Source organism: Onychostoma macrolepis, chromosome 24, assembly GCF_012432095.1.
Source record: "Onychostoma macrolepis isolate SWU-2019 chromosome 24, ASM1243209v1, whole genome shotgun sequence".
Lineage (NCBI taxonomy): Eukaryota > Metazoa > Chordata > Actinopteri > Cypriniformes > Cyprinidae > Onychostoma > Onychostoma macrolepis.
Genome location: NC_081178.1, coordinates 6,875,191 through 6,947,279, shown reverse-complemented (window position 1 = coordinate 6,947,279; position 72,089 = coordinate 6,875,191). Strand labels below are relative to the sequence as shown.

Genomic DNA, 72,089 nt, shown 5'->3' with positions numbered 1-72,089 from the left:
TTTAAGTGTGCAAAATAAAAGCAGCGTGGAGCAACGCTGCCGTCTGGCCTGTGATGAATTGCAGCATCCGGAACCCAACTTTGAAACAGGCTAGAGGATTGTCTTCATCAGACAAGGCAAGACAGGACGTCCATCACAGTGCGACCATCCAACACAGAGACTCAATAACGGCACAGAGCGAGAAAGCAGTGAAATGAAGGAATGCTGAAGGGGGAGTTAGACAACCTTTGTTTTAGGCAAAGAAAAGAAACTTTGTGACTTGTGATTTAAGCCTCACAGCCTACAGATTTGAAAGAGACAAAATATTCATTGAAAATATACGTTCACATTTAGGTTTTGTTGCATGCAAGTTTTGTTTTCAAATCCGGTCTTTTGCATCAGCATGATGCCAAGAAACACTCTTATGCAACTGCTAATGTAGAAAAGGGTTTGTTGTGGAACGAGAGACAAAAACTGAAAATTTTGCCGCCTCTTATGTCCATTATGACATCTCACCCAGAGATTTCATAATGATGCACAATACAGCATAAGCAATGGAGCGTTACTGTGTTTTTACTCATGTATTTATGTGCATGCTGTGTCTGCAATCTTTAAATTGTTCAGTAGTTCGCTATTCACTATATAGCAAACACCATATATTCACTACATGAGGAAATTAGTGAATTTGAACACTACTAAACATTATTATATGAAATTACATCCTGAATAACCAAAAGCAACTTTAAATCTGATCTGAAGTCTCCAAAAAAACACCTTCAATAAAATGTCAAACCACATACGTAAGTGGTTTCATGCACTTTTTAATGTTTTAATTGACAACAGAAAAATATTCTTCAAAAATTATTTTGAAGACAAAGAAAAGATCTTTTCAATGCTTGGTCAAACACTTAGTATCACAAAAGAAGTACTTAATTATAAAAACAATAGTCTCAGAGCATATTCGAAAACAAAGAGATTACCGAACATTCAGAAATAAATGAAGGTCATGGATTGTTTTAAAGTGCATGCAAAATTCAGCATATTCAGACTAATTTAAAAGAAAAAAGGGAAATGCTGAGAAATTCACTGCAAGGATCGATGTTTTTAGGAGTGGAAGGGCTGAAGCACATGAAAATGTGATACAGAATTAAGTGTCAACTAAAAGGATCAAGTAAAAGGCAAAGCAATTTCATATCCAGGAAGGATGGATGGGTCACAAGCAAAAGGATTTACAGAGTGGGAAATGGTATAATAAAAATTAACACTTTTCTTGCCAAACAAATCCAAATGATTGTTTTGCCAAAATTACTGACGCTTCAAACTTTATGAAGTTTTTTCCCACCCTGAAAGAGAACAAAACGTCAGAACCATTAAAAGAGGGAACAAACAGGAGTGGAGGGCAGAACTGAGAGAGAGAGAGAGGGAGAGAAAGCAAATACAGAACTACACAAGTGTTTATTGAGCATGCTACAGATAAAAGCAGAAAACAGGAAAGAAAGAGAGAGATCAAAACACACAACCAAGTCAAATCTTCCTGCTTTTGTTAGAAAAAGTCTTTTAATTGTGCCACATCCAAAATTATGCCGAATCATACATTCCTACAGGGTTTTATAAAAAAAAAAAAAACACACACAATCCTTTTGTCCCTCTAATAAATCGTAGTGTGGATTGCCAATCAACATTATTTTTTCAGCTCTTCTCATAAGCCTGTTCATGAGTCTCTTTTCTTCTGAAAAGTGAACTAAAATGCTCAATCTTGGAGTAAATTAAGACTTTAGGCACATAAACTTTGGTCCCTTCTACTGTAGTCGTCTTTCAAAAATCACACAAAGTGATTTCCAATCCATGCAACACTAGAAATAAAGATGCACCAGTTGGTACATGCAGAGAGAAGTATGTCGTCATAACCTTCCACTTAGAATAAAGACAACGCACATAGATGAAACAAAAGCTAGGAAAAAATGGTGTAAAATGAGCAAATAAAAAGGTTTCATTCTCTTGTTTCCCTTCACACAACATAAGGTTTTGCGGGATTGGTGGGCTAAGAATAGGCCTAACATCTCATAGTGACGATCACTAGAGAATCACAGTTTTATTTACAATTCTTAAATCAAAACGTCACAGACATTAAGAACCGAACAAACAAACCGCAAAAAAATAAAAAAGGAAAACGTCTAAGAGGCTTTTACACATTATACAGATCAGACACTAAAGGGAAAAAAAATTATTTGTGTTTTAACAAAACTTAATCTCACCCTCAGATGACTGCCTGGGTTTGAGAATATGAAGTATGAAAAGATTTCTGTAAGTTTTGTAAGGCACATTCTTTTCTGTTTATTATAAGAGGTTCAGACTTTACACCACAACACCTTTCCGCCACTGAAGAGGTTGTGTGTCAGAGCGCTGACACGAGGGAAATGGGGTAAAAAAAATGTCCTTGAAAACAGTCACAATATTTCCTTCTTTCAACATCTTCTTGTGGAATGAAACTTGGGAAAAGAAATTCTCAAAATTGTGGTCCCCAGTGTATTTAAACAGTCAACAGGTAACGCTAGAAAAGCAGTTGGGAGCAAGACCTCTCGGGTTGCTTTAGATGGTTGATTTGGAAAAGGAGACCTTCAGGTGGTGGTTATTACCCATGTTGTAATTGTGGAGGTCGATGAGGCATTGAATAGCTTCCTCGATGGTTGTCATCTGAATTAGGGCCATTTTATGATCTCTGCAGAGAAAAAGGCCGGCAAAAACGGTCACACGAATGAAAGAAAAGGCAAAAGCGTTATTTGATGAGGATCTGAATTGGGACAAACTTACTGGAAAAACTTGAAAGCTTTCACAGTGCCACCGGAGTTGGAGAACAGGACTCTGAGGTCTTCTTCAGTTATGTCTTGCCTTCAAAACATGACAGAAAAATGACTTAGCTCCCCGACGACTGACACAAAGATTGACAAGAGCCGAGTAGAGCTTTTTACTCACGGGATGTTTGACAGATGCAGCGTGGCAGAAGGAGGGAAAATGTTCTGGAAGTTCTTGGAGCCGGGCTTTTTGAAACGATGCAGTGGTGAGTTTGTGAAGTCTTTCGTGAGACCCTGGTCATCTAAACCGTCCCTCGGTAACTGAACAGTTTGGTGCTTCGACATCGTAACGCGAATGATCTTTGAATACATCTTCTGACCGTTTAGATGGCTCATCGCTGAGGCACATCCAAACAAACAAAGAGAAATGAGGTGGTGACAAATGAGAGGCCTTTTATGCTTCTGAAGGCTGCATTGTTTTTAAATCAAAAACAGTAATACTGTGAAATATTATTTGAATGCATTTTAAAATGTCATTTATTCTTGTGATGGGAAAGCACACATTACCCAATCAGAAATCATTCTAATATTCTGATGTGGTGCACCAGAAAGATTTCTTCTTATTATTAATAATGTTGAAAACAGTTTATTTTCAAGGAGATCATGATACTTTTTTGATACTTTGATGAATAGAAAATACAAAAGAATAGTATTCATTTTAAATAGAAATCTTTTCTAACATTATAAATGTCTTTACTATTTCATGCATTCTTGTTGAATAAAAGTATTAATTCATTTTTTTAACACCAAAGTGTATTCAATTGAATTTGACTGGCGTGTAAACTTAGCCATGACAATAACGGCTGTGCTGTTAGGGATGTTTCAGTATGCAGTCTTACCAAGCTGAGCCTGGTTCATATCAGCCATCTGTATCAGTGCGCTGTCTTTCTTATTAAAAAGAATCTTCACACGCTGCACATCCCCATAAACCCCTGCGAACAGAGCAGCCAGCAGCCGGAGAGGAAACGAGAGAGGGAGGAAAGAGTAAGGAGTGAGACTCGGAGAGTGGAAAGATAGACCGATAGACTCACAGAACGTTCATCGAAATGGAGAAAACTAATCACAACCTGACAAGAAGACTCGGATATATACACCCTCAAATTCAAAATGAATTAAGAACTAAGAAGGAACATAAATACTGTGCAAACTAAACCAAAGATCACATGCACTGAAACAAATTAAATACTTCAAAAGCCTGAGGAAAAAAAAAAAAAGCAAAAGACTTTTACTCTAAAAGCCAATTAATGGTAATGGTTTAAAGTCAACATGCAATGGCATTCGCAATCCATTTTATTTCCGTAATGTTATGTACTTCCAAGAACATTCAATAGGAAAAAATATGTAGGGCTGGATCTGACTTTATCCATTTGGAATTGATTAATAAAAAGCTAGAACAGAGCCTGATCGTGAGTTTGCAGTTGATTAAAGAACTACACCATAACCAGCACCCACTTTTGAGGCGAAAAATAAATGTAAAGTTCACTGCTATTAAGAAATTAAAGTGCCATTATATTAACCTTTTTTATATTAACTAGCACTAAGTGTCTGCATTAATTATTTGTAACATTTTAGAACAGTAGCCTCAACAATTACTAAACAACTAGTTCACTATTGGCAACCAAAAATAAGTCAATAGATCAAACCAATAATTGGTTTTAAATGATATTATTTTTAACAAATAGTTATCTTTTTTCCACTTAATTGGCTCTTTAATATCAAATTGCAGATCAAAATACAGATAAACAAACTTAGTGGAGGCCACAAAAAATGATTTAAGTTGGATTAATTGAAATGTTTATTACCAATAACACCAGTTCAATTCTTTGTTGACTGCAAAATAAAGTCTAAAAGCAAAAATAAAAAAATCATTGAATTTTTTAGTTGGATATGGGTTCTCAGACATGCAAAATCCATCAATACTCAGCACTGGGCATAAAAGAAAATTATTGGCCAAAATGTATAGGAACATTTAATAATGAATTCCATTACGTAGATTTTCATTTCATGTTGACTTTAAAAAAAAGAAATAAAGCACATGAATAATAATAAGAATAACAGAAACAAAACAAAATAAAGGTAGAGCTAACAAGAACATACCGAAGAGGGTAAACAGACTGTGGGGCGTAACCATCTTTAGAAGGAGAGAGGAGCAAGCGGACAGAGAGAAGAGTCGAGGAAGAGCGGAGATGAACAGATCATCCATAACGGAGGGTGGTTTCCCGCAGAATGGTGAAGTGGTCATGGATCATGGTTCAGGGCGGTTAATTGGGGGGTCCGAAGTTTTGTTCAAGCAAAAAAAAACAACAACAAAAAAAACATGAACAACGAGGTGTGGTCAAGGCGTGGTAAAAAGAAGGGATAAAAAAATAAATGTAAAAAAAAAACAGGACATGAGGGGAGAAAGAAAAAGAGAGACAGAGAAAGACAGGATGAATGAGAGACGAAATCAAAATAGAGAAAAGAGGGAAGCAAATGCAGAATATAAATGAGGGGGGACAAAAAATATAATACAGGTCAGTACACAGGAAATGCAGGAGTTTGGTCAGAGAATGGCTGCTTTATGCATTTCTACATTGTATAAGCAAATAATTGTGCCAAATGTAGTTACCCAGTACCAGGGTACAATACATTCATACTAAAAAATAAAGAGGAGCATCGTATAATGATAATAATGATCTGAACAACGGCAGAGTTATGAAGTTTTTCAGAGGCATGCAGGAGATTGAAGACCAGGAAAAGCTGAAAGCGTCACAGTTTCAAGCATTTGATTCACAGAGTTTTAGCCGGTTCTTTGTGATTGCCATGCTTGTGTAGACATGAAACCACCTTTTAAAGTTATGATGTGGACAGACAAAGTCACAATTGACCCCACATCAATACGTGAGGATTGACGTTTAAATAACATTGAAAATTTGTCGATTTTATCAGATGAGCAAAGGGGTACATAGTTCATTAGCTTTCAAAGAGTAAGAGTTAGACAGTTTATACGAAAAGAGAGAATGATTCGTTCTGTGGAAGTTATAACGTATACGACCAGAAAGTTGTTAAACCAGAACTAATGGATTGAGATAATACAATCAATGAGAGTTTGAAGTTATTATAATAAACAAGTGGTTTTAAGAAAGACATGAGACAGTGAACCTCACAAAGAAATGTCTGGGTCATATTTCACCTCAAAATAAAAATGTGAAATGAAGTAAATTAAGCATATAATAAGGACATCTAATAGTTGGTTTTGGACCAAACAATTTTATTATAATTTTTTTTTTCACAATTTATACTATTTGCATTAAATATATTTCCAACAAATACCATGATGGAACAATACAATTATATTTCAACTACATGCAATAAAATACATGAGTAATAAAATAAATGTATAAAAAATTACAAATTATATTAAAAACAAAAAAATTTAAATTATTTAATAGTTAGTTAATTAGTTAAATGAAAAATAAAACTTTTTTATTTAAAAAAAAAATATTTTAAATTGTTTTAAAAATTGTCATTATTTAATTAAAAACATGAGCTTTATATTTTGAGGCTGAAATATGACCAGAGTGTTTAATTTAAAGTTTTTTGTGCAACAAGGGTGTTATGTAAAGAGTGAGTGACAATGCAAAATGAAGCTACAGCACTCTGCAAAAACAAATAGGACTAAATCTCATAGAGGAAGTGGCATTTTCTAGGAGTCTAAACATATAACATAGCATGACATGACAAACAGAAATATGTCAATGTGAAAGAGAGGTTGAGATGTAATAGTACACGGACCTCTTCATTTAGATTGCTAACGAGCAGCACTCCGCTGGCCCCCGAGTGCCCGGATAGAGCGACTCTTCCTGCTGCAGCAGCGGCAGCAGCAGCCGCGCTCAACGGGCTCAGAGTACCTGGAATCACACGGGGAGGTGTAAATGGGCATTCTAGTCTGGAAGTTACATTAAAAATTATATTACATGCATGAACATACATAAACAGAACTGTGAAATTTGTAGGGTGATGCTTAATAGGTAACCATTCGGCCAAGTTTAACTGTAGAGAAAAGTTAAAGAAAGTGGCCTAGTCATCACCTCTAGTCTGTTTCAGATGTGACAGCCAATAAAAGCTGAATTACACACAGGTAAAACATATTAGTTCTTCATCCTGATGTGAGAGGGACCAGGTTAAAACCATGTGGGGTTTTAAAACCTAATCATTTTAAGCCTAATATCAATAAAATACCTGCCTGATTACGTGGCAGGGGAAATGTCAAATTGCATTTTAAATTAAGAGGCCTTATGAGTAGATCTCTGAGAAAAGGTCAGTCAAGGCACTCAGAGACACAAGCCTACGTGACATTTTACAGTAGTTAAGAGCACATTCCAATTATATTCAGTCTTTTATAAACACAGCTTTCTATTTTCATTTTCACACCATTCAGACAGATGGAGTTAAATCAATGACGCTGATTAAAATACTGTTCCCATTCAGCGGCACTCAGAATCAATCACATTATGAACAAATGATGGTTTTGGCTGACAAACGAACTGACAACCAATGGCCATTTTGTCTCCTTGAGTACTCAACAGATAAAAAGATGAATGTCTTTGGTTGTTGAATCACATTTTGCTGTTTTTTAAGCATCTCACACCATGAGCATCACATTTTTAAAATAAAATAATAAACATAATATAATCTTGTTTTTAATATGGCTCTGAACTGAAAGTCAGATGTTCACAAACGTTTGGTGTTCCACAGAGTCATAAAGGTTTGCAATGAGGTTGCATTAGGGCATGTGAATGAAGACAACAAACACTGAATGACAAACCAAAATAGATAGTAAAAAAAAAAAGAGGCAAGTACCTGGGATCTTACCGAGCAGGGAACTCGAATCTTTACCCAGGGCAGCAACCACAGAGGGGTCCAGAGCAGGCTGCCCATCTCCAGCAGGAAGCTCCGGCCTAGTGTAGTCCCTGCTCTTATCGTTATTGTATTTTACATTCAGGTTGACAAGTTTTGAGTAGTCTATGCGAAGGGTACAACAGGCGTTGTATATGTTCTGACCATCTAGAGCCTAGAACAAAAGAGAAAAAGATAGAAAAAAAGAACAAGGCGAGAGAGAGAGACAGAAAGAAAGAATGTGTCGTCTTCGTAGGGCACTAAAAACGTGCTTTTCACATGAACTTCCGCTGAGAGCAAACCCACCACTTTAGCTTGCTGTGCACTGGTTGGATCGTTGTACTGCAACAGGGCCTGAAACTGATTGTTCTTGGTGAATGTGATGATTTTCATGACGGTGCCAAACTTTGAGAAGATCTATTGACAGAGAAAGCAGAGCATTGAAGGGAGCTATCAACAGAGGGGAAAAGACATTACAAAAAACAGAATTAACACACACACCATCAACAGCACATCAATTTGTCACCAATATAAACTGTCAATAAGAGGCTGATCCAAACTGTGGCATCTACTACCTGCTGCAGCACGTCCAGGGTGACGGGGTAAAACATGTTATCAATGATTATCCTCAGCACTGGACTGGAGGGCGTACCGCCACCATCACTAGAGTTGGACCCTGATGTGAGAGTCCCACCTGACTGGAGATCAGTTACAAGCACTATGTTAAACATACACAATGGGTAAAGTTTGGTCCTCATAGCAGCTCATTCTAGCCAAGAAAAACTCATTTAGACAGGTAAAGCGACCAACAACATTTTCTCACTAATTAATCAAAGAATCCTTAAAACTTATTAAAATGTTTTCCAAAAACAATATTTAGCAGCACAATAATAAGAAATGTTTCTTGAGCACCAAATCAGCATATCAGAATGATTTCTGAAGGATCATTACTGACGACAAATTCAGCTTTGCAATCACAGGAATAAACTGCATTTTAAAATATATTAAAATAGAAAATTTTCACATAATTACTGTTGTAACTGTCTTGGTGAGCATAACATTCTTTGAAAAACATTTTAAAAATCTTACAGACCGTAAACTTTTGAACAGTAGTGTCAATTTAAAAGACCATGCAACAGTTTCCATGCACACTATAAATAGCAAAAAAATGTGTATTGACTGTTTTGCCCAAAGCAAAATCTGGTCAGCAAAGTTGGATTTTAAAGTTCTGATTGGCTGTTCAATTTTCTGAAAAAGTCAGGTAATTTGTTACCTGGTTCGAATTGTCGGTCTTGAGCTCTTTGTGATTGGAGTACTGTATGTAGACCGGCACACTACGGACGTGAGGCGTCACTGCCGAGTAATAATTGACCATTGTCATGGCAGCTTCCTCTGTGCTGAGCTCCAGAAACGCCTAAGACAAAAATTATTTCAGTGATGAGGTAAGATGAACTCGATGAACTCAAAACTGTTAGTCTGACTAGAAATCTTTAACACTCACTAACTCTGACAAAAGTGAAATTGAAAACATTTCAGCTTGCCCACGCACCTGGTTTTTGCCTTTCAGTGTGAGGATATTGGTGACCTTTCCGAACGGAAGCCCCAGGGCAATGATCTCTGTTTCCGAGACATCGTTGGGTAACTTTCTAATGTGAAGAACACGGGATGGTGGGGCATCGCCGACTCTGTCTTCAACTCGAAGTTTTTTGCTATCACTGCCGTTGGATGTCGTATCTGCCAAAATTGGACAGAAAGAGGACATTATATACAGGGAATAAAGACATTTCGAGATGAAAAATGCTAAATCATAAGGACAAAAGTTGCTGATTTAATTACTCAGGTAGGATTGAAAGTGTGTCAAAACTGTACTTTAAGTTTCTCTTCTATTACATTTCACACTACATTTCCAATCAAGATCCTTAATAGATAGAACCCAAGAAACAAAAGCTTCCCTTAATCGCGTAAAGTCTTTCCTCTACTGAATGGGATATTGAAATCTATTGTTGGAGAAGCTGTAATAAGATGCAGAGCGCACATAATCGCAATTCCGGTCACATGCTTTTAAGCGTGGGTGCCCACCTACAGGAGAGCGTAAGGTTATTCCCAGATAAGATCTTCTCAGATCAGATATCACACTGAAACATCTGTTATAATTTGATTATTTTAATGCTCTTCACAGTCGAGAAAACTGAATATTTTTGAATGGGGGGGAAGTCAGGGATACTTACCGCTTATACTGCTCAGCCCAGAACTGGGGCTGTTATACATGCTGCCGGACAGCAGCTCATCTGATCCTCTCTGTGGAGACACACAAAGAGAAAAATAAAATCCCACCCTCCAATAAAGATGTTCTCCTTTCACAATCCCCTCAACCAAACAATGAAATACAGCTCTCTGCGGACAGCTTAAGGAATCAAGGCACATAAAACACACGTCCACATGCTTCTGCCTTTCCGCCTTATTTTTCTAGATTGTTGCTTTAATCTTGTTGAGTCTAAGATGTCAGATGCTGTCGTCTCATCCTGAGCTGCCCACGCTCCCGAAGGGCCCCGGCGCGATCAGGCCGCCCCTTGAAGTGCAGCTAAAAGTGACGGATGGGACGGCAGGCAAATGGCGAACCGGCGCAAACCAAACTTCCTAATAGGATCATCTCAGGTTCGTGCCTTCCAAAAATTCCACCGAATTGTTCTTTATGGACGCTGCTTTTACGGCGCCAATAAACCCGCCGCCGCTGCTGCCTTCTGGGCATCGACACTACAAACAATCAAGGGAATGGTGAAGTTTCACATCGAAACGACCGAAAGCAGAAGAATGCATTAAGAGATGGCAAGGTCTTAACAGACAAGCCTCAGCATCAAAACTGATTAGAACGGAAGAAAAAAAAAAAAAAAGCAGGACTTTAAAGCAATAAGATAAAATGCTTCTTTTTCCACCTGCTTTCCCAGAAAGACCAGCTAACATTGTTTTCCGGGGAGGAAAATTCTGTTGTTGGCAAACAAACCGAGTTAAAAGGCCTGTGTTCAGAAGGCATCTCTGGAAAAGAACAAGTTCTTCTCTAACTATCTTGGACATAAACTGCCCCCATTCAATTACTACCAGCCTAATTTTATGAAAAGCGGAGATGGAGACCTGTAACAGGCCTGTATCTAATATATAAGGGACAATTCTACATTTCCGCACAGCACTTTTCTTTCAACGACAAAGAATCAGCCACATAATATCCAATAATGCACTTAAATGGCTTGGCAATTCTTTGTCCATTCAAAAACAAATTACGTTTGCATCACCCTAGGCTTCTTTGTCTTTTTTCGTGTGGCTTTGACGCCACGCAATACGCAAATATGTTAAAAAAAAAAAGAGGGGAAATAAATGCTAAACGCTGTAAAGACAAATTATGTTCCTGACAGCAATACTAAAAAAGCATATATTGTTTTTTTGAATGAGGCGACAGTAAAATTGGCGAAGACATATTCTACCCTATAGGGCCTAGCTTACAAGCCCAACAGGACAGCAACAATTAAAGACAAAACTGGATAAATCATAAGACTAACATATAAACAATGTCTGACTCCAGCTAACATCATACCTCTGACTTTCAGTGACCCAAATTCATAAAGGTCAATATTAATAATCTACCACCAAAAAACATTTGCAAGGGAATGGGAAATATCTTAAATGAAGAGCATTGCTTGTAGATCCCATTCTGGCTGTTAATGGCAACTATGCAAAGTTTGCCAATGTTTGGATGAACCAAGAATAAGAAAGAGTGAGATAGCAGTGTAGGACTGAGATAACCACTATTACTGTTCATTTTTAATTCCAATCAGACATTGCCATTGAAACAAGGCAATTTTAAGGAAAGAATGGCAAGAAATGCACATAAGTGTGAAAGTTCACTTGCATTTATCATCTACATAATGTCATATTTTGGAAACATTTGCAAGGTTAATGACTCATGGGTTTAATCAGACTGCCTTAAAATGGCATGTTAATGTAACAAATTTAGGGTGGAAATACTATTGCATTATATTCCAATATGAAAAAAAAAAAAAATCATCATCATCAATATTATATAGCCAAAATGCAATATTAAGGGTGGCTGGGTTCGATACAACATGCAAATTTTAATATTAAACTATTTAATATTAAACATTTTAATATTTGAAGTATTACTATTAAGATAATAAAATTAGTAATTATATTCTTGTTCAACATTTATGTACAAAGACATAAACATTCCGAGTTCAACGTGAATATACTGCTTCTACAGGTGCATCTGTATTAAGCTTAATAGCAAATCTACACTTTAAAAAGCAATTAATACCCTAGTTTACCATGTAACAGCGGTAGAGAAACTACTAACCACACTGCTCTGGTATCTATGGGGTCAAATTTCTGTTGTGGTTTCCACTTGTTCTCACCACTGCAACAGGCAGCCATCTATTAAAAAACTAAATTCTGATCATATTCATAGTTATGCATGATGTACTGCGCTGCCTTTGTCAGGTTGCTATTGCACTGCAAAGTCCTCCATGAGATTACTTTAGTAACCACCTATCCATCCATCATCCAGACTACATGCCGCACAAAGGATACTGAAAACAGTGTTTACCTTTACACCAACTGCGACGTCACCAATGCTGTTGAAAACACAAAGAGAGATTTGATCAGACAGATACTAAACACCAGGAATTTACATGCAAAAAAAGGGAGGGCTAGAAATCCTTTAATCTGAATCTTCTCAAATCCCCTCCATTATTCAATGACAACAAATTAAGCTGATGAACATTTAGTATTTCATCACTTTATCCCACTCTTCCTCTAGCAGGCCAGAAATGCACCTATAAATGCTGTCTAGGTAGGCTGCTCACTAGGCTTCAGGACTAAAAAGTTCATAAAGGATACGTTATTTTGATATCTAGCTAAATTCATTTTGAGGTTAAAATACTGTATCCAGGTTACTAGGTTACGAGACAAAGATATTCAAAAATGAAAACTAGTTAGGCATTATGATGTCCAAAAATGCAATTTAGGTAGCCAGGTTACTAGGTTTGGGGACTATAATGTCCAGAATGCTGTCTAGGTAACAACCAGTTCACTAGGTTTTGACACACAGCCCTAGAGTACAGGCTGGGGCTAGCTGGTTAACCATAACTTGTATTAACTATCATTTAGACGTTGTTCAGCTTTAAATGCAACTCGACACATTTTCATAAACACTGAGAGGTGTTTTATTTTATACATTTTATGATTGTATAAAAGCTAACGTGAGGCTAACAAAAGAAACATATAATTACAACTTAAATATGATCCACTTGGGAATTGAATCAAATTCTAGCACATTAATATATTAATTACAAATCAAACTAGTTAAAAGACTCGCTGAATTAAACTACTGTTTAATTTTACGTGCACAGCGTGAGCAAACAAGCAGCTAACGTTAACAGTGAGGCTAACCTGCTAACGCATGCTTGCTGTTTTTGGACTCATGCTTGTTATGTTTACTAATTTGAGTTCTTGCGCTTTTATATCTTGGCATTTCATACAAGACAATACAATACAACCGTCACAATAAGATTATGAAACAACAGTTGTTCAAGTGTTACAGCGCTAGCGTGTTAGCAGCGTTAGCATTCCTGTAAGTGTGAATAAACTCTTCTAATTCACGTTCAAATGATTGTTTTATATGCATATAAATGAAGAGCGCTTTTGATGCTCACCCGTCCATTTCTGGTGATCTGTGTAAAAATAAACCCGCTGAAGAGTTTGTGTGTGTGCGCGTGTGTGTGTGTGTTATTCCTCCTCACTGGCTTTAGCAGAGACACACAAACACACACACACCACTGACAAAATGGAGGCGGAAACTGAGACACGAGGAAACATACACACACCTACTGTAAACACACAATACGAGATACACACCTACTGTAAACTCAAACATTTACTGTAAGCCTGTAATATATAAAATGATACAGGTAATATATTAAGCACACACATACACACCAACTTAAATAGATCATCTTTTATTATAAGCAGTACATAAAATAATAAATGTAACAGATCCTAGAAGAAAGTTTTATTGCTCAGAGCTTGGTCTTTCAAATCTCAGGAGACTTAATGAAGATCTCAGCATCTGTTAGCCTTTTTCTCAGATGGAGTTCTTACTAAATTCCTTCTAAGAAATAAAATGCACACAAAGGAGACAATTGTTTCATTATGTTGTCATATTCAGCTATATAATTTAGTTTGGTTTCATACTGAAATTGAGCATTTTTTAAACTGTTAAGATCTCGTCTAAAACTCTAGAAGAGACATTTGAGATTAATAAGGTCCTCTCAGAAAATACACCTCTGAATCGTGAGACTTGTAAAAATAAATAAATAAATATATATATATATATATATATATATATATATATATATATATATATAGGCTACATAAGATGTGATACAGTTGTATAATCCACCTTCATGTAAATTTTTGTCAATACTTATAATTATTTAGTTCAAGTAATCATTGTTGTTGTCATTAAATAATATTAGGAACCAAAATTTAGAGTGAACCACCTAGCATAATTAAAGTGATTATGCATAATGCTATTAACATTCAACAAGTCAGTCAAAACCACTGTAACAGGCAGTTAGATATCATTGACTGTGACAGACTTACATAATGGTATTTTGGCTCCGTGCTTGATGCCCCAGGTGAAATTAAAGTCTAACAGCTTATCTTAAAGAACCTGGGATTTAATTAAAAATGACATTTCCCCAAACACTTGGGTCTAGTTTTGCTTCTGAGGCTGCCATGTTGGAATTAGATTCCAGGATCCCTCTGAGCAAAGGGGAAATAAGAAAACTGTCAGCTGATCACCAAATCTCAAACGTTTATCATTCGGTTCTTGGCACACAACAGCCAGACGGTTCTTGACACCAAGTCCCAGCTGCCATAAAACAAGTAACATTCCTTTTAGCAGAATCAAGCGTATGAGAAATGATTCCCAACACGTTGATCGGCATCTTCATGATTAAAAATTTGGATAAAATGTAGATGAATGAATAAGTAAGTAAGAGTATGTGCAGGGTAATTTTAGTTGCTGTAACCATTTGAATTATTATTATTATTATTTATTTTATTTTTTTTACTTAAATATCCATGCATTGGACAAATACATTTTAAATACTAATATTCTATATATTTGCTCAAATATATTTAAGTCACAAAAACTGCAGGCATTATAGTTAAAATTATTTAAAAAAAAAACTTTTTCATTATTTAAAAATGGCAAAATGTACATTTATTTTAAATATTGAATAATTTTAGACAGATATGTCACACTTTACAGAGTTATTATTGTTAACTAAAACTAAAATGATTGAAACAGATTTGTTAATTGAAATAAAGCTGAAATAAAAATAAAATACAAACATTAGATGATTTTTTAAAAATATTGCCTTGTTACCTAACTAAAATAAGTTTAAATTAAATTAAATTAAAAATTAATAAAATTAAATTCAACCTAAATGGTAATATTTCCAAAACAAACAAAAACTAATAAAAAACTAAAAAATTACATACCAAAATTAAACTGAAATAAAAATAAATTAATATTAAAACAAAAACTGAAAATGTAAAAAACCTCATCCAAAATAATAATAAAAAAAATAATAGTAAAAGAATACAAAAATAACACTGCGTTTAGTCTGTTATACACAGACTAAATTTGTGTTCAAAAATAATTTTATATGGTGTATAACACACTTTATACAGTACAATTTATTTTACAGTGTACCTGAGGCATAACAGATGTTTTCCAATGCAGATGTCCCACTGTCATGTTTTATCAGGCATTATGTCATTCTTCTGATATCATCATGGGACTGATGTAGTCAGGAGTGATGTCACTGCAGCGTGACCCTTGTGAAATGTGCTGTCGTCACTGATAGCCTTGGGTCAAGACTATATGTTACCCGTCTTATCCTATCCAGTACATCCTTTTAGTTACCTAACACTGATGAGATCTTACCAAGATGTGCAATTTAACTCTAGAATTTACTGACATCGTAAGATGCTCAGAAAGCACTGGTTAAATCACAGCAATTCACTAAAGAATTATAATGTACATTTTGTACAAACAGGTTGTGGGTGCATTGAACTCACTCATATGACAAAATAATAACGCACAGGTTCATAGATTCATGGATTTAATAGACTAATAGACCTTTTCAACCATTCTCCGCATGACTACTGACTCGGACCATTCTACGTTAATGGCAGCGTCATGCCTGCCATTTTCTTTAATTATCAACGCAGCATTGCTTCTGCAATATTAAAACCTTGCATTGATTTCCATTTTTCTACATACGTGTTCTTGCGTCTCACCTGTTTCCAGCACACAGGCCTGCCATCTCGTTCCAGCTGTGCCAAATCAATGTCTTGATGGCTGCAAAACCCGCTAAAGTTCCAATTTAGCACTCTATTGAAAATCTTGCAGCCGTCTTTTGGAAAGGCCAAACATATCCCCATGGCTCTGTTTGTGTGTTCGATCATATTGTGTTTCTCATAGTGCATTCTGATGAAAATGGTTTGGAGTGCATTATGAACCAGGCACAAAATGGAACGCCATGCAGTGACTACCATTACATAGTATGGGTATTTTCCACCAGAACCTGCCTGAGTTTATCTTTTGTATGCTTTTTTTTTTTTCTGAGAGTGTGTGATAATGAAATGTAAAATTGTTCATGTTTTTAGTACATTTGTACTCAAAGGGATAAGATATTCATAGACTATTCATTCACACCACAGCCACATCAGTGTGGCTCAAATCAGATTTTTGGAGACATTTCATTTCATTTTTTTTTTTTTTTTGTTCATTGTTTTTGGATGACAGCAAAAACTAATTCCAGTCTGGGCCATTATCATATGTGCAAACAAATTGGTTGTGCAGTGGCTCAGTGACTAAATGGCAAGATGTTAGACCTTATTAATATATGGACCACCTTATTGTTAATATATTTACTTAAGAATAATTTAGTATAATAAAAATGTATTGATTTATTAAATAATATCATTCATATAATAAATTCTAGACAGACGGATGGATGGATGGATGGATGGATGGATGGATGGATGGATGGATGGATGGATGGATGGAATGGAATGGAATGGAACAAATAGAACGATAAGTAGAATGATGGATAAATGGATAGAATGACTGAACGATACATGGATAGAATAATGGATGGATGGATGGAACAAATAGAATGATAAGTAGAATGATGGATATATAGATGGATAGAATAATAGACCAATGATAGAATGATAGATGGATGGATGGATGGATGGATGATGGAAAAAATAGAAGGATGGATGGATGGAACAAATAGAACAAAAAGTAGAATAATGGATATATAGATGGATGGAATGATAGAACAATGGATTAATGGATGGATGGAACAAAGAGAACAATATAATAGATAGATAGATAGATAGATAGATAGATAGATAGATAGATAGATAGATAGATAGATAGATAGATAGACTGAGAAAAATTATTTTGTGGTGAAGTAAATACTACATAAAAACATAAAATTATTTAATGTAGATACACAAAATTATTTAATGTAGAAAAAGGTCATTTCTACATTAAATAATATAGTGCAGGCTATAATTAAAAAAATAAAGTAAATTCTATATTATTACTCAATTTAAAGGGGGTCATATGATGCGATTTCAAGTTTTCCTTTCTCTTTGGAGTGTTACAAGCTGTTTGTGCATAGATAAGATCCCCGAAGTTGCAAAGACTAAAGTCTCAAAACCAAAGAGATATTTATTATAAAAGTTAAGACTCGTCCATGCCCCCCTAAAACGGCTCATTCAAACACGCCACCACATGTCTACATCACGGTGTGGGAAGATTTGCAAAACACCGCCCAAATGTATACGCAATAAAAGAAGGCGGAACTATTATTCTCACTGTAGTATTGTTTCTGCCGCCGGCACCATGTTCTGGAGATGCCGTGTTTCGTTGTGAAAGTGAAACTACTTTGTTTGGGCTTCCAAAAGAGGACACAACTAGAAATCAGTGGTTAAGTTGTATTTACAACACTGTTCCAGAACAGTTCAACCCAAATATTAGAGTGTGTGCAGCGCATTTTATTTCCTGAACCTGGGAGAGTAGCCTGCCAGCTATGCTCAAAGGCTGTTTCCAGTCTGGCGCTTCTGACTCACAGCCTGTAAGTATGTTTTCACATTTAAAGAATTTGCCACTGACTATTCAAACACGAGTTTTGATCTGTGTAGAGTAGTGTTTGTTGTTTGTCGTTTCTCCGATCACAAATGCAGACATGGTAATGTTTACGCGTTGGTAATGTTAATGCAATGCGACACATAAAAAGGCTGTATGAGTCATTATAATCAGTAATTATGTCCCCACTGGATGCAACAAATGCCTCGTTTGTAATGGGTTTTATTGTTTTTGTGTCGTCGTGCTGGGACACAGCATCACAATATGGTAAGGGGAGTAACATTTCTGTCTCACGCTTGAGGTATTCGGCCAATCACAACGCACTGGATAGCTGGCCAATCAGAGCACGCCTCGCTTCTCAGAACGATGAGCTTTGTAAAACTCGATGGGTTTCAGAAAGGCAGAGCATAGAGGAGCAACAATAATGTACAGTATGTGGAAAATAATGTGTTTTTGAACCTTAAACATAAACACATTGCATTACACCAAATACACCAAATAATGTTCTTTTTAGCAATGTCATATGACCCCTTTAAGCTTGTAGAAATTAAAGTTTGAACTTAAGTATATTTTACTTAGAATTGTTATGTTTACAAGGATTCTTTAAGTTATGATCCCATTTGTCCCATCATGCACTGGGGCATGAATAATTAAAAAGGTAAAATAAAATATTTTCGAGTTGTATTTACACTATTTTATGGTTGCTTTTGTTGTTAGGTTTAGTAACTTACTGTTTTGTGACATCTGGAGTTCATTTTCTACTCAAAAATGACCCACTCATACTCAAACACTATTCACTGATTGCTACCGTCATTGTGTATGGTGTACCAGGTATTGAGGTCTCTGTGTTCATTTGGGTAATAATTAAATTGAGTGGACATATCATTTTAATAGGATAACAAGCTGTCTACTTGTTTGCTTACTTACATGTTTGTAAGTGAACCACGTGCTTTAATAGCATGTTTTTTTTCCCAGCTACATTAAATAAATAGTATAAACCATGCCTGCGTGAAATGTAGCAGTGCAGTAAGCAGACCAATAGTTGAAGATCTAAAATTGGATGGATGGATGGATAGATATTCAGACCAGCGCCTGATATGGACCATTTTTAAAAGGTCACATGAACGACCCAAAAAAAAACAAAAAACAGATTTGAGCACAAAATCAGACTTGAGTACTTCTGATTTGCTGTGTGAACACAGCCATGGAAATATGTGTGACAAAACACAACATGTTTTGATCAAAGACTTTCAGAAGCATTTAATTATTGACTGTTGAGTCAGTTTAGTCAGAAAGACCTGGCAGCCTTGCTGTTTGCTGAATTTAATCACGCCAGTTTTCAAGCTGTGTGGGAGATGCGCAGCTCGGCTAACATGGGCTATTAGGCAACATGCATGTTGATATCCACATAAACAGTAAGTATAGCGACCTAGCTGACGATCCAAATTATAATCAGTATAAGTCCAAAAATATGCACGCTTTTATCATAATGTTGAGTGTGGCTGTGTAAAATTGATGATATGACCTTACTTAAACATCTTCCTGTTTATGCCAAGATGTTGCTTTGTAATAAAAGCAGCCAACTGCATGTTTTCACATAAATTGAGGAAATGGAAATATTGAATACAGGAAAATAAACAGCATTAATGAGCCTACATAACATATTTCTGAACTATTCCATTATTTAAACAGTGACACAAGCTTATCAGAGCAAATTTAGCATCCGCTGAAGAGTAATAAACAGCCAGGCGTGATCACAAGGTCATATGTGATCAAATATTCATGTGCAAGTGTTGCAAATGAGACTATTGTGTTGGTTTAAAGTTCACAGTTTTCACCTCACTGATAAAGTCATCTGTGTGCAAACACCACCACATATCAACACTGAGAGTTTTAATTAAAGGGATAGTTCACCCAAAATTGAAAATTCTGTCATTAATTACTCACCCTCATGTCGTTCCAAACCCGTAAAACCTTTGTTCAATTTTCGGAACACAAAATAAGATATTTTAGATGAAATCTGAGAGCTTTCTGCCCTGCGTTCAAGGCCCCGAAGGGTAGTAAGGACATTGTGAAAATAGTCCATGTGACAACAGTGGTTGAACCTTAAATGTTATGAAGCTAGGAGAATACATTTGTGCGCAAAGAAAACAAAAACACGATTTCTTTCAACAATTTCTTCTCTTTCATGTCAGTCTTCACTACGCATTCACGAGAGTACCACAATGAATGCACCCGCATGTTTTGTGACAGACTGTTTTCTTTGTGCACATTGACTATTTTAACAATGTCCTTACTTCCTTTCTAGGCCTTAAATGTGTCAGTTGTGTTACTGTCAAGTATGCAGGGTCAGAAATTTCTTGGATTTCATCTAAAATATCTTAATTTGTGTTGAACAAAGGTCTTACGGGTTTGAAACGACACAAGGGTGAGTAATTAATGACAGAATTTTCATTTTTGGGTGAACTATCTCTTTAAGAAATGGACATGTTTATTTATTGTTATTATTTGAAGATAGAAAATTGTGTGATAGGAAATATTATGTTTCCAGAATGAGCACTGAGGCTCAATATGTCAGATAAGGTCTAAATTGGACACAAATCAAGGTGACACATTAATACTAATGCGAATACTGTTATGTTGCTAATCAGTTGTGGGTGGCATAAGGGGGCAGGACATTCTAGAAAGCATCTGATTGGACAGAAATCTGTGTAGTGCAGGATGAGTCATCAACATTTTCTGTCTATTTTCCCAGAAGATAAAGGTTGTACAATAATTAATATATATATATATATATATATATATATATAAAAGATTAAATAAAATATTTTAACTAAACAGGATTAAAATAATTAAAATAAATAAATAATAAACAAATAAATAATCCATATTTAAAATAACTAATTTCAAATATTTTAATCATTCACAGAAAATTCAGATTTGAGCATACAATCAGAATTGAGCAGTTTTGACTAACGGTGTAAAAGTGAATGTCATCAGCGTTTAGTAATACAAAAGCATATAGATGGCCTCACAGCTAACAAACACAGACTAAAAGCTACAAAACTTTCTTTTGTTTGCATGCAGTCTTTAAAGTGGTGTACTGTTGCAAATCGTGTGTGTCTTTCCCTTTTTTATTACCCGTGAAGCTCAGACAAGGGATTGTTGGAATGGTGGTGGGAAATAGAATTGGGTCCATTTTTCTAAATTTGGTCCAATTTCCATGATTCTCAAGTCTCCCTTTTAGCTGCTCATTCGGTGCCATGCAGAGCCCAGACCTGGACACTTCTTCTGTAATATAATCATGTTTTCTCCCAATGTGGCCTACATAATATTGGCACAGCTGTAGCTCTAGGACGCCTTATGATTATGAAAATGGGATGAAACGGAGAACAGCAAGCTGTCTTGTGTCTCTTGCGGTCCATCACCTTCATGGCGGACACGCTGAGACCAGCACCAGCCACTAAACTCGGCCCGGTGCTTCCTGGTGTTATTGTTCTCAACCATTACCTTACCCTCCATGTTGCCTTTTATTGTCTTCATAAGCCATTTGCCTGTGGTGAAAAGCCCAGTCAGCATGTGCGAATTTCACAGCTGATGAGTCTTGCGATGAGACGAACAAGTTGCCAGTGTCAGCTCACTCCCGGCCTTTTGAGGAGTAAACACTGAGCAGAGTGTTGATGAGCTTCTAGTAAGGTTAAAGGGTTAATAAAAAGACCCATTCAGTAGTCCTGTGTGGTTCAAAGCAGGTTTGGATGGTTAGCAGTTAGCTAACTGCTTCTGCTGGAAGATGCTGTAACTACTCCATTCTGCATGCAAAAAGTCTGCAAGAAACATATTACTAGAAAGGTTTTATTATTTGAAACCTTCTGTTGTGTTCAGGTCAGTTTGACCTACGTTCAGTTTTCAAACTGCTTGAAACACTGTATAAATTTTGGGTTTGGGTCAAAATTGACCACCTCATAGTTTCCATGCAGTTTGCAACTCTATGAAAAAAGCAAAGAATCAGGTAAAAAAAAAAAAAACAATAACAAAAATATGAAATACAAGAGAACTTAAGAAATGTAAGACTCAAAATCTACTCGTCTGCTGAATCATCCATGGAAAATTCAGTTAAGTTTCACAGTCAAAAATATCTGTCAAGGCACTTTTTGGTTATTAGATTTATGGATCTTAATTACTAGATTGTTTCAGAGTGAGAAATTCATTTTATCCTCACATAGGTTTGAGAACCAGACATAACAAAAAGCCAGAAACACAAATAGCAATAAATACTACTTACACATAACTACAAAAAATGTTAGCCATGACAATAACGTTTTTTTTTTTTTTGTATTTTTCACTTTTTGTGTCTGTGCAGCTAATTTTGAATATTGAACATAAAAATATGTGAGTTAAATTGATCACTAACACCCTAGAAATATTAAACGATTTAATTTCTCGCATATTTTTACATTTTTTTTAGTCTCTGACAAACTACAAGAGAGATTTTCTTTTTTTACATGAATCTTTGTTTTTCATAGTGTCGATTTTTGGCAAATTGCATGGAAACCAATGTGGACCAATTTGACCCACAACACAGAAGTTGTACCCAGTTTTGTAACACAACAAGAGGGTTAAAGTAAATGTTTTACCAGGCCTGATTTGGATTTGGAATGCTCTTAAAAGTGTGAAACAGACTTCACATACTGTTCTTCCAGCGCTGCATGTGCCAGTCGAGCAATTGCTATTTACATGAATGGAAACAGATGGGAAACACAGTAGCAGCATGTCACATGTGAAGCAGACATGTCACCGACGGGAAATTAGATGTATCCAAAGCACGTAGGGGCGAAGCTCAGCAGAGAGACAGAAAGCCCAGTGAGTGGATCCAAACAACGGAGACGATAGATGAGGCCAGTGACCCATCAAGACCTCACTAAACTCAGCAATCAAAGATGAACCAGGGCTACAAAAGCTCTCATCACCGCTATCCAGAACCTCACAACATTCATTTCTGTCCACCAGGTTCCACCATTTTTATCAGGATTTAAAAATTGACTCTCTTTCAATTCATGAGTTGGAATTTGAATTGAATTGGTCACATGAAGCGCAAGATTTGAGTTTGAATGTCAGGAAGAGGAATTTACAGAACAGTCACACATTTTTTTCAACGAAAATATAAATAAATTATATTCATTTGGACTAATTTATTCCTTGATGATTATTGATATTTCTCTAAACTGTGAGTCCAATAATTTAGAAAAAAACATGAAAAAAATAAATTTTGCCATACACATGAAAGTTAATTGATTAATTTATAAAAGGAATGCATATTTGAATTGAATAGGTTACATGATGCACAAAATTTGAGTTTGAATGACAGAAAGAGGAATTTACAGGACACTCACAGACATATTTTCTACAAAAGGTTAATCTACTCATATATATATATATATATATATATATATATATATGCATGTATGTGTGTGTGTGTGTGTGTGTGTATATGTGTATACAGTGGGGGGAAAAATGATTTGATCCCCTGCTGATTTTGTATGTTTGCCCACTGACAAAGAAATGATCAGTCTATAATTTTAATGATAGGTTTATTTGAACAGTGAGAGACAGAATAACAACAAAAATATCCAGAAACACGCATTTCAAAAAAGTTATAAATTGATTTGCATTTTAATGAGTGAAATAAGTATTTGATCCCCTATCAATCAGCAAGATTTCTGGCTCCCAGGTGTCTTTTCTACAGGAAAGGAGCTGAGATTAGGAGCACTCTCTTAAAGGGACAGCTCCTAATCTCAGTTTGTTACCTGTAGAAAAGACACCTGTCCACAAAAGCAATCAATCAGATTCCAAACTCTCCACCATGGCCAAGACCAAAGAGCTGTCCAAGGATGTCAGAGACAAGATTGTAGACCTACACAAGGCTGGAATGGGCTACAAGTGTCACGATCACAAAAGAGGATTCAGTAGTGAATGTGAAATATAACAATTTATTAGTGAGAGTCCAAGCAAAACAGAAAGCAAGAGTCAAATAAAGCATGTGCAGAATCGCAGTCACTCTTGGCAGCACAGGGATGCGAATGGGCAGCCGTGTATCTCCCGGGAACATACGGAATCCTCCGAGAACTGGAAACTGAATCCAAAGGAGACGAAGAACAGGAACAGGGAAACTCAAACACAACCAGGAACACAATGATCATGAGAACGGTGAGGAACAGGGAGGATCTTGTCAATGATCTCAAGGCAGCTGGGACCATAGTCACCAAGAAAACAATTGGTAACACACTACACCGTGAAGGACTGAAATCCTGCAGTGCCCGCAAGGTCCCCCTGCTCAAGAAAGCACATGTACAGCCTGTCTGAAGTTTGCCAATGATTCAGAGGAGAACTGGGTGAAAGTGTTGTGGTCAGATGAGACCAAAATCAAACTCTTTGGCATCAACTCAACTCGCCGTGTCTGGAGGAGGAGGAATGACCCCAAGAACACCATCCCCACCGTCAAACACAGAGGTGGAAACATTATGCTTTGGGGGTGTTTTTCTGCTAAGGGGACAGGACAACTGCACCGCATCAGAGGGACGATGGATGGGGCCATGTACCGTCAGGGCCAGCGCATTGAAAATGGGTCGTGGATGGGTATTCCAGCGACATGACAATGACCCAAAACACACGGCCACGGCAACAAAGGAGTGGCTCAAGAAGAAGCACATTAAGGTCCTGGAGCGGCCTAGCCAGTCTCCAGACCTCAATCCCATAGAAAATCTGTGGAGGGAGCTGAAGGTTCGAGTTGCCAAACGTCAGCCTCGGAACCTTCATGACTTGGAGAGGATCTATAAAGAGGAGTGGGAAAAAACCCCTCCTGAGATGTGTGCAAACCTGGCGGCCAACTACAAGAAACATCTGACCTCTGTGATTGCCAACAAGGGTTTTGCCACCAAGTACTAAGTCATGTTTTGCGAAGGGGTCAAATACTTATTTCACTCATTAAAATGCAAATCAATGTATAACTTTTTTGAAATGCGTTTTTCTGGATGTTTTTGTTGTTATTCTGTCTCTCACTGTTAAAATAAACCTACCATTAAAATTATAGACTGATCATTTCTTTGTCAGTGGGCAAACGTACAAAATCAGCAGGGGATCAAATAAATATTTCCCCACTGTATGTATGTATATATATATATATATATATATATATATATATATATATATATATATATATATATATATATATATATATATATATAGATAGATAGATAGATAGATAGATAGATATTTGTGTGTTTAATTAATATACAGTAAATGCATATATTTAATATAAAATAAATACAAAAATTATGTAAGTGGGAAATATCCCATAAGTTGTGTATATAATAACATGTTTAAGGGAAATTCATATAGAAAAATCAAATGTATTATAACCTGCTCACGGCAGGTTATGTGATTTTTAATTTTTTTTTAATTTCTATGAATCCTAAATCCTGTGTTAAGTAGGAATTTTTTTTCTCGAATGGTGCACAACCCTGACTTTTATACATGGCTAGAAAAGAATTATTTCCCATCAGAATGCAATACAGAGCGTTTCTCTTGTTGAGGTCACATTATTTACACACGTTTACACAGTATTTGCATAGAAGCTTAGAGGCATAAAGCATGTTTTGTCTCAAATGACACCGTTCATGGCTTCTGGGCTTTTCATCGTTTCTCAGCTTTAAGTTCTGAGATAGATAGACAAATAAATGTGCCTTATTGATCTCTGAAAATTCAGGAAAATCATTGTGTGCAGCATATTGAGTCTGTGGAGTTTAACGTTTGCACTTTCACCTATGGGGCACTGCTGCCAAGAGCGGAGTGGTGTTAAAAGTCAAGGGTCAATTATTGTTTCCGTGGGTTAGGCACACAAAAAAACACAAAGGCAGCGAGGGGAAAAAAGTAATATCTCATTGTGTGCAAAGTAAGAAAATGAAAACTCTTCAAAACTGGGTTGAGTAGAGCTAAAGCTAGCAATATTTTATTTTGCTTCACAAGCTAAATTTTTATTAATTCTTTGCGTTTTGTGTCTTTAATATTTAGGCACATCTAAAGTGTTACTTGTGTGTAATTATGCATAATTTATTGTTACTATAATAGTAAGTACATGTAACGTGTAACAAGGACACCTTTAAATAAAGTGTTACCAAATAAAGTCTTTATCAACATGTTTCTCTTAAATAAGATATATCAAGTCCAAAAATGACTTCAGAAGGTTTTGTAGCTCTCTTCATCCTTACGACTTGAAGTCTTTTACATTTCCTGCCACAAAACAAACAACCACTGCTCAACATCTTATCATGCATTTACATGTCAGCTTTATTGTCGTGGAGTGCTCCTTTCCTTTGATGGTGTAATGGCTGCAGACAGAGTCTGAGGTAATTTGACATCACTGGCTTCCCTAGACTTTCTTTCCTTCAAGAACCGTTCTGTTGTGACAGCAATATAATTTCACCACAAGGTAAGCAATCAAGTCTGCATTTTAAATCAACAGTTCCTCTTTAACCTGAGTGACAAAGACATTAAATGTTTAGAGTGATCAACCCATATGGTCAATGTGCCCCTAAAATTGTAATGACTACCATTCAACAGGCATATTTTATCTAAAGCGACTTAAACTGCATGGATAGTCCTGCTGGTACATCCAGGGGTCAAATGTCTTGCTAATGGACACAATGATAAAGCTAAATCATTCAGCTAAAGCTAGCATCCGGATCATTTTCTTCAAAATATTTTCATCTTTATTGCCAGTTCATAACCCCAGAGGATGGTTTTATTGCTTAGAAGCTGCTCACTATTGGATTTTTTTAAAGGCATAGTTCACCCAAAAATGAAAATTCTCTCATTAATTACTCACCCTTTATCGTTCCAAACCTGTAAGACCTTTGTTCATCTTCGGAACACAAATTAAGATATTTTTGATGAATTCCGAGAGATCATGACTCTCCCATAGACAGCAAGGATCCTAACATGATCAAGGCTCAGAAACATAGCAAGGACATCATTGAAATAATCCATGTGACATCAGTGGTTCAACCGTAATTTTACAAAGCTATAAGAATACTTTTTGTGCGCAAAGAAAACAAAAATAACGACTTTATTCAATAATTCGTCTCCTGTGTGTCACCCTATCAAAGCTTGATGTAAACAGCATATCCGTGTACATACGTTGCATACGTTATTTATGTATGTGATACTCTCTCCAAAAGGGCGCTAATAGGGTGACGCGGAGGAGACGAATTGTTAAGTCATTTATTTTGTTTTCTTTGCGCACAAAAAGTAATCTCGTAGCTTCGTAATATTACGGTTGAACCACTGATGTCACATGGATTATTTTAACGATATCCTTGCTACGTTTCTGAGCCTTGATCGTGTTAGGATCCTTGCTGTCTATGAGAAGGTCAGAGATCTCTTGGAATTCATAAAAAATATCTTAATTTGTGTTCCGAAGATGAACAAAGGTCTCACAGGTTTGGAACGACAAGGGAGTAAGTAATTAATGACAGAATTTTCATTTTTGGGTGAACTATCTCTTTAAGTATCAACATCATAGTACCGCTGGGTAAAATTATAAATTTGCAATCTTCATTTGAATTTTTACTGAAGGAGACTCAGACAGAGGATTAGAAGATGCACAGGTAACTTTATTTACAGCAACTGAGGCAGGTAATGGCAGGTGAGTATCAAGGGCAATGGAACAGTTCGTGGATTGATGGGGAGTATAACCTTGTTTCTTGTTTCGCAGGAGATTGTGGAATGGAGACTGGAGATAGCACACACCTCTGACTATGAGCACTAGCAGTGACAAGATCCACAAGGAGAAGGCACCTGGAACTGACGTTGGAGCGAGGAGCAGAGACGCACACTGGAGGAAACACAAAGGGTAAGTACACAAGGTAAATATTTCTGAATAGCGCTTAAAAGGCATAAGAGTGAGTCCACTTCGTAGAAACGAGACCTTGTGCTTAAGAAGGAGTGCTGATGAGAGTGATGATTCCAAACAGGTGCGTGCAGTTAATACTCGGGTGACAGTGTGCGCTGTGATTGGGTGGTGGATGAGCCTGGCCGATCTGTGACATGAATAATATACATTCTTAAAATTCCAACTTTTCACATGGCCTCACAGCAAAAAATAAATGAACAGATAAAGATAAATCATATTTTACCTGAGTTTACAGTCCGAATTAATTGTCTTGAGACAAAAAGACACAAAATCACAAAAATAAAGGCAAGAAAACACATCTTTCTATTGAGTTGACCTCACAGGCTGCACGCAATAACATACAACACGACCAGTGTGGTCTGATTCACAAACAAATGACTCTTATGAGCTGTTTTTTTTTTTCTCAGTGAATCAAAAATATTTCATGCAACCAGCAAAGTTTGATTCACAAACAAACAACTCTGATGCATGAGCAAAATGGGTATTGTAACTGAAATTTACCCAAAATGAATACCCAGACATGTAGAGAACATTCTCACTTCAGACATTTCCTCAGACAAAAGTCTCATTTTGCACTCCATTTAATCTCATTTAGAAGAAACAAGTAGCAGTATATCATTAATAAATGCTAAAAATGCTAATGCTAAAAGCCTAATAGGGATGCACACAAACGATGAGATTTGATGGCATAATGTGCATTAAAAGGACTTGCCTGTTGTTTTTACACTGCTCAAAATTCATCTGAGGACCACTGTGCAGTTGAATTCTCCACAGGCAATTTAAGTGACTCATAAGCCATTACAATAAGGAATAGAGGACAGAGAAAATAAAAATGTCCTCTTGATTAATGTGCTGAAAAAGATCAACATCAATGGAAGAATCAGTTTCCTTTCAATATTTAGTTTTTACTCTCCAAATAATGAGCACTAGGCCTTGTCCTTTTCTGAGGTAGAGGAGTGGAAAAGACAAACTTCTGACAGTCTTCAGTGGCAGCGGTGTGCAGTGAATGTACTGTGATTATGTTTATACACTGCAGTGCTTCTTCCTTCACACTGCAGACTGCTGGAACCAGAAGTCAGCGCTGTGTTTCACAATTCTGTCCGGCTCCACAGAAGCCCGTGATTAATCAAACATCCATCTCGGCTTGGAAGAGCCGAGACACTTTAATCATTTCACATACTTGTGTGTTTAGCTGTAATAATTTGACTCTATCATGCTAGGACAGTTCCTGCGGTGATTTATGGGCGGCACTCGACTGCCAGTAGACACACAGGAATAAAGCTTTCTCTCTCTCCCTCTCTCACTGTATTTTCTCACGGCTCATCATTTTTATTCCATCAACAGGAAAATAAACACTGTGTCCGAATATGTGCACAATAGCATGCAAAAACCAATATGTTCAAATGAATCAGCTGATGACTTACTGCATCTGAAGTGTGCCACCAGTGGGAATGTATCGGCCTTCATCGAATGACCTACAATAGAAATGATTGAGAAGAGTCTGTGTTTTTGATGACAGATGAAATAAACAAATAAATGGATAATTACTCAACTCTCAGAAACGCAACCCATGTTTGAACCGAAGTCTATTCCTCTGCTAAACTGGAAGACTCTTTTGTTTATAACAGGATGGTTCTTTATTTGACATGATTAGAAAAGATTAATTTCTGTGCTCATATGCTGTTGTTCTTTGATTAATGAAGTTTGAAACCCAAAGGGGTTGAAAAATGTGAGACGCAACTGGCTGACAGTTCCACCTGTGTCCATAAGTGTCCTACTTCTCTATTGCTCTCAACTATCCTTTTCATTAAAGGAAAAAAAAAAAAAATAAAATAAAAAAAATAAAATAAAATAAAATAAAATAAAATAAAATAAAATAAAATAAAATAAAATAAAATAAAATAAAATTTTACAAATATGTATAATAAATCAAATTTGATGTTTTTAAAATAAAATATATATTTATTAAATGACAAATAAAAGCAATTCCATTTAAAAACAATAACACTATAAGTGAATGTAGAGGTTTATATTAGATTTACAAAATGTGCTTATACACGTCATTAAACAACAATTATTCCATTAGTAACATGAGCAAGTAACATGGTTTGAAATAAATAAATAAAATAATATAATAATAAAATATAATAAAGAAGAAAAAGAAAGAAAGAAATCCTTTGCATTAAAATAAAACAAAATAATAAAATAAAATAAAATAAAATATAATATCCTTTCTATTAAAATAAAGTCAAATAAAATACCTTTTACATTACATTAAAATAAAATATCCTTTCCATTAAATAAATAAAATAATAACATAAAATAAAATGTCCTTTCTATTAAAATAAAACAAAACATCCTTTCCATTAAAATAAAATAATAAAACAGAATAATAAAATAAAAATATTTTTTAAAATTTGTATAATAAATCAAATGTAATTCTTTTAAAACAATAAACAGAATAATTAAACAGAAAAATAAATAAAACAAAATAATAAATAAAATAAAATAATTTTTAGTGGCTGATTTTGATGTTATTTTTTTGTTTGTTTGTTTTTTATCTACAAATGAATGTGGAGGTGCATGTGCTTTTAAAATCTATACACACCAAATGTAAATGATGCAAATGAAGCCTTAAAATCAAATTTGCTCTGACAAGTCTTTGCAAATCCCTGCTGTAGTCTGACACAATTATCCCGAAGTAGCGCCAACAAGATAATGGCAGCGGCCGTTCGGGCCTCAGGAGTGAGAATGTGATTAAACAGAGGTTGTTCTCGCTGTTGCTTTAGGGGGTTGAATATACTGCCTGCAGAATAAACAAATGCTTAGTTTAACTGAGTGGCCTTTAACAGAGGAGCTTCCTGGTTTACGATTTGGCTGTTGGAAATGTCACGGTAAAACTGTGGTGTCTGCTCTTGTTTATCTGACCATCTTGAGACGCTCAACACTGAAGCAGGTTTGTTGGCCCTGTGCTTTACGGGCTAGTTATGGGTTGGCCTTTCCGTTCTTGCAATTTCTCGCACGCTGACTTTTAAAAGCACATGACGGATAGCTTTGTTACCGCTGCTCCCAAAATAAGCCGAAAACGTATCGCTCAAAAGTTTTCTGTATTAAGCAAATAGGCTGCTAGAGCATCAAATGGATTGCAGGGGCTCCGCAGACCTCCCAGTGAACCCAAGCCCTGCTGCTACAGATTTAAATTATGCCACACATCAACGTGAAGCGGCTTCTCTCTCCGCTGCATCTGTCTGAGAGCAGTCTGGAAACAACAGCAGATCAGGCTGCAGACAAGACGGCCGGGACAGCTTGATCCAAATGTTGTTTTGAAGTTGTTAACCTTTTAAGGGGACTATGGGAGAATTTTCTGCCTTTTATATTTCAGATTCAATGAGACTAAGTCTGTGTGCGCCACACTGTGGGACATTAAGGAGAGCAGAAAGCCTGTTTTATGGGGTATTACCAGCGTAATAGTTCATCTGTCAACTTTTAGAAAGCAGCAAGTGCTTCTTTTTGTAATGCGTAGATGCAGATTGCTACCAAAATGACAGAAGTTCAACAACATGACTGGTAGAATGTAAAGTCACTGAACATTAAATCAAATGGTGTATTTTAAGTGTATGCAGACTATAAAACATGATGTTGTGCCCTTAACATAAACATTGTTCTATAATAGTAAGTTTAACCCTTTAGAGTCTAAATGAAATGGCATTCACAATGCATTTAATTTCCATAATGGGACAAATTTCAGAGTAAAACAGAACATTATGTGGGAAATTTAGACAGGAACTTGATTTCATTTTTAAGCATTTAATTGGACTCAATCTCTAATCAATGGAAAATATGTTTGCAGAGTAAAGTCAAATAAAATAAAAATAGTTGTGACTCAAGTGCTATTAAAATTAAAACTAAAACAAAAACAAAAAAATCTGTACTTGGAATAAAATAAACGGTCACTGAAAATAAAAAACTTATAAAAATTACAAAAACAATAAAATTACTTAAACTTTTACAAAAATGAAAATGAAAAATATAAAAATAAACATTAATTCAAAATACTGATAAAATATTTTTCATAGTATTTCAATTATACTAAAATAGCATTGGTTGTGACATAAAAGGTTAAAATAATTAATAAAACCACATTTCGATATAATGTCATACTGTCAATATAAAGTCAATTATTATTATTATTTATTCTAAAATGGAAAAATGCTTGCACAGTCTTAAGAGGAAAGGAAAACATATTTTAGAGGTGACATTTATTTATAGCATTTTTGCTATAAAAAAATTGTTTAATTGGGAAAGTGTGCACAGAAGAATAGTAGCATTTATCACAATGTTATAAAATAAGGTTGTCATTTTAAGAGTTAAGAGCCATTCTCAGTCATTCTCGAATCCAGAAAATGACGCAACACTACAACCACAACAAATCGAAGATGAGCCGCCTTTGAGGGCATCAACTCAAGGGTGCGACAGCATCTGTGTGATTTATATGCACGAGGTGTGGAACAACAGGAAATGGGAGCTGTCCATCTCATTTGATGCCCATTGATTGACCAGAGGGCAAAATCACTTTCTCTGTGAATATGACCTGAAAAACGCAAGTGCTCATAATAGCAGCACTCCTCTGTTAGCTATAATCAGCTGCTACACAGTAAAAAAAAAGAAAACGTTTTGCAAAATGTTACACATAAGATAAGGAGCTTGTTTTAAGCATTCACAATAATAAAAAAAAAGGCTCAATCATCAGCATAAATGGGGCCATTTTTCAGCCTGCATGTGTCAGTGGGAGTCAACTGGCCCTCAGTCTACAGCAACTCAATATTCAGATTAACTGTGCTTTATTCAGTGATTTAAATGTTTCAGTTTCTCTCTTAAAGGGATAGTTCACTCAAAAATGAAAATTCTGTCAACATTTTCTCACACGTTGTTCCAAACCTGAATGACTTTTTTCTTCTGTGAAACACGAAAATGTTCACACCATATGCACCATTTATAATATACTGTATATCTAATTCTAATAGATATATTTTATCATATATATTTATAATTTATATTATATTTATATAAAATATTTTTTCTAAAATGTTTTAAATTCTACAAAAGGCACAGAAAATCTAAAAATATTATCTATAGAATACTTAAAACATTTTAAAATGAATGTAAATTATGCAGATAAAAGACCAGCTTTTTAAGGCAGAAAGAAAAAATAGTAATATAATCAAATGTGGTAATTAAGTTAATAAAATATTTTTAACATTGAATAAATATTTGAAGTTAACATGGTAACTTTAACAAATTAATTTTCTCAAATTTACTGCAGACACCAAAACACCCTTTTGTGGCCCCTCCTGGGGGGTCCCAGGACACTAAGCTGAAAACCCCTTATATGGACTATTTTTATAGTGCTTTTCACCACAAGCGTCCATCCTTAGCTTAAAAACTCTCCTAAATATGTATATTCACATTCCATAGAAGAAGAAAACTAGAGTATTTTATTTGTATTTTTTTGCATGAACTATTCCTTTGATTCGTTTCAAGTGAAGCGCACCGTCTTTATTTTTACCCATGCATTCTTTGTAAATCTCCACTACTGAACAGCCAAAATTTTTCTGGTTATTTAGATGTTTGGGGTTCTGTGGGAATGGAGGTTGCTTTGTGCGCTTTCTCTTTCTCTCTCTCAGTGGCCCAGCTGTTATCTCACAACCATGGGGACGGAAGAAATGTTTTCTCACTCTCTCCTTCTCTCTCTCTCTCTGTGCCTCTGGCAACAGTAAACTCACCTTCTCTTCATGAAATGCTGCTTCTGTGTTTGAGAGGCTGTGGAATTGCTCAGGGGAGCAGCACAGGACTGCAGCACTGCCACCGCGACTTTACAGCCCCATTTTTCACCCGCGCAGAAATAAATGAAGAATCAGTACATCACGCATGTTATAAAAATGAAAGGAATGGAAAAAGATTTCCAAGTCATTCATACTCTAAAGCAGAGAGACAGAGAGCGAGCGAGTGCCAGGGTGAAACTGTCCTCCAGGTGAGTAGTGAAAACAAAGTCGCCTTCGGGTCCTTAAGGCAATTCTTAGAGGCCCCACCCACAAGTGATGATGTCATCCACAAGCATTTGTATCTGGGGTGAAACAGACCCTGCGTCCCAATGTGCATACTATCCACCCTATCTGCCCTAAATAGTATTGAAAATTACTAATATCCCATAGAATTTAGTATGGGTAGTATGCACATTGGGACGCTATTTAGCCCTCTCTTAAAGAAACAGTTCACTCAAAAAATGAAAATTTGCTGAAAATGTACTCACCCTGAGGCCACCCAAGATGTAGATGAGTTTGTTTCATCATCAGGAACAGATTTGGAGAAATTTAGCATTAGATTACTTGCTTACCATTGGATCCTCTGCAGTGAATGGGTGCCGTCAGAATGAGAGTCCAAACAGCTGATAAAAACATCATTATAATCCACAAGTAATCCACAAGAATCCAGTACATCAATTAATGCCCTGTGAAGTGAAAAACAGCCTATTTGGAAGAAACTATTTCATCATTAAGGAGTTTTCACTTTAAACTGCCGCTTCAATAGTTTTGCCTGTAAACGGTGCTTGATCTGTGCATATTTCTCTCCTGATTCAGGATGAGACTCATTTTTCACCGGAGAAAGCAATATTGTGAATAGAGGACTTGTTAGACTTGATAAACTGGAGTCATGTGGCTTACATGTGGATTATTGTGATGTTTTTATCAGCTGTTTGGACTCTCATTCTGACGGCACCCATTCACTGCAGAGGATCCAATGGTAAGCAAGTAATGTAATGCTAAATTTCTCCAAATCCTCGGATGGCCTGAGGGTGAGTACTTTTTCAGAAAATTTTCATTTTGGGGTGAACTATTACTTTAAATACTTTTCTCCTTTTTGTATTTTCTGTTCATCATTTAGTTTTTTTTTGTTTTTTTTTGTCATTTTGAAACCACAAGTCTGGTGGGCTAGAGCAAATCTACAGCAGGTCAGAGGGGGAGATTTACATTTTAAACCATTCAGTAAACATCCACCATCCAAAATGGAGAGAAAATGACAAATGAAAGGAAAGTGACTCCATAGTTTAATAATGGAATGGACTTTACACCACTGATTTGTCATCTCAATCATGGCACGTTTTGTTTTCAGTTTGCTTTGTAAGTGAATATCTAATCAATATTCTGTTTCTTGATATTGTGATACATGTAAATACATTTGTATATGCATCAGTTCGCTGACTGAAATCGCTCTATTACCAAATTTAAACATAATACTGTATAATTGACACATAATGCCGTGGGCCTGCGGGGGCGTCCCGTACGCCAGTGCTGAGGGCCTCGAGTTTGGATGAGAAGCCGAGAACTTCCCACTACAGGGCAAGAATTATGAAACCCCTCGCTCACTTTACTAAGGAAACTGAGATACGATGTGTTTGTCTTTGGGCCAAAACACAGCTGGCATCTTAAAATGCCTGCCTAGCCAAAATCAGTTTTAAAAATGCAAAACAAATACTTTTTTTTCCCAAGAAATTTCCATGCTGGACGGACGCAGCCATAACCCTGAGGCCTCTGTTTATTTTAATTTAAAATAACTTTATAAAAGTTATTTGATTCCAGTAAGAACAAATTCTTGTGTGGTGCATGATGCATCATCTCTGGGCTGTGACTAGATGAATCTCGCCAAGAATACGTCTGCATTATTTCACCCTATTTCAGAATAAATAAGACAAAAAAAGAAAGAAAATGAAAGCAATTTTTAGGACATCTGGGATATTTCAGAAATTATTTTTCAGAAAATAAACATAAGAAAATATTTCAAACCAGTTTTAGGAATTTTAGGCCATTATTTCCATGACAATTAAGCATATTTTGTGCTTTTGTGTCTTGACAATTTTACTTGTATATGCATATGAAAAAAATGCATATGAAAAAAAAATGTCCTAATAGTCCATAAAAATGTTTCATTTCATTATCGTGGGTGAAATCTGCCTTGGACATGTTTTCATAATACTTACCCAATTGGTTCTCCTGTCTGGTTTTGTAGCTTCCCTCTGTGGCTCATGGCCATAGGAACCAGTAGCAGCACAGACAGCATCACAATGGATCAGCGGGCAACATGAGGCCACCAATCAACATGAGACATGGGCCAGGAGACAGAGCACTCTGGGAAAGGAGAAGGAGAGGTGAGAGGTGCAGGTTGGTTGGTTCTTGTGTGAGCGTGTGCGAGTGCATGTGGTGTTTCTGTCTCCCTTGTGTGGGTTGAATCAGCTGCAAAGGCCTGTCATGAATTCTGTTTTCCTCCTACTGTCTGTCTGTTGTAACACACTCCACACACTTTAGCCTCGTGGTCTGACCACGTTAAAAACTTGTTTATCCCTTTTGTAAGGAACCAGGCTTTAGTAAGTCAACATGAAGGTTACCTGGATGATATCTCCTATCTTAAAATTTCTTCACAAGTTAACTTGGCGTGGTATGGCACATTTAGGAGCTTCAGTGTGTATCATAGTGCATCAGCACGTTACAACACAACCAGTACACCAGTAAAAATATTTGATATGATATAAATTTGTGATCTTGAGTTTATACGTGTTTTGCATTAATTGAGGTTCATTATATATATATATATATATATATATATGCATATGAATGCATATGCGAACCTGGACCACAAAACCAGTCTTAAGTAGCACGGGTATATTTGTAGCAATAGCCAACAATACATGGTATGGGTCAAAATTGTTGATTTTTCTTTTATGCCAAAAAATCATTAGGATTTTAAGAAAAGAAATTGCTCTCACTGCTCGTTTGATATTGCTTATCATATAATATTTACATTTACATTTACATTTATGCATTTAGCAGACGCTTTTATCCAAAGCGACTTACATTGCATTCAAGTTACAGTTTTTACATTTTATCAGCTCTTGCTTTCCCTGGGAATCGAACCCATGATCTTGGCGTTGCTAGCGCCATGCTCTACTATTTGAGCTACAGGAATATTAATATAAATATTAGACAAAAACTAGGGGCATGTTTTGCCCCCAATATCTTGACTTGTAGGGCATAACTGCATTCATGGAGTTGTTGCCCTGAATCATATTTGTCAACAGTCAACTGTCTGAAATGTAAGACGATGTACAGGTGTGGGGGCGGGGCCAGTGTGTTAACTGCATTAAAATATTTTAATTGCGTTATTTTTTCATAACTAATTAACGTATTAAACTGACAGCCCTAATATAGTATATATTTATATGAGGATAAAAATATTTTTATACATTATATTTATTCATATTTTAATAAAATATTTTCTCCCTTTCTAAACATGTCAATATATTATGTCAATTATTCATATATATGACTGTACAGAGTGTGAAAAAAATTTAAACTCATGAATATATATTCATTTTATGAGCGCTGTAGTTGATGTATTTCCATGGCTTGATGGACAATGACGCAAACTAGGCTGGATCACCTGACAATATCCGAAACCGACCGCACGCATATTACAGACATTAATTTTTACATTTTCAATACACTTTCAATGAAATATCGGCCACTATATTTATAATCCAATATTCAAAATCTAACCAATTTACCTGAAAAATCAATGATACATTGGATAGAGGATTACACCAGGGCTTTTTTAATGTTGGCAAAGAGTGTTACTCTTCAAACAAAGGGAGGGAGTGTGAGGAAAGGGTAGGGGGGAAAAAAGGAAAAAACACATATAGAGAATCAGTGTCATTGACCTTAAATCACTCTCTGGTGTCTCCAGGGAAAGGCCTTTATAAACTAATGGATGAATTGCCTCATTTTTTCACCACGGCACAATTAAGTTGCCTGAAGCGCAGCGTGGCTTTTCCAGCAAGAGCCCCTTTATAGCTCTGAATATGAGGGAGACTTGATTTATTCCGCAGAAAATGTGTGGAATATGAAACGCTTTAGTTGCCGACAGAAAAGGAATAAATATTAATTGTCTCTCATTAAAACGGCGACGTGAGAGATTGTTGTCGTGGAGATGACAGTAATATTTATCATGAACATAAAGATATGATTACGGTCATGCTAACTGACGTAGCCGTGACTGATGGCTTAAAAGCACTGAATGCTTCGAGTTCAGATTGTTCTGAAGAACCAAAACCTTTTTTCTGTCTGTCAGTGACAATTCTCAGTGCGTTTTGTATTACATATTAACAGTGGAATCAACACAACACACATTAGCCCTCATGCTAACCCATATATTTATTTGCTGTAGCTGCATGTGTGTCCCTGATGAACAAAAAAGGACAGCTTAAACCAGTCTCAGCTCTTGTACTGTACTGTACTGCTACATTTCAGACCGGTCTAGTTTACCGGTTTTAGAGGGGTTTTGGGCACTGACCAGCATCTAAAGTTAGACCATCCTGGAATATATTATGGAGCAACAAACTGACGTGTAATTTGTTTCATTCATACTCAACACCGGAGGGCGCCCTCACACAAAAAATTCCACTAGTGCGATTCATAAGAGTAATAAAACAAACGACTTTCCAGGAAATCCCTTACATGGACAAAGGCATCCAGCTGTTGCTGCATGTAGCTGAATAAAATGTTTTGTACAATCAAACATGGTGAGAAACAGCATGCGATTACTACAGTATATGGTTTATCTGTGTTCTTAAAGCCATCTCAGGTATTTTCATATGGATTATGGATTATGTGCTAATCGACATAGCCTTTACGCAAGTTTGGAGTAAAAATACATAGTTATTCTCAGATATTGTCGTAGCATTTTAGTCTGTTTAGTGTAATTGCTCCTTTTGTATGCAATGGTATATATGAAATCTCACAAATGATATCAAACACCCAAATATCACTTAATTAGACTTATTTTCTATTTAGATTGACATTTTAGGCTTGATTTTCTAACAGGATCTGGCGACACTGAGGCTAGTTCGCTGACAATGAAAATCAAAAGGTAGGCCTATATGCAACAAAAGCCCCAAACTTCTAACACTTATGGTCAACATCATATAACACAGTATACGTAGAAAGTCAGACAGGAAACAGCTTCCTCACTTTACCTGCCTTAACCACACACCAGACCAGATCAAACAAAAACCCACTTATTGAAAATGAAACCAAACAAAGCAAATTCATTTCATTAATGCTACAACATCTAGACTGAAACGAATCATGACGGATGATTTAGTCATGAAAAGGAAACCAAAAAGCCCCTCTATGATTGACACGATCCTTATTTGTACATGTAAAAACCACCCAAATCCAATACATACAGATAAGGAAAGAGACAGACAATTATGGAAAGCCACGGTGGCGTGAACGCCGATTTAATATTCCACTTCAAATAACAACTTCCGCCTATGAGAAATGGCTATTTGCACAAACGGAATGAAGCATCATTAAGACGGAGGTCAGGCGACGCTGTTCATTCCTCCACAACATAACAAGTACGCAGCTCCGAAAATACTTAATGAACCATAAATAGTGATCTAAAGAAGCTTCCACGTGACTCTGCAATGTGTCTGTGGGCTGTTTACATCTTGCCAAGGGTCAGCTCGCTATTCTCACCCTGAAATCTGGTGTTCTATAGCCTTTTTTTTTCTTTTGCTTTCTCTTCGTCTTCCTTTTCGCCTCTTCTGATTGTTTGTTTGTTTATTTGCCTTCTCTTTTCGACTTCCCAATATATTCTCTCTCTCTCCTGCTTGCTTGCTTTCGCTTTTAATATAATAGAAATATGACGTCTAAAAAGCACGAGGCTGCCCGCCTTCACATTTTAGCCTGATTCCGCCAATTGTTTAATGTAAAAAAATGTATTTTTCCACGAACGAATCCCTGGGAGATGCATCAGCGAATAGAACCCCAAGGCCACATTGGAAGCCGGCAGCATTAACTGATGGTCTTATTAGCGTTTACAGCCCTCTCTCGTTCTCAGAAGTGCCATGACAACATGTGTACGTCCTAATGGGCATCTGTATCTTTCTATGATTGCTCCCAGTGACTGCCAATCAGCTGAAACGCAGCAAGAGCCTTAATAAGTACAGCGGGCTATTTACCGAGCACCGGGAGCGGAGTGACGGATGGGTCATAAACGTGTACCTTTCGGATCCATCATATGGAGATTTCGTTTGATCGCACAAGGGCTGCCTTTATTTGCTCTCCCAAGAGCTACGGGGCATCAGTGTCAGGCCGGAGATGAGATCCACAGAAAGGTACGGATGGAGACGGAGTGTGTTTGAAGGCTTCATGTTTGTGTGTTTTCTAAAAAGGGGAGAAAAGCGAAATGCTGCCTTTGTGTGCATTTGTCGCGCCTTGAGCGAATCTCCTCTGGGCCTGTCATGGAGTTCCTCCGGCAGAACACACAGTTGGTCCTGTGAGCTGCACTATTGATTTGAAAATTACTGGCCTGCATAGTCACACCATCTGTTCTGTTTACTGCAAATGCCAAGCAACATTTCCACAGCGGGCTCTCGTTCTTTACGTGTCTTACGAGCGAGCTTGACTGTTCGCGGTGAAAAGTCGACAAACAAGCCAAGTGGACAAAGTAAACACGCATATATTGAGTGTGTTTGGGGCTGTTTGCTTTTATATTAAACATCTGTGATGCCAATTTTAATGCATAACAATGCAAAAGAAACGCTTAGTCTACATCATGGGTTCGATTCCCAAAGAATGCATTTACTGATAAGCTGCTTTGATAAAATGCATTTTGATTATTTGTGCATAATGTTTTTTAGAACATTCTTTGAGAGTTCAGACACAACGACCATGTTTTTTGGACATAAAACACACACAAAGGGTGAAGAAGATTAAAAGGCCTCACATTCACATGAAGCCACTAAAAAGTGTGTGTAAATGTGCTAATTAGTAGGGATGCATGCCATATTGAGATTTTGGTTGCAAATAACATCTCATTTGGCTTTTTTTTTTAATAAATAAAATATTTATTTCTTTTTAATTTAATAAAAATATGAATGTTTTTGGTTCTAAAAAAGCACAAGACTGACGCCTTCGCATTTTAATCTGAGGCGTGTCAAAAAAACAAAATTTTTCATGAAAAATGATGAGATGACTCAGTGAATAGGAAAATAGTGAAGATGATTTAAAAACGGCTCATATTTGAGGTCACTAAAGAGTGTGCAAATGTGTTAATTAGTATAAATGCATGATATATTCATGTTTTTAGTAGGATTTTGTAAGATTCAACTTATTTTTAGTTAAAAAAACTAAGCTCTTGTTATGTTTTTCTAATCATACATTAAAATGTTTTAAAGCATGTAAAATTCTAGAATTGAGATGTTTAAACAAAGACAACAATACTGTACATGTATAATAATGGCCATTGGTTTGTTAACAGATTGTTTAATATAATAAAAATAATTATTATTGATGGTCAACATTGGTGCATCCCTACTAATTAATATGAAGTATGCAATGCATACAGCAAAACATGCAAAATAAGTTTTTTTAAAACTTGTTAAATTTTCAAATGAAAAATAAATAAATAAATTTAAAAAATATATATATATACATACAAAATTCATAAATACAAGTATATATATAAATTACATTAATTTAGTGTAATAACATTTAATTATTAAGTATTTTATATATCTATAGTTATAGTTAGTATACAGTAAAACTGCAATGAATATATAAGTATATATTTTTTGTTAAATTTCCAATTAAAATATATTTAAATCCGTGAAACAAGGTAAATTTAAGCAACACTGCACAAGACAGGCCTATCATAGTTTTCAGAGACTTTATCTTTAATGTGCCTTACAGCAATTTAAGTTAATAACAAGTGAAAAAAGTCTTAACATCTTAATTTTCAAGTAAATTCATCTTGTTTTAATGATTTTTAGATGTTTTTAATTAGATGTTTTAAGTCAAAGACTAATTAAAAACTCATTAAGAACTCATTTTTAGCAGCGTAGAGACCAACACTGTCTTAAATCATGTTATAAAGGTAGGCCACTTGAAAGTTCATGTTCTCTATGTAGCACACACTCTTGACCGCGTGTTATGCAAATATGTCGTTTGTGTGTGTGTGTGTGTGTGTGTGTGTTTGTGGACGTGTGTGTCGTCTCTTGTCACTCTCTCTCTTCTCGTGCCCCCTCCTCCTTTCAGCAGCAGGCTGGCTTGTTATCCGCTGGCGTGAGGCGGAGTGTGACAGCGTGATAATCTGTGCAGATATGTGCCGCTGACCCCGAGATGTTCCTGCCTGCTGAGAATTCTGGGGGAACTCGGCCGTCTCCCACTCTCTCTCTCTCTTTCTCCGGCCCTCTTTTTCTTCTGCTACAAATATTCCAGCGGACATATGCTTCCCCAGTTCACTGCAGAGCTTATGGTGTTTGTTAGGCCGACACATCCGGGCTCAGTGTGTGTGAAAGTGATTTGATCTTCCGCTCTGGAAGCTTCATTACCTGGGTCACAGTCCGACTCTGGGGCTGCGAGGTGTGATGCTGGATCTCCGGCAGGTGTGTGAAGATCCGGAGCGTCATTGACACCAGGCCTCACTGACTTCATCTGACACAAACAGGAAATGCTCCCGTCCTGAGAAATGTGCATCCATGTGACAAATCTGGAGACAAACAAGGAAAATTATTTCAGTCCCACTGCATTTGTCTTTCTGTATTAGTACAAGTTTTCCACGTTTGAAAGACGGGGCCAAACCAGTCTAAACAGGTTATTAGTGGGAATTCCAGCAGGTACACCTGGATTTGACCTGGTAGACCATCTTAGCTACCAGCTACCATAATTCAAATCCATTTTAAACTAATATGACCTGTTTCACCACCAAACAGATCAATCTGTTTAATAACTAACAATATGCACATATTACATAAAATGTGCATATTATATATAATGCATTTAATTGTCAGCACTGAAATTTTAATTCAGTGTGAAATTATTGGCTTTCTCATCCTTACCAAATGTACCATACATATACATGAGGACAAAATATGGATAAAAACATAATAATATCACTTTTTGGATGCTAACATAAATAACATTTGAATATGGTAATCAAATAGTAGGCTACCATCATAGTACCATAGTATAAGCCATAACAAAATATTGAGAGGGAGAGATTTGATTATGGTAATGCTATTGTGTTTATGGACAAACCATGCAAAGAAATGTGCTTTGGACACCAATATGATATATTATTTATTATAATTTTTTTGATCAGGGACAATACACATAATATAAAATCAACGTAAAATGTGCCAGATTTAGCCCCAGGGTAAGTTGATTATTTAAAAAATCAAACATAATTTCTAACACTAAAATCCCTATAAATGTTTACAATTTTGATTTGACAACCAAATTAATCAATTTTTTTTTTTTTTTTTTTTGAGAAACCACAATTGTTTTTATATGGTACCATATTATTATTATTTTTAAGCACCTTACAGCATTTAAAAACCAGTAAAAGTATACCATTTAAAAACCAGTAAAAGTAGGCTACTATGATATATATCAAAGTACCATGGTATTACCATCTGGTACCATAAGTGAACCATGTTACCGCTATAGTGCTTTTTCATAGCGCCAGCAGCCCAGCATCACATTTCACACATTTCTCTAAAACATGAGCTGAAACTGGCATAAAACACTCCTGAAGACACAACACGCCTCTCCAGAATAAAGACATATCCAGAGCTCCCTCTTGTGGCCACCAGCTGTGTCTGACAGCAGGTTAAATAAATCCCCTCCCATCCTCCTGAAAAGAATGAAAAGGAGGACTGGAAATCCCCCCTTGCTCCAGCCCTGCTGAAATGCCAGACATCCAGAGAGAGGCTGCGCCTGCACCTGAGATCCACATTACAGTACCTCCACAGACTGCAGGCTTTACCCAACATCTGTCCACTAATCACACACAGATGACAGTAATGTTAATTAAAGTTAATGTAATCAAACTCCATCCATATGGCCTTGTCCCTGATTAGTAAGAAATGCTTTTTATTTTTTTTATCCTGCTGTAACTTGTTAGATTAGCGCCACGCTTCATCACAATGATGTCTGGAACCAAACAACACACAATAGGCCATATTGAAGGACTTTTAAAAGATAAAAGTAAGAACACGCACATAAACAGAAGCGACAAACACATTTCACTTGACGTTGTTATTAAAAAAAGTAGTATGCAGTATGAATGCTGTTTTTTTAACAGTGTATTATTTTAGATGTAACGTAGGTTAACTTCAATTATTATTCAGTAGTTATTTTTAAAATACCCTCTAAATATATTATTTCAACCACTATATATATACACACACAAATTATATTGACATTATGTTGTTACACTAAATTAATGTAATTATATATATATATATATATATTGCTCATTTATATAATGTCAATAATAAATTAATAAATGATTAAAAACAAATATATATATATATATATATATATATGTGACCCTGGACCACAAAACCAGTCTTAAGTCGCTGGGGTATATTTGTAGCAATAGCCAAAAATTCATTGTATGGGTCAAAATTATAGATTTTTCTTTTATGCCAAAAATCATTAGGATATTAAGTGAAGATCATGTTCCATGAAGATATTTTGTAAATTTCTTACCGTAAATGTATCAAAACTTAATTTTTGATTAGTAATATGCATTGCTAAGACCTTCATTTGAACAAATTTAAAGGCGATTTTCTCAATATTTTGATTTTTTTGCACCCTCAGATTCCAGATTTTCAAATAGTTGTATCTCGCCAAATATTGTCAGATCCTAACAAACCATACATCAATGGAATTTTAGACTGGTTTTGTCGTCCAGGGTAACATATATATATATATATATATATATATATACGTTGTTAATGTAATTTTCTATATATATATATATCGCTCATTTATATAGTGTCAATAACAAATTAAGAAATAATTATTAACAAAGAATTATATATATATATATATATATATATATAATATTAATTTAGTGTAACATGTATGTATATATATATATATATATATATATATATACACGTTGTTACACTAAATTAATGTAATTTTCAATATATATCGCTCATTTATATAATGTCAATAACAAATTAATAAATGATTAATAACAAAGAATTGCTATTTTTAATAAAACAATAATTATAAAAAGTTATTTTTATATTTATAAAATGCAATAATTAGAATCTAAAATCTAAAATTCTATTTTTATTTTATAAATTATTTTTACTTTCTTAATGACAATTATTGATAAAAAATGTCACATGCTGAAGACTCTAGGCTACCATTTGTTACCATTACTTTTTGTTACTTCATTTGTATTTTACATTAATACTCTCCTACAAAGGGAAAACAGTTCAGTTCCATATGGGAATATATACAGTATATACAGTATCCACGTCATGCTGATTTTTATTTTAAAAGAAACATTCAGGAGAGTTTTAGAGCTGGAAATACTGATTTCTTTTACGCTACACATCAACCAAGGCTTTCCACAACTCAAAGCGACAACCAGTGTGGATTACACACGGCCTACGGGTTACAAGCTCCCGATCGCCTACCATGAGAGGGTTTGCCAGGATTTCTGCAAGGACGCCCACTCTGACTACAGAAAATATAGTGCATAACCGTGTAAATGAAAACTGAAATCAGTGAAATGCAATTACGGCTAGAGAGAAACAAATAAACACATCCTGTGTGGCACGTGTGTTCAAAGCAGCCGAGCAAGGAGATTTATGACACGGGTGGTGAATTAGAGCAGCCTCGAACCGGTGGCCTGTTGAATCGACCGTCCATTTATTGGCCATAGAGAAATGAGCCCAGCTCCCCTCAAGCTGTCAGTAAATTTAGGACCTCAGTGGGACTGTAAAAGACTGTGTTGCTTGTCATTGTGTCATTAGACCATTATGAGCCTATTTCACTCCCCTTTTTGGACCGAGAGGTAAAGATGTCTTCGCTTACATCAAACCTACACTGGTGGATATAATGCTGAATCAAATTCAAAAGGGGTTGATAAGATATTTTAATGCTGATTAAATCTCTCTAAATGTCATCAAGGCTGCATTTATTTGATAAAAAATAGAATAGAAATATTGTGAAATATTATTACAATTTAAAGTAGCTGTTTTCTACTTTAAAATGTAACTTATTTCTGTGATGCAAAGCTGTATTTTTAGCAGCCATTAGGCCTACTTCACTTTTCATTGTCACATGATCCTTCAGAAATCATTCTAACATGCTGATTTGACGCTTAAAAACATTGATTATCAATGTTGAAAACTGTTGTACTGTTTAATATTTTTGTTGAATAGAAAGTAAAAAAACAGCATTTATTTATTTATGCATGTATGTATTTATTTATTCAGTCAGTCACTTTACTAAAAGTCATATTGATTTACTTAATTTTTTATTTTATTTTATTTTTTACATTTTTGTCAAGTTAAAATACCTTCTTCCAAATAAGAAATCTGTAAGGTGAAATTACATGAAAATTATAAACTGACTCTGTTGTGCATTCAAACCAACTTGAGCAGACACTGCAACATCAGTTCAACCAATAGTGTGAGTTTGGGGGCGGGACTATCTGTTTTGGCTGACCAACAGCAGACAGGAGGCGTGTCCTATTTGAGCAAGTCCACTTCAAAACACTTCAGCTTTAATGTTTGACAAATGCATTCTAATTAATTTTTTTCCACTAAATACATTATCTTTATTGAATCATAAGCACTTTTATTTTAAGCCCTTTTCCCTTGTTTTCTCCTGTTGCATTTTCTACGGTCAAGGCAAAAGAAGGCATAGCCAATCTAGGTCGGGTCGTTTGTTTGCATGCTGACAAGATGAGTGACAGATGATTGACTTCTGCGATTGATGTTCATTCCGTTAGTGCCACGTGGCCGGTTCCTCAGCTGGGCTAATAATGCCTTCAATACAATCAATAGATGGGAAGATATTACTAAACAAACATCTCTGTTTACCAAGGAACAGTAAAACAATCACCGCAATTTGATTTTTCGGTCATTACTGCAAATGTTCTTGTCTCTGCTGCTCGCTGACGGTAATGTGAAGATTTAGAGTAATTGGAATCGATGAGCACGTCATTGCACACAGAGTCTGTGTTCAATAGCTTTTCTCAACAGACTAGATCAGCAGCCGTGGACGCTCACCACACACGTACTAGCGGATTACGAGATTGCGCAATTGCCGCAAATCACCAGAAATGTTCAGTAAAGAGCAACCAGACAATTAAACAAAGCAAACATATTAAACGCTTCTAACTGGCCTCCAGTAGACCAGTGAAGTAGGTCATCTGAACTTTTCAATTAAAAGGTTTTATCTCTATTTTTTTTTTTTTTTTTTTTTAAATGTTCACCCAAAAATAAACATTTGCTGAAATTTTACTCACCCTCAGGTCATCCAACATGTAAATTAGTTTGTTTTTCATCAGATCAGATTTGGAGAAATTTAGCATTGCATCACTTGCTCACCAATGAATCCTCTGCAGTGAATGGGTGCCGTCAGAATGAGAGTTTAAACAGCTGATAAAAACATCACAATAATACACAAGCAATCCAAATAATGTCTTGTGAAGCAAAAAGCTGCACGTTCGTACAAAACAAATGCATCAAGACGTTTAGTGAGTCCTCTATTCATAAAATTGAGTTCGCCAGTGGAAAAAGTCATCTTGTCTGAATCAGGTGAGAAATATGCACAGATCAAGCACCGTTTGGCCAGAAGCAACAATTTCACTTTAAAACACCTTACTGATGGATTTCTTTCGTGTAAATTACTTGTGGATTTTTGTGATGTTTTTATCAGCTGTTTGGACTCTCATTCTTTTTTTTTTTTTTTTTTAAGTTATAGTTTTGGTGCGCTAATGCCTTTATTGTTGATAGAACAGTGGAGATACGACAGAAAAGCATAGGGCAGAGAGAGAGGGGAGCAGGATCGGGAAAGGATGTTGAATGTCTGGAATCGAACTCGGGTCTCCGAAGGCGCAGTTGCTCTACATGTCGACACACTAACCACATGGACTCGCATTCTGACGGCACCCATTCACTGTAGAGGATCCATTGGTGAGCAAGTGATGTAATGCTACATTTCTCCAAATCTGTTCTTGAACATCCTGGATAGACTGAGAGTACATTTGAATTTTTGGGTGAACTAATCCTAGTCTAACTGTTCTGAAAGTCTTTTACATCCTTTTAAAGAAATCCTTCCTTAAATTATAAGACAAACATATTCATTTCAAGTTCAAAAGGTATGCGAACGCCAGAAATGTTCAGCAAAGAGCTGCCAGACAATTAAACAAAGCAAAATGTTTTTATCTGCCTCCCGTTGGTCTCAACAGTAGCAAAGTAGGTTGTCTGAACTTTTCAAACAAAACGTTTTATCTCTAAAATGTATTTGGCTCAAGACTGTCATCTCCAATGACCCTTAGCGCTGCATCAGGAAGGGAAAAAAGGACAGAATAAAAGCGAGAAGAAAAAACGCGTTTCCACTCAGTCGTCCCGGTGTCTAACGTGCTGGCTGCACTGATGAGCTAATAAAACCCACCAAAGTTTTGGACCATTTCTGAAGATGATTGTGTGTCTGTAGATGAGGCTCGGTGCTGAGTGTGACACTAAGATGCCCCGGCTCATTAGGGGGTGGCTTCTCTCTCCTCCTCCCCCTGCAGGAGGAGGGGGCCGCTCCATGCCCGGGCCCCCATTTATGACTCCCTTTTGTTTCTTAATGTTCAAAATCGATTAAGAGATGATCGGGCCCGGCAGCTAATTAAAAAGGAGCAGGTGCCAGAGTGTAAACAGCCGTGGCGCCAGGAGCCGACATAGAGCGGCACAATTATTCATCCCGAACGCTCAGACCTCATAAAGGCGAAAAGGCGCAAAGACAGACTAATGGAGACTGACTCACCCTCTAACACACTCACATTCTCTCTAAGAGTCTGGAGCAGTGCGAGGCAAGACGCTTTAAATGACGAGTGACGAGACTGAGGGAAAAACATACGCCTCTCTGGGTAATTCCTACTAGCCAATATATTGTCGAAATCTCATCGTATAATAAATATGATAACGTCTTAAAGAGATAGTTCACCTAAAACTTTATATTCTGTTATAAATTACTCAACATCATGTCCTTCCAAACCTGTATGACTTTCTTTCTTCAGTGAAACACAAAAGAATAGATGCTGAAAAATGTCTTTGTCCATATAATGAATGTCAGTTTCAGTTTTTGGGTGAACTATCCCTTTAATATACTGTATAATATATACTATATTTACTATACTATATTTAAAGTTATGACATGAAATTATTTAATTTGCTTTTATCAAAAAATCACTATTAAGTGAATATTAGTATGATTTTAAAATATTTTTAAATGTCCAGGTGCTCTACATCTTTGCAATTTATTTATAAACTGGCATTTTATTAAGAAATATACCAGGTGTTCCGTTCTCTCTCTCTCTCTCTCTCTCTCTCTCTTTTTTAATAAAACATCTTTTCTTGAGAATTTTTGATGTAATCTGTAAACCTCAATACAGGGTCATCTGAACGATCTGAAAAGTGGTCAGGGCATATTATAAACATTACATATTTTATAAAAATTGTTATTTAACAATTACATTACATAATAAACATTAAAATTACTTTTAGGCAAGGTATCATTTAATAGTCTTAAATACTGAAAGACCTTATACATTTCTTAAGTTAATTTTTTTTTAGTAAATTCAATGATTTTTTTTTGTTTGTTTTTTTCAGTGCAGGAACAAGATTATTATAGTTAACTAAGACAAAAACTTGACTTATTTGAAATAAATAACATTAAATACATATATACAGTGATGGCCCTGGTATTTTCACCAGCTAAAAATGGTTTTAAGTCAGTTATTTCTATCTTTTACTGTAGTGTGTCAGTAGGAAATATCAGTTTACATTTCCAAACATTCATTTTGCCATTAAAGGTAATTGATAAAGAAAATCTATTTATGACATTATTTTTGACAGCATCCTCATTTTACAGCATTTTTTACAGTGCTGTAGCTTTGCAGGTAGGTCTCTTGAAGCATCTTGGAGACGTTGCCACAGTTCTTCTGGATTTAGTCTGTCTCAGTTTGTTCTGTTTCTTCATGTTACTCCAGACAGACTGGATGATGATCAGATCAATTCTCTGTGTGGAGCACTGCCTGTTGTCAGACAAAAATCTCACTGGATTACAATTAATGGCAAAATGAATGTTTGGAAATGTACACTGATATTTCCTACTGACACACTACAGCAAAAGATAGAAATGACTGATGACTTAAATGACCATTTTTAGCTGGTGAAAATACTAGTTTTCTAATCATTTTGGCCACCACTGTAAAGATATATAATCGATTGAGCCAGTTCATACAGCTTAACAAGAGACGCACACATAAACACAATAAACAACAGCACTTTGGAAATGTGAGTTTGCGTGTTTTTTATACTGTCTCCATCTCATTATAGCGGAGTTATAATAAGAAACAATGCTACCCCGCTGGGCCGGCACATGTCACTGTGTTACCACAGCTATCTCCATCTTATTGACAGACAAGAGAAGGGACATGAAATTTCATTAAAGTGTAACATAGCAGAACATAAATCAGTGCCTTTGAAAACACACATGAGAGTGATAGACAATGGAATCACTCTCTTTGACATGTGAGTTCAGAGCCGCACTGGGGATACTGGGGGATTTCAATGGAGCCATCAAAGAGAGTCATCCAAGATTTGTGGCCTTTCATGTGTCCCAATGGCAGCACCACAGCGCTAACTGTGAAATTTAAACGGGTTACTGTATGCTGCCTCTGAGTCACTTTAAATTAAGGCTTCTGTAAGGATGAAACTGTCGGAAACGCAAGAGTGTCGATACTGTGGGGATGTGTGCGATGACTCTTTTACTTGGCCATTCAGTCTCTGTGTGACCTGTACTCAAAGAAACCATTAAGCAGGCTGAGTTTACAAAATTCATACAGAGTTGAAGAATCAGCCATGGTTTTCTGAGACCACAGTAAATGGTTCTTAATGGCAATCTGAAGCCATTTACGACTCGGCTCAAAGGCCAGCGCTGAAGGACAAACTTTGGAAAATGCTTTTCGAGAAACCTAACAATGTCACTAAGCTCTTGTAATGCACAAGGACAGGTTCATGCACTCAGAAATAAGTCCAGTCTTTATGCTCGCCATGGCTTTTCAATGGATGCATGCACATGTATATCTAAACATGGACAAACATGACATTCTGTGCTGTTTGCAGATGATACTTATAATTCCGTATGCAAAAAAAAATTATATGCAAATAAAGCAGCATTTCCACCCCATGCGTTCAAAAGATGAAAAGGTTAAAAAAGGAAACGAAAGATGTAACCACTGTGTCTCTATAATTAAATTTAATGAATGCCTGGTTTAGATTGCACAGACAAAAAAAAAGTGTGTGTGTGTGTGTGTGTGTGTGTGTGTGTATATATATATATATATATATATATATATATACATACATACTTCAAAATACAAATGTATCCACCTCGAGCAAATGTATTTATTTATTTGTTTGTTTACTAAATGTTTTTATTAAATAATTTAATTAAATAAAGTTCTATTCATTTTATTCTTATAAAATTATATATATAAAAATATATAATAATATTTAAATTTAAAACTTACTTGAGGTGGCTAAATTATTATTTTTTTAAATTATTAAATAAAATATTATTTATAATTGTTTTTGATAATTGTTTTTTATTTTAATTGATCAAAATATCCAAAATGTGCATAAAACATAAACCTGCTTAAGGTGGATACCTTAAATATCGAAAATGTGCATAAAAACAAACTTGCTTGAGCTCAACAAATTTTTTAAGAAATGTAATTTCTTAATTTTTGGGGAATAATATAAATATAATATTTTATTTTATTAAAATGTTGTGCATAAAAACTTAGTTTTGTAAAGCTACTTCACCTTTGAATTTAATCAGTGCAGCTTGAGAAATTTGGGGGTTTTGGATGGCTAAAATTCCCTTCAGCTCAGACAAGTTCACTGACCAAATTGTCTCTAAACTGTTTCACATTATTTCCAGCAGTAATAGTCGTAAATCTGACCTTTAAAACACTGACAATTAAAAATGCATGAAAGCCTGAGAGGGTGGCTCCTGCGCTGACGGTTCACCCACATAGAGACACAGAAAGAGAAAGTCTGGCTGGAACTCACAGAACGGCACCACGGGGGGTCACAGAAAACGAAAAATAACTTCACACACCGGCGCGGGGTTCTCCACGGTCTCGGTTTTGTCTTTCTCCATTACCGATTGTTTGAAGTAGATAAAACAGTCGGTGTGTAATGGTGGCCTGGCTGACCCGTGTGGCGGCTCCTCTGTCTCTGGCAGTTCCTCAGAGGGGATTGTGGGTAGGAGTGGGATAAATGGTGGGTGACTGCTGGCGAGGTGGAATGTTGGATGATATGAAGCTTTAAAAAAAGAACACGTAACCTTTGATTGTGCTTCCGGCGGATACGCACGCGTGCCAGTATCTTCACGAGCATCTCTGCCAAAGCCTCTCCGGCAGGTCAGATCACAGTGATAATTGACCCAGTGAATCACAAAAGCCTTTATCTGAGACGCAGTCGGAGCTCTTCTCAGATTCAGGTGCATCAAATCCTATTTCAATGATCTGACGATCACAAACACCGCTATCTCCTGCTATCCGTTACACAATCACACGAGGAATCTACAAAACTAAAAAAAAAAGATCCAGTGTTGACAACAATGCTGATTATTCAATGCGCTTCAAATGAAAAAACACCATTAAAAACATCATCTTGGCATCTGTTGAAACAGGAACTTGGGGTAAAACAGTACATTTCAGTTCTATGGAGCGCCATACTAATTTTGTGGACTGAATGAATTCTGAAACAAAACACATTGTTATTTCATTACAAATGCATTTTGTACTCATTCTGTGGAGGAAATTTGCATTTTGATAAAATGCCTTTTTTTTCCACTAAATGGTGTTTGAATACTCCATTTCATGATTCACAAGATCTAGATTGATTTAATTTGATTCATTAGATGGAATTAGGACTGGTTTCCAAATTTGGTTCAATACAGATTTGATCAGATTTGATGCACTGATTTCACAATTCTGTTCAATTTTGATTACATTTGCTTCAAATCTGATTTGTTTTGATGCCATGAACTACTGTTGGGCCTCAACGCTGATTTTGAGAATCATTGTGTTTGGGATTCATGAAGTTCACAAGATTTGATCTGATTCACATGGTTGATTCATCTGAAGTTGGGATAAGAAAATACTTCTCAGTAACAAAGTTCCAAATGTACACAACACTTGGCAAAATGCAGTGTATTTCATATTCATTCTGTCAAGGACATTTGCATTTTGTTTACGAAAGTGGTTTTGTGGATCATGAAATGCAATTTTTTTAACATTTTTAAATGTCCCATTTCATGATTCAGCAAAATCCATTGTGTTCATTAAATGCTTATTCTCTGGATTATATTACGTATTTGTCCTCTTATTTTATGATCCCTTTTATGACCAAAATCTCATTCACAGAGTGGCATTTTGTGACATGCTAAATCACTAAACTGACTATCTAGGTCACATTTTATGTCAAAACCAGAATTTAAAATACACATTTTTTTAGTAAAAATAATATTTTGCATAAAGACAATGAAGCCTAATTATAGTTATGCCTAGATGTTTTACCTTGAAAAACTGCCCTCCTATTAGAGATTAACATTATGATTGTCTGTGTGTGTTAAATATGAACATTAACACATTTTCATGTCGCTCATGACTGATAATTATCCATTTACATAAACATGGCACTAAATCCAGTCAAACATGCACTTAAGCCTTGTGTTTGTATGTGGTATATATGTGACCCTGGACCACAAAACCAGTCTTAAGTGTCAATTTTTCAAAATTGAGATTCCTAAATCATCTGAAAGCTGAATAAATAAGCTTTCCATTGATGTATGGTTTGTTAGGATCGGACAATATTTGGCCGAGATACAACTATTTGAAAATCTGGAATCTGAGGGTGTAAAAAAATCAAAATATTGAGAAAATCGCCTTTAAATTTGTCCAAATTAATTCTTAACAGTAGTAAATTTACAAAATATCTTCATGGAATATGATCTGTATTTAATATACTAATGATTTTTGGCATAAAAGAAGAATCTATCATTTTGACCCATACAGTGTATTTTTGGCTATTGCTACAAATATACCCCAGCGACTTAAGTCTGGTTTTGTGGTCCAGGGTCACATATATGATTTATAAAGTCAGCAAGACTGCACCTGTACCTGACCCCGCGACTTCTACAAATACTGAGAAACATTACAGCATTTCATGGCCAAAGGCTTCATTGGTAGATGTCATACCTGACAAAAAATTAATACCATGTTGTCAGTTACCACGTTTCCACAGATATGCTCTCTGTTTTGAGATGGCCTGTGGCTGTGATAGTCTGCTGGGCGTCTCTTGTTTGCTGTGGCCTCTTTCTTCCCATCATTCCTCGCCAAAGCAGTTTACACATAAGAGTGAGAGCCAAGAGCGGTGACTTGGACCACAGACTATTCAACAAAATCTTGGCATGACCTGGCCTGAGAGTGTCTCACACACACACACACACCTCTTTGGCACAATGGATCACCAGATTCAGTCTCTCACAGAGCAGTACTGCACCACTGATTTCCCATTATTCTATTCTGATTCATCACACTGATTGAATTTGATTCGTCAACTGGAATTAGGACTGGGAACTAGCACTGATTTCCCAGTTTGATTTAATTCTGATTCACATAGTCATGATTTGATTTGATTAAATTCAGATTTGATATGATTTAATGCCAGGATCTAGCTTTGGGTTTATGATTTCAAAACATCATTTCATTTCTGATTTACAAGGCAGTTGTAATTTTAGTATCACTGAGATACTACTATAAATTGTAGTTCGATATTTTGAATTCATTTTTGTTTTTATACCAATTGCCATTTGTCACTGAGTTTTCTTTTTGTTTTGTTTTTTGTCTATATATGTAGTTAATTTTATTTCAGTTTTAGATTTAGTTAAACTAAATGAAAATTAGAAATGCTGCCTTGGCAACTATCCGACATAAAACAAGTTATCAATAATAAATGTTATTTCAGTTAATATTTATAATATTTTAAAGTAAAAAATTTTTTTTATAAATTTTAATTCAGTTCAATTTTTTGACTTGACTTTATCTGATTCACAAGATTGATAAGACCGATTCAGCTCAATGCTGAGTCAGTTTCAGAAAATAGGGCTAGATTTCCTGATTCCATTCCATTCAACTGCGATTCTCAAGGTTTTGATTTGATTAGTTTCAAATTTGATTCACAAGATCTTGATGTAATTAGATTCTAATTCTGATTCTGATTCAAACAGATGCCAGGAACTAGGGCTTGGTATCAAATTTACAAGGTCTTGATCGGTTCAATTAAATTCTGCAATAATTTAATTTGGTGTGACTTGATATTCAGTTACTAGTTTCCAAAATAAGCTACTACAACAAACTCCTTAAGCTTAAATGCGTCATTCCTACAAAAGCATATTTCCACCTGCAGACATGCAGAAGCAGGTACATTTTCTCTCCAGCACAACCACCAGCCATCCTCTGTCCTTCTAGTGCCAAATGGACTGTGAGCGATTGAATAAAGACCAGGGTCTTAATTGAGCCCATTCGTCTAGACTCTATAGCCATTCTTTTCTGTCTAATTACCTGTGTGTGTGTGTGTGTGTGTGTGTGTGTGTGTGTGTGTGTGTGTGTGTGTGTGTGTAGTTGGCTGGAATACAGTTCCCCTGATGAGAATCGTATGAGACACTATACACAATACACACTCAATTGCTCTGAGTGGACCCTTCCCAGAATCAACGCATGCTGCAGTATAAATTTAGCTGAAGTGAATCCAGCATGTTTGCTGTGAAGGAGAGCTGTCTTGCTTTTGTCTTTACAAAGACAGAAATACTGTGAAATGTAGTTATATTTTTGTACTTATGCTTTTACATTTTACTAGACTTTACAGACAGATTCACCATAGTCAGTGTATCTAGTGTTGCGAATTTATCACTTATTGTGACTTTATTGTGCATTACATCATTACGCCAGTAGGTGGCGACAAGTCACTGCATTATGAGGGATTCATGAAGTCATTCAACTGATTCGTTAAAAGCTGAATCATTTAGGAGCTCAAATATATTTGTGTGTAAAATATACAGTTCGTTTAGCAATATGAACATTTTGTTTATTGAACTGTTTTATTAAAGCAGTCACTATATCGTATATATTTGTGTGTGAGAGTGAAGGTCTGCGAGGGAATATTTCGGGAAGGTTGATATGCAAATCAATAAAACGCAAGTTTATACCTTTAATTATGTTTCCTCACACTCACACAGATGATATGTTACAAAAATTCTGTAATTAATGAAGCGTTATAATCTCAGATTCGTAATACATGCCAATATCTCATTGGAACAACGGCGACACACACTACATGATATAATAATAATAAATTTAAATAATAAACAATTTTAAATTCCATTTAAACATCTACTCACCTGTGCGTAGAAGAACTCTATCATCCACTCCCTCATCATTCATTACCTGAAATTTCATCAAAGTATCACCTTTTGCCTCGACAACAAGCAAGCTTCATGACGCATACTGAAAGCTGATTGGCTTGAATGCTTCTCTCAGTGTATCATTGGTTATATATGCGGAAAGAGCAAGATTTGAATTAGCTTAGCATCTTGGACAGAATACAGTATACGAATGAGGCCGTTTATTATATAAAATAGTCATATACTGTAGATTTTATTGTTTTGTATTAGATTTCGGATAAGCTAGTGAATAAATTAACTTTTTTTTTTTTTAGACCATGCTTTTAATAAATAATGTGAACCGCAGGCAGTGTGATCACATTTCACTGTAAATGTCTGATTTTTTTTTTTTTTTTGATGCTGGCGCTCTCTCTTTTGCTTTCATGTGTATGAGTGTGACTACAGCGGGGTCATTATGACACAATGAGTCAGACAGATATGAAGTCTACAGTGTGACATGTTTGCCCCCTGCACTCATAACTCCGCTTAAATATGGGGTGTAAGACGTTACATCACCATAACACGCTGTAATATTGTGTCAAAAGGGCTGAAATGGGCCACTGTGTGTCATACTTAAAACCTTCAGTAGATTATACATCACAAATATAGAAAAAATAGAAAAGGATTCAGACTCACTCTTATTGGATCAGAATAAATGGGATGGCAGAACGCTGATCTGACCGTTACCTGTATCTTTCCACTTCAAGGAACCGCTGAGCACCGTGACAGAATTTCTTACAGTCGCCATCAATAACTCACTTTGCGTGTACATCTCAATGCATTTAACAAGCTGTCAGGCCCGTGTGTGCTGGAGTGGAATAACTAGATGGTCAGAAACAGCTTACCAGTAATTACGCTGGCTAAGGTATAATTTCTATCCACTCTCATTTTGCTTTCTAAAGAGGGAAGGAGTGATAAAAGTGAATTGTAGGAGGTCTTTTCAGGTGGTCTCAGGTGTGGATACATTAGTCCTAGCTCGCTTTGCCACGTTAATAACCAGATTTATAGGCCACAGACTCTCAGAGAGGAAAATGAACAGCATGGAGCTCAGAGGAGACAGCACCTCCTACACATGGTCTGAATAAACCCTCTCCAAAGCCAGGGATCTGATCTCTCACAGGAAAGAGGGTTTGGGCAAAGCCGGAGATTCTCAACCTGTCCAGCTTGCCTGACCCATCACCCCCTCTGTTTAATTTGAGGATTATTTGAAAAAAAGTGCTTTATTGCTCAGGACGGATGTGAGCTTAAAACAGTGGGGTGGTAGAAATACGATCAGACAAAAATGGGAGAAAATGTTCAAATATACCAGTCAGAAGTACAAAGAGGAAACTTTTATTGCACTTTCATATCTCAGGAGACTTAACTGAAGTCTCAGTTTTGTTTGATTTAAAGTTGAAGTGTGGCACTATCAAAACATTGCACAGCAACACTGGCTTAACCAATCGCTTGTGTTTGGGGGCGGGACTATCTGTTTGGCTGACCAATAGCAGGTGTGGGGATGAAACCTGTTTGAAACAGTCATTATTATGGTGGAACTAGTTTTACAGAAATTACATACTTCGCATATATTTCTCAAATTTTTTAAAATTAAATTCTGTAGTGAAAAAAATGGAAACTAATGAGACTGTTGACTGTAAAAGTATAGAACTAAAATAAATGTGCATTGCACTTTAAATAGTTTGCTCTTTGGAAGAATTTGATAACAAATATCAGCGTTCATACTGATTGCAGACAATAAAATAATAGCACAGCAGTGTCATTGACATTAACCAAAACTGTAAAAAAATAAAATAAAGCTACAATAAAATCAAATATAAATATCAGATGAAAAATATTGCACTGGCAATGGCAACTAACGGAAATAAAATACATTTCAATAATAAAATTACTAAAACTAAAACAAAAATAAAGCTTAAAAAATATTTGAAATGAAAATAATGAATGCAAAGTACTAAAATAACACTGTAGCACAGATTGAGACATTATTGAGTCTTGTTCAGATGCATATGAACTTTTCTCAGAAAAAAAAGAATAAGCGATACGCAGACATCTCAATTTGATGCCACTGCTGTCTAGAAGAAATAATTGATATATTAAAAATATCTCATTCAGGTAATGACAATTTACATAGGCTGTGACGGCTGCTGAATTCTGAGCAGGACCCAAAGCTGTTTGTCCTTGTGCATCTCCAGAAAACAATTTAAATGTATGAAGGCTAATGCACTAATATCAATTATAGATGAAGTATTCTAATTTCCAGGCTGTTGGTGTCAATGAGCTTTGCATTCTTTTATCTTTGCTCATTAACCGTCAGCATGAGATAACTATTATTTTTCATTAAAAAGGAAAGTTGAGTATGTTATTTGTCTCATCCCTCTCTAGGTCTTGATATAGTGTTCAGTCAGGTGTAACAAGTGTGCTGTGGGGATGTTTGTGAGGACGGCTGTACTGGAGCAAACAAAAGTATTTGTCAGTCTATCATTACAAAAGTGATAGCTGTATTTCTAAAATCTGATTGGATAAACCACGTTTAGTGTAAAATAGTCTATATATGTGACCGCACATCAATTAAATTCCATATTAATTCTCCAAATTGCTATGTTGCTTAGCAACTGTACAGCTGGACTACATTCCTTGGCGAAAAATTAGTGGTACCTGCTAAAGCAAGCACTATAACTATTGCTCATTCTCAGGGTTTGGAATTTAAACCCCCTAATCCTACGTATTAAACTCTCGGCCTCAACCGTTTGTGCAAAAGACATGAATAATACCCCAAATCATGCACACATTTACTTTTCAGATTTATTTTCACCTGGCAGACAGTGACAAGTGTGAAAAAGAACCACACAGTGACAGACTTACACCTAAGAAGGGGCCGTATCTACAGACCAGACTATCATAGTGCAGTAGCAACCATATGGCAACATGACAAAACAATAAAAAAATATATATTTATTTAGTTTCAAGTGATTAGTATTTTTATTCAGTTTTTTTTTTTCATTTTAATGAATAAATAAATTAGACAAATTGAATATTATTTAATTTGATATTTAATCAAAAAAATATTAATTATGAATAAAATTATTTTAATTGTATAAAAAATTAAATAATTAATTTTCAATGATTAAATAAAAATTTAAATAATTAATTTAAATGTTAAAAAATCTAATTTAAAAAGGTGTTCCTAAACAAATCAATGGGCTCAAACACATCACACTATAGGCAAAATGCCTTCCTATTTTAAAAAAAATCACACTTAATTCAGTGTGGTATGCAATGTGTTACCTATCATTTCTTAGTAAAAATCGTTTCAAAGTAAATCCACACCAATTTTTTACTGTAGCTATACAGTATTATACCAGCTACACTGTAAAAAACTTACCGTGATTTTAACTGTAAAAAACTGTGAAAATGCTACAGTAAAAACCTGTTAAATGGTTAACGGTAAGTTCCCTTAATATATACGGTGAAAAACTGTAATAGACATTTCAGACAATTTTACGGTGAAATATCGTTTTTGGAAGTGAAAAAGAATGTAAAATTTACAGGGAAAAAACGTAAATTGACGTTCCCAGAATTCCCTGCGTTGCATTTAGAATTTTGTATGAATTTGATGTTTTTTCTTTGAAATAACTATGTTTCTTCTTAGTTTTTTCTTATCAGTTATGTTTATTAGGGTTGTATGTTACATCTAATGTTGTTAAATTAATGTTTAATGCATATGTCAGTTTAATGAGTTTCACCATAATGGTGTTTAGTGTTTGTGTGAATGACACTGTGCACCTTATGTTATTATTTAAAAGCTGCTTGTGATGGGCTTGTCATGTGACTTTCTCATCACCAACTGCATTTGGTGGTTATCAGTGTATTTCAAAGGTACAAAACAGATTTCAGTACTTCAATAGGTTGGTATATTAACATTATATCATTTAAATTTAAGTTAAAACCATAAAACCTAAAATGTTGCTACCGTATTTTTTACGGTAGAATTCCGGCAACCACAGCTGCCGTTTTTTTACCGTAAATTTTACGGAATTATTTTTTACAGTGTACAATGATATGGCTACAAATCACTGGATGTTAGTGACAATTTTAAGATTTTCTTTCCATTTTCAAGCTAGCATTGAGCAAAAATGTAAGTCTAATAAAAAAACTGCAGCTTGTTTTAATAACTCCTCTTCTCCCCTCAACTGACATTTACCACACTGGGCTAAATGAGGTGAGTAATATTTTATGAACACAGCTTCCTTTGTAGAAAGATATGGCAGAGGTGGTATAGTTTAACCTTGGTGTGTGGCGTATATCTGTCTCTCTCACACACCCACGATCCTCGGCGGCATACAGAAGACAGCGCTTTGGTACAAACCCCAGTCTGAATTCAGAATGAAGGATTGTGGTCATTCCTCCCTTTAACTCGAGGTCTCTGTGGACGTCGCTCCCTCAGTCAATTGCACGAATAGAACAGTTCTACAAGTCATGTCCGAACCTTGTCTCCTGCTTTCCCACTTTGCTTTTGATGAATATTTAAAGCGCTAGAATAAAAGTGTTGCAGGTAACCAGCAACATTGATTTTCAGATGTGGGGACAAACACACCGAAATTAGATGTCAAAGTCCAGATGCCGATGTTTAAAGTGAAATGTGGCTGTTTGTGTTCCCGACCGAGCTGTGAGAAGGCAGATCCATTTATTCAGAAAAGAGTCGGAATCGGACCATCTTTCATCTCGGTGTGTGTAGAAAGCATTGCATGAGTTTCATTACCTGCAACCCAACAATATGCTAAATCAAATCATTCTAATGAACCTAACGTTGTAATTTGGTTTTGGTGGCATTCCAGCATCACACAGATTTAAGCATATGAAAGGAAAAACATCAATCGAGAGATCAAAACACTGATGATTTCATGCTCACGCTCTGAGTTTGAGGTGGACACTGAGATTTCGTCTTCATGTTGCAATGCATCTAATGAAAACATTTAGTTTCACTGATATTTTCCTAAAAGTCTTTGGCTCATGAGACTAGCAGAGGTTTTTTGGCATGTTGCTAAGGTGTTTTGGGTGGTTTCTAGGTTGTTATGTGATGTTCAGAATGGTCCAAGTTTGAAGAGCCCAACATGAAGTGATATTTATGAGTTTAAAGTCATGAACAGATAAAATGTTGATGTAAAATTCCACTAAATGTACCATTTGTTGTACTCTCTTTTTTCCAGATAATATTTGATTTTTTCACAGTATAAAAGAGTCTTTATACATAAATATTAAAAGCTGCTTTTATATTGTAATTTTAGGAAGGCAGTTCCAAATGGGAACAGCATATCTGGGGGTATTTGGCATAAAGTAGTTTTAAAACTCTATAATTACAATATTCATTGAAGGTCAAAACAAATTAGTTTTGAAAAATAACAGGTAATTTCCTCCTTAATTTTGACTGAGGTTATGCAGGGAAAACCTCATGAAGAATTTTAGTTTATCCACAGACTTCATTAAGAAAGAAACAGTGTCAACTCACTAGAAATTAAATCTTTTCCAGATAATATTTGGTCAAAATAAATGAGGAGAATGTTCTGAAAAATAATAGGTCACTTCCTCCTTAATTTTGACTAAGGTTATGCAATTTAAAATATAACAAAGTTGGGCAGTATTAAACATTTTGGGGATGTTAGGTTACATTTAATAGAGACTATTATTAATTGAATAAGAATCATACTCGTAACTTTAAAATTATAAATATCATGTGAGGTTGGGCTCTTTCTAAGCAAGAAACCACCTTAGGAAACCCAGAACAACTCAGAACATAGAATATGTCTCAGGTCAAGTCTCAGGTCTGAATAGTAGCAGCGCTGTTATTGAGTTTCTCCTTCCTGTCTAGTTCTTTCAAACGCCCTCATTCTCAAGGTATTTACTCCACCACAACGGACACATTGATTTCAAATATGTCTCATGGTTTGTGCCTGACGTTCAATGCATGCAAGGAGCAGTTCTAATTGACAACATCAAACTTTGAGCACTGAATTGATTATGTTGAGATTGTTTAGCAGGGGGCTGAATGACCTCTGAAAATAAATAGATTTATTCGTTTTTGAATCTTAAATATAATTTGATGGATTTGCCTGGCTGGGATGTAAACATTATATTACATTAGGTGAAATGCATGAATACTTTTTAACCTCTTTATGCGTTTTGTGAAAAATATGCTCATGCATGCAGTCTTTAACTTTATTCAGAGAGGAGGAGATTTCTAAAATGTTAATAACAAAATATAAATAATGATATTATTCATTAAATTAAGGTTAGAAAATATATATTAAAATATAGTATAAAATAATAATACATAATAAAATTAATATCCACATAAAATTTATATTGATATATTTTTACAGTATGAATGAGTATATATATATATATATATATATATATATATATATATATATATATATAAATCTTATTTTGAGGTGTGTGGCATCAAAAGTTAGATATTCAATGAAGGTCAAAAATGAGGAGAAGGATTTGAAAAATAGTAGGCAATTTCCTTTTCAATTTGACTGAGGTTATGCAAGAAAAAAAACTGAAATGTTTGATTCGTGGCGGAATTAAAATTACAAAGTATATACAACTTCCTCAGGGAAAACTAGTCCGGTCCAAACAGGGATTTTGTCAGCCAATCAGACAAAATGTTATTTAAACTACTTTCAGGCATGACATCATCTGGAGAAGTGGAGGAGATCTTGGTAAATCTCCCAGGATGCAGTTCAACCCTGCCGCTAGCAGTGAGTTCAAGTGAAAAAGGTCTACGAGAGCTGAAATTCCAGGCCCTCCTCACCTCTCTGAGTTCTCCACCTCTCTCTTTCCTTTCAGAACTAATTGCTGTAATTAATTTGCATGACCTACAGTCAATCCAAGTTCTTGTTATCCCCTGGTCAGGTTATTAGCGAGGTGTGAAATGAATTTACAGCTCTCAGTGGAGGTGAGAGCACAGCAGAATGGTAGCCTGAGACATGTCTCTGCACGACAGAAAATCCGCAACTACCGCAAAGACAAAAGAGCAGTTTAGTAGGTATTTGGACACAGAACAATGGATCGTGTGATCTGATTGGTTGTTTGTGGCACCTGAAAGCATAGCCTATACACTGTAAAAAATGCTAAGTTAACTTAACTTAAAAAAATTGAGGAAACCTGTTGCCTTAAAATTTTTAAGTAAATGATAATTGAAAAAATACTTTTTTTTTTTTTATTATTATTATTTACTTAATAATTTTAAGGCAACGGGTTTCCTAAATTTTTTTAAGTTAGTCAAGTCAAGTCAAGTTGAGCTTTATTGTCATTCCGCTACACGCGGGAGCATACAGTGGAACGAAATGTCGTGCCTCACAGGACCACGGTGCTACATAAATACAGGCAAACAGCAATGAAGTAAAACAATAAGTTAAGTCAACTTATCACTTTTTACAGTGTATAAAAATGAATAGTAGGCTATTTATTATTTTCATCATCATCAAGACTGGATTTTATGGTTAAGGCTTGGTTCAGATCTCCAACTCTGGTGTGCACACCTAAATCGAATTAAATTATTTGCACGAATAGACGACAAAGTCAATGCTAAGATGTGTATAGACACGAATGGCGCGAACTCAGGCTACTCGATTGCAGCGATATTTGCATGATATTCGCCTCAATCGTGTCTTCTGCACAAGTTGAAAAATTTTAACTCAAGCGGAAATTCGCATGATGCATTGTCGCGCAAGCCAATTAAGAACTTATTCACACGTCCGGTTCAATGAAAATTGATGAAAAGCTAATGAAAATTCCTCACACTTTCAGAAAAAATGAGTGACTTTTCCAGCCATTTCTGATTACTGAATAAGGATTCTAAAAAGTTTTGATTTAGATCATTTTGTGAACTAAATCATTAAAAAGAATCCACTCAAATGAGCAACTCAGAGCAATATCTTGCTGATGAGATTATTCCACTCTTTCTGACAAATGCATGACTTTTCCAGGTATTTCTGATTGTTGGATTATAAAATAGTAGTAATAATATAATAATAATAATAATAAAAACTATTTTGATTTAGATCATTAACTGAAATGAAGAATTTGCTTAAAAGAACAATTCACAAGAGCAATATTTAGATGATTAATTATTTTAGAGCAAAGCATAACTAAAATAATATATATTCATAGTAGAAATTGCCATGCTTTTTAGGCCTGGTAAACGCAATTTTAAAATTCAAAATTTCCATGACCATGGGACCCCATCAATTATATATTTAACTTAAGACTATGAAAATCCATGCACTTAATCTTAAACCATTTTTCTATAAATCAATGTGTCAAAATGACATTATTTTTTTCCTAATTAAATTTATAATTACATTTTTATTCATTATTTCTCACTGCTCAGGGCAGGTTGTAAAAGAAGCCCATCTGTTCTCCAGAGAGACGTCATTTCCCTAACGTCATGTTCAAATATTACTCTACCTAGTTTTAGTACAGCTGTATTGGTTATTTTTGCAATCCCAAACAAGAGATGTTTTTCTACCTGGCTCTTCTCAAAGAGGTTACATCTCATGGGTCTCTGGAGAGGGTGGCATCGTCGTGGGATGTGCCAGAACAGCTTGGCGGTGTTTGCTCAGTGTTGGCTGCAGATAGCCAGCGGAGGAGACACAGATAACAGGGTTTGCCAGCATAACTAGTGACCTTTTCAAACACCCCACAGGGGGCAATGCTGGTACCATTCGCTGCTTTTCTCGATCTCTGATGCCCCCTCAAGCCTTGGCGCTTTTCGGACCCCTGATGCTGAGAGAAGACCCCTACTGCTTGCCACAACCAAAGCTGCCAGTGAAGGTCAACCAGGAGAAACCCCAGCATCATTACTTACCATGATACTGATCTGTCAGAAAGATGAGACAGGGTTACATGGCATAATATATCAGTGATTATATATGATACTACTACTTGGTTTATGTCATATCTTTTTCTTTTTTTTTTTGAGAGAGAAGCTTCATGCACCTACTTTGGACACAAACGAGGGGGACAAGACCAAAACAATTTTTTAACTGTATTTATAGAAGCTGGTTTCCACCAAATTGTTTAAATAAATCAAATGAATAAAATAAAGCCACATTCAGAGATATTTACATTACATTTATTCAATTAGCGGTCTTTTATCCAAAGAAACTTTCAAATGAGGAACATCACAAGGTACAAAGCTTGCAATTATAAGGAATAAATGCAATTACAGTGACAGTTTTGATAAATAAAATGCATTAACAAAAAATAGTTGGAACTGTGACAGATTCACAGTTTTGTTTTGTTTATTTATTTATTATTGTAAATCTAAATTGTCATACAGATCTGAGAAGGTATACAAACACACACAGACATTTTGTTTTGTAAATCTAAATTGTCTCAAAAATCTGAGAAGCTACAAACACAAATTGATCTTCTTCTTTGTTTTGTAAATCTAAATCTAAATTGTCTTAAAAAATCTGAGAAGGTACAAACACAAATGGACATTTTGTTTTGTTTTGTGAATCTAAATTGTCTCAAACAATTTGAGGAGATACAAACGTGAACAGATGTTGTTGTTTTTTTGTAAATCTAAATAGTCTCAAAAATCTGAGAAGGTACAAACACAAATGGACATTTTGTTTTGTCTCAATCTAAATTGTCTCAAAAATCTGAGAAGGTACAAACATGCACTGACAAGACATTTCCAATTCAAAGAATCGTTGATTCTTGATTTTCAAGTTGGTGAATTTGTGGTTTAAGAGGAAACAGTGACACCTGCTGTCAAAACAGAACAAATCTATTTAATATCAAACAGCATGTGTCCAAATTTCTCTTATTTTATCAAACCCATCTCTTCTCAGCACTGATCATGACATGAGATGTGATTGGCTGTTCCTGTAGGCAGTAAATTTATATGCAGCATAACTGGTCTATTTAAAGAGTGAGTTTTGGGCCAGTGTATTTGAGTGCTTGCGTAAGAGTCACCGTTCAGTGTAGATTTGAGAATGCAGGTCGACTCTTTCCAGCCCTCAAACAAAGCATAGTGGGTGTGCTGACCCGCCTGTAGCCCCTACCTTTCAAAGGGGCAGTTGGGAATGTAGGTCTGTTTCTCCTGTGGAGCAGCTGACAGGTTCACGGTGGTTCAGTTCACAGCGTTCCCGATTGATCCACGTCACAACATGAGGGCCATGTAGGAACGTGCAAAAGCACAAGACCAAGCCATGCAGGGAAGATGTGAGCAGGAAGACACAGCGAGCTAAAGACAAGGAGAAAGAGATTGCGTTTGAACATTAAAGTGAACATGAAGTCAAAATAGGCTCTATTTCCTTCCTTAATACATGTTTCTGGTCTTTGCTTGTGTATATTATTCCATTAAAAACACAATAATAATATTCTATAATTTGCTCATCCTTTGAAATGTTTCTTTTTTACTAGCATCACCTAGGATGCAAGAAATGTGGAAAATAACCAATGTTTACCAATACCAAAATAGCAATCTGTTGTCAAATAAAAAAAATAATAATAATTTAAAAAAAGTGTTTTCACATGCTTGCAGTAATCCAATAATTCAGATGTTGAGTGCTGAAGGGATGGCATATTTTTTTAGGCCAAAATCCAGAAATGAGTTAGCATTTTAGCACCTACAGCTCCATTGTCCCAAAGTAAATTTTTGTCTTGAAAAAGTCAGTTGCCGAGGCTATGGGACTACAGAGGATTTCAGGGACATTATTAAACATCATCACAACAAACAGGTAAGCTCCTCTACTCACTAGTCGAGTAAACTATTGGGTTTTTGTTGAGGGAACCCAATGCTATCGATGCTATTGCTAACCTCAGGGTTGGGCTAAAAAAAAAAAACAATCACTGGAGTGATATTCAGTAATCCTTCTCTGTTTGCACTGTATTGTCTCAATTCACTAAATAATGAGTCATAAGAATCATTCATTTGAGAAATCGCACTATACTGATTGCTGTATGATTCGCGCCTTAAAGGGATAGTTCACCCAAAAACGAAAATTACCCCATAAATTACTCACCTCCAAGCCATCCTAGGTGTATGACTTTCTTCTTAGACAAATACAATCAGAGTTATATTAAAAAAAAAATGTCCTGGCTATTCCAAGCTTTATAAAGGGAGCTTAATAAAGACCTCTTGAAGTGAATCAATGCATTTTTGTGAGAGAAGTATCCATATTTTGCTAATTGTCATATGTGCACAATCAGAAGTTTTGCATAAACATGGAAGTTTTCCCCATTCAGATTTTGCAACAGGTTCGAATTGGTCTCAAGGATTTGCTGCACTGTCCAACAGAAAACTCTTTGTTTTTTGCCTGCAAAACTTTGCCGAAAATACACTTTGAAAAGGGGACCAAGAAACATTTTATTTTAATACTGCGTCCTGGCAGACAAATGCTCATTCTACAACCATTAAAGGAATTGAACGTCAAAGAAAAAAAAAAAAAGAGTTCCGGTATTTTTTAAATAATGGAACTTGACTAAAAGTCTTTTAACCACTACAACATTACACACTTTCAGCTTTAAGCCATACACTTGCAAGTCTTTCAGTTTAGCTTGTGCTAATTCGTTCTCAAAACCATTGTACAGACAGAAAAACCCACACATTAAATCTCAGGTCAATACTCGTAATAGGCAAATATGTGTTTTCCGTTAGCAGAGAGGGGTTTCCTATAGTGTTGTACAGCGGTCTATAGGCACATTACACACACACTTACCCTCACATCCTAAAGCTTTTGTTATGCATATTAGGGCCATTATGTAGTTGTGAAAAATGTGCAATGAGGGAAGGCAGGAAGTGCAGAGAGCTCAGAGGTATTAATATTCTTCCAGCATCAAAGATATTTCCCTGGAGGGCCCCCTTTAGGCCACACTGTTATTACCATGTCGCTCCATTATCTCCAGCTGTACTTGATATTAAGACAATAATGGAGACAGTGGGATTACCGGCAGACGACAGGAAAGCGTAAAAGCGATTCGGAGAGATGTGGCGAGAAGGTGGGGGGTGTGGGGTCGAATGGAAGGAAACAGAGGATCATGGGATCTGTACAAAAAGAATCAAAATGAGATCTTTGCACTCAAGCTGATTTTTTCTTTCCTTTTCTTTTTTGTAAAATGAACACTGGCACCTAATCTAAACATCGAACCGCCTTTGCCAATGAAAATGTTTAAGCTGTTAAGCTTTCAGCAAGGTGAGAAGTGGCGATTTCTAGAAATGTGACAATAGAACCTCGAGGCTCTTAATGAATCATGATGAATCAAGCATAAAACAGCGTACAACTGTTATATTATCTCATGAGATCAGGTTGGTGCTTCGAATTAAACTTATTACAGTTAGTTACCAAGGCAACATTCTCATTTTCATTTAATTTAGGTATTTTATCTAATATCTATATTTTATTATTTCAGGTTTATTTCAATTAACAGAAATGTTTTTTTTTTTTTTTTTTTTGGTTAATGATAATAACCCTGACTTTCATGCAATTTTTTTTTCTTTTCATTTTAATATAAATCACATTGTACAAATTCATACAAAATCACCACCTTGCAAAATAGTTACTTTTCTCATGAGATTGTGTCTGTATTGCTGGATATTGTGAGGGTAAATACAATTTATGATTTTTTGACTTCTTGATATTATCATGTTTGTGATTATCATCATATTATGGAGATTTTTATCCATATTATCATGACTTTAAAAAGTCTCACACACCTTTGTAAAATTTAAATAAATAAGTAAATATATTTTAAAAATAGGGAGTGAAAAATAGCTAATATTTAAATAATTTTAATTATTATTTGAAAAATATTTTGATTATTTAAATAAACATAATCATATATATTCTACAATATACATGCTATTTATTTCATATTATTATACTTTTTATTAGATATTATTATACTTTACAATATTTAATTTTTATATTATAAATGTAACTTTTTATTATATATAAGTTTTTTAAAAATTTTTATTTGCCCTATATATATATATATATATATATATATATTTTATAGTTGTCCTATTGAAATGAGTTAGAAACCGCTGGATCCCATCATTACTGCAAATTAACCCTTTCATTCAGTGCTCACCAACTCGATCAGATCCAAAATAACCTGGCCGTGCAAACTACTTACTTCCTTTCCAGCTTCTGTCCAATGCTCATCAGAAGTTAATTGCGGCAGCAGAGTCAGGCAGGCCGATCCTAATGGCAACAGCAGCGGTGCGACGCTGGCGTGTTTCGGGCTCTGCTCAGGACATGGAGAAAGGGAACGGGAAAGATCAGGCCTGTTAACTGGAGCTTCCAGCTTCAGACACTCTCGCTAGGAGTAAATCAAGGCCTAATGAGATAAAATGCCCATGCTCAAGGTTGTTTTTCCAGGAAGTATGGGAAGGCCTGCTCACCTTTTTTCAGTAATTTGCCTCTAACCTGACCATCTCCTGCTCACCCATGAACACCATCGGTTTGTTTTTCCACCCGAAACTGAATAAAACCATCATAAACAGATGGTAAGCACACACCGTAATGTCTTTAACCTCTTGCCTACTTTCAGTAAGAAGTGAATTTAACACAAACACTCAACATGCTTTTTTGTTTTGCTTTGCTTGCTAGAGTCCAAAAGTATAAATAAATTTTAATTTAAAATATAATTTTAATATGGGAGGAACAATGAAACATTTGGCAACTTTGGTTGAACTTAATATTTTATTGTTGTTTAATGCATATTTTAATTGTTTTATGTAATGTAATTATAAACGAATTAGTGATTTTTTAAAAAGGGTTTACGGAAACAAGCCATATGAACTATCTGATTCGCAAAAATGCCTCCTGCCGATGCTACCGTTCAAAAGCAGCATTGTTATAATATAATTTAATGAATTTCTAGCATTTGTGCCAAATGCATTGACAGTGTATGTTTAATACAATAATTCACATATTGTTTTATTGCACGTAAAAACAATATCTGAATACTTGTGATGGAGCTTCCAGACAAAAGCAGAGATGTGCTTGTCTGAGCAAGTGTTGCTACATCTGACTGCCATTTACATCAAAAGAAAGCTTTTCATATTTGGCAAGGCACTCGTTCAAAAATGTTAATGCATGTTGCCATGGAGATCTTAAAGGGCCACAACATCAGGCCAGAAAAACCAAGGCACAGAAATAAACAAAGAAAGGCTAGGAAATAATGGGCATCAAATATGCACTCGAAATGTATCATAATCATAGTCATTTGTATCCTTTTTATTCTCGCAGCATAATACGAAGTCGAAATCTTACAAAATAATGTGGCTTACAAAATCAAGAGCTCGGCATTGACGGAGTGAATGCAATTCAGGGTGCCGAGGTCGATGTTTCAAATCAAATCAAAGACCCAACACTGTGCACTCACCGCCTGACCTGTCTGTATAAAACACACGGGTACAGCCCACAGCTTTTAGTTAGGTCAATTGGCTTCCTAAGTGTGCTGGACTCTCTCACCAGTGGCACATCACAGGGGAATCTTTTACTCTAGAAGGAATGCCGTGAAGCGAGTGGCTGTCCGTGACTTCCATTAAGAGCATTAGGCCCCTGTCGCCAACCAACCCATCTTAAAACTTCCAGAGCTCAGAGTGCTATAACGATATCACTGCAAACCGCAATTTCTCCCTGTGGGACATTAACTGATGCAGAGATTAACACGAGTTCATCAGCCCACCTGTAACACATTTACTATCTGAACAGATAAACAAACAGAGAACATCATGCATCTCATCTGTGGTGTTTTATAAAAGCTACTAATAACATTAAAGGTCCCCTGAAATGCTTTGAAACACACAGCGTTACTCTATGTGTTGATATCATTTTAACTGAAACAGGAAGACAGACAGCGTGGGACGTATCAAGCAGCTCCGCCCCTTTTTAAAATAGCCAATAGCATTCCTTTATATCACAGCTTGGGCTAAAGCCGTTCAGAGCCGTTGAGCTCCGTAAAGCCGCGATTTGACAGGGTATGACAGCGACAATCTCACCTTAAAATAAAATATAGCATTCTGTGTAGAATTCAAATAGGTCCAATACGTTTTGTGGTCTGCGCCGACTCGCTCATGTGCCATTCACCTTACAGAAAATACAAATTCTGTGAACAAGTGAACTATATTTCAGCCGCGGCTTCAGTGTCTATTTATAGTGTAGGGGGCGGGCGCTTAGAATTCTATTGAGCATTTGATTGGACAAAAAGTTTGATGAGAAGATACGTCAAAAAAATCGTCGACGAACTGCAAGCTTTGAATACTTATATCTTCTAAATGCGAATTGTGTCACTGTTTTGGAGCACACTGGAATACAGATAACCTTAAGACTAACATATTGATACTAACACCCAAAAAACTTCAATTTTGATTTCATGGGACCTTTAAATGGTCAAGCTTAAGTCCAACGATTTTTTCTTTAAAAAAAAACAAAACACTACAAACCCACTTTAAATGTATAATTACCTTTTGATGTAAT

At 35.7% G+C, this 72,089-nt stretch overlaps 1 protein-coding gene and 1 long non-coding RNA gene across 3 annotated transcripts; both read right to left on the bottom strand.

Annotated features, from left to right (window-relative positions):
- Window positions 1-1,514: 1,514 nt before the first annotated feature.
- Window positions 1,515-13,579, bottom strand: ptbp2a (polypyrimidine tract binding protein 2a). 2 transcript variants are annotated; one of them, XM_058765614.1, is made up of 14 exons: window positions 13,430-13,579; window positions 12,322-12,349; window positions 9,938-10,007; window positions 9,259-9,443; window positions 8,983-9,123; window positions 8,285-8,407; window positions 8,016-8,126; window positions 7,686-7,884; window positions 6,606-6,721; window positions 4,929-4,962; window positions 3,671-3,763; window positions 2,953-3,169; window positions 2,791-2,868; window positions 1,515-2,698 (listed from the first exon to the last, which is right to left on the bottom strand). In XM_058765614.1, exons 1-14 carry the CDS (start codon window positions 13,435-13,437, stop codon window positions 2,569-2,571), a joined length of 1,533 nt encoding a protein of 510 aa, XP_058621597.1. In that variant the 5' UTR covers window positions 13,438-13,579; the 3' UTR covers window positions 1,515-2,568. The 2 variants fall into 2 exon arrangements, with proteins under 2 accessions (XP_058621597.1, XP_058621596.1); XM_058765613.1 differs by having other exon boundaries at window positions 7,674-7,884; window positions 13,430-13,578.
- A 22,392-nt stretch (window positions 13,580-35,971) lies between these two features.
- LOC131533574 (uncharacterized) lies at window positions 35,972-70,070 on the bottom strand. The gene is made up of 5 exons (XR_009269155.1): window positions 69,739-70,070; window positions 66,663-66,844; window positions 65,117-65,467; window positions 42,369-42,526; window positions 35,972-36,102 (listed from the first exon to the last, which is right to left on the bottom strand). It is a non-coding gene; the product is annotated as an uncharacterized LOC131533574 (long non-coding RNA).
- Window positions 70,071-72,089: the final 2,019 nt, after the last annotated feature.

Coding starts and splice junctions, on each gene's coding strand:
- ptbp2a (XM_058765613.1), bottom strand. Junction 3,764..4,928: donor CAGTCTGTTTACCCTCTTCG/GTATGTTCTTGT, acceptor CTCTGTTCGCAG/GGGTTTATGGGGATGTGCAG. Junction 2,869..2,952: donor CTGCATCTGTCAAACATCCC/GTGAGTAAAAAG, acceptor CATGTTTTGAAG/GCAAGACATAACTGAAGAAG.